The sequence below is a fragment of the Zingiber officinale genome, chromosome 4A, assembly GCF_018446385.1.
Source record: "Zingiber officinale cultivar Zhangliang chromosome 4A, Zo_v1.1, whole genome shotgun sequence".
Classification (NCBI taxonomy): domain Eukaryota; kingdom Viridiplantae; phylum Streptophyta; class Magnoliopsida; order Zingiberales; family Zingiberaceae; genus Zingiber; species Zingiber officinale.
The window spans coordinates 31,174,414-31,246,502 of NC_055992.1; the positions used below are offsets into that span (position 1 = coordinate 31,174,414).

The following is a 72,089-nucleotide window of genomic DNA, read 5'->3' on the forward strand; positions in this document are numbered from 1 at the left end:
ATTCACGCTTTCCCTTTAAGAGTTTCCTTCGGCTTTATCCTTGTTGTCGGGTCTTCCATTACTAAGAGGCTCCTCACCTCCGGGACTTCAACCTTGCCAAAAGCTCCTCGCTCTAGGACTTCATCCTTGCCAAGAGCTTCTCGCTCTAGGACTTCATCCTTGCCAAGTCATACTTGGATTTAACTTTACCAAAATCACACTTGGATTTTTCCCTTTGCTAAGATCATACTTGGACTTTTTTTAATGTACCTACTATCTGCACACTTAACAACATATATCAAATATAACAAATAACCTACTTAAATCTTTGCCCAAATATCAAAACATAGGTTCATATCGATTGCTCCAACAAAGTATGTGTCTCCTTTAGCAAAGAAGTGGTAAATCCTTTGTGGGTTATTTAAAAACCTTCAGACATATTGACTTATTCCCAATCATCCAAAACTTATCCCTCCTAAGACATGTTGCTAAAATGTCAAAGTATAAGTCTTCATAACCAAGATGACTTGAATATCTCAAGTCTAAGGAAACTTACATTCGAACTGTAATGAGATCTTCATTAACATGTATAGAACCACATGAAGTCTTATAGCAGGTCACATCCAATGAACTAGTTACTTTTAACCAACTTTCATATGTTAACTCTAAATATCCTAATGTTTTTAGTCAGTGATGATCGGTTGCTTGGTTAAACCAAGAAGCATAATATATATGCTCGTCTTATAAAATCGATGATGTCAAATCTCATTAATTCATCAGTAGGGAATATTTTAATGCGTACATTATACGCGTGAAGAGATATCCAATAATTATGATTTAATCACAATTTCTCTCTTATACTGATCCGGCGGTAAGAATGGGGGGCCCACCTTCTGAAGGGTCCCAGCCTAAAGACGGATGGAGGGCTGGCCAAGCGGGTAATGGTCCGAGCGGAGCTAGAGATAACCCATCCATGGGCTTGGGTTTCCGACGCCAAGGCAGGAGGATCGAAGGGCCGAGCGGGAGTCCGCTCGGCTGGGACCAAAGGGTCGAGCGGGTTGTCCGTTCGGCCAAGATAAGGGCGAGGGTACAAAGGTGGCCGAGCGGCCTTTACGCTCGGCTCGGGATATGGGATATCAGCAGAAGCATGTCTGATGATTAGGCCGTACACAAGATCGCACGATGGAGGATCTTGCCGTCACATCATGGAAAGGTTGATACAGTAGCAGTATGGCCTCATGGACGTCTTCCTGACAGATCCATATCTGGGCATGACCCTTCTGACAGACCCATACCTGGGCATGGTCAAAAGCAGGTGGTTGCTTTGATTGGCGCGCCCAGGCTTCTTTGAGAGGTCTATATAAGGTCTCCATTTCTTCACCGGAGGTACACGAGTCTTCTACTTCAAAGCCACTTCTTTGCTATTTCCTCGCCTGACTTGAGCGTCGGAGGGTCGTCGCCGGGACACCCCTCCCGGCTCGGTTTTGTTGCAGGTTCGCCGGAGCACCTGAGGATCTAGTAGGGAGCGCCACGTCCCCAGCGTTCGTTGACCCCTGGTTCAGACAGGATCAATTTGGCGCCGTCTGTGGGAACGCACCTGCATCTGAACAGAGACAATGGACGAGGCTGGAAGAATACACAATGTGGCACTCTCACAAGAAGAGTTGGACGCTCTAGTCGAGATGAGGGCCGCCAAACTTGTGGAGCAAAAACAAAAAGCGTCAGCCGAGCGGCCGGAGCAGCAGGCAACTTCTGCGTCAGGTGGCCGAGCGGAAGCACCTCAAGCCACCGTCGCATTCCATCGGGCCTTATTCCGCACCCCTGAAGCCGTACCAGCTCGGAGAGATAGAGGATCTTCTTCCGACGAAATGCCTAGGCGAGACAGAAAGGGAAAAGCTCCCCGAGCGGATTCATCTCCCGAGCGGATCAATCGTCAATTCTCGGAGGCTATTCTACGAGACCCTCTGCCTAAACATTACGCGCCCCCCGCGATCGGCGAGTACAATGGAACAACAGACCCGGATGATCATCTGGGTAAGTTCGATAACATAGCTACGCTCCATCAATATACCGATGGAGTAAAGTGCCGAGTCTTTCTTACCACTCTCTCGGGATCGGCTCAACGGTGGTTTCGGAGGCTGCCGGACGGATCCATCACTAGCTTTAAGGACTTCCGAACAGCCTTCCTCCACCACTTCGCCAGCAGTCGGCGTTATCAGAAGACAAGCGTCAGCTTGTTCGCCATCAAGCAAGAGCCGAGTGAATCGCTTCGAGCTTACATCCAGCGATTCAACCAAGTGGCGATGGATATTCCAACGGCCACATCGGAGACGATGATGAATGCCTTCACGCAAGGCCTTGTGGACGGAGACTTCTTCCGGTCGCTCATCCGAAAGCCGCCCCGAGATTATGATCATATGCTGCACCGGGCCAATGAATATATCAACGTGGAGGAAGCGCAAGCAGCCAGGAAGAAAGAAACACCAACTGAACGGGCTCCTCCTGCCGAGCGGAGACCCCTGGCCGCTCATCAACCGCCAAGAGGACCAAGGGCTGAAGCAGTCCGATCCCCCCATGCCAGATCACACGTACAAGAGGTAGCTACCGCTCGGCCCAAGCCAAAGAAGAGATGGACCCCTATGTTCTGCTCCATCCACCGGACGGATACGCACAACACGAGGGATTGTCGAAGTCTTCCCTTCGTGGCTAATCCCGTTCCCAGGAATGCCGAACGACGGTCTCCTCCCATCGACAGAAGACAAAGGACCCATGAAGCCGATCGGACACGCACCGAGAGGCGTCATCAACAGACGCCCGATCGGCACCGATCTCCAAGACAGGAGAATCGACGGGCGTCCAGAGAACTGTCCCAACCGTCCGCTCGGGAAGAGGAGAATAGAAGCAATACTGCCCGAGGCGAGATCAACGTTATTGCTGGTGGGCCGACCGGAGGAGACTCCAACCGAGCCAGAAAGGCGGGCGTCCGGCAACTGCAGATCCACGCAGTTGGTTGTAGCCAAGAGCGGGCAAGTGGACCGGAAATCACTTTCGAGCCCGGAGACTTAGAAGGAATAGAAGTGCCCCACAACGACGCTCTGCTCATCAAAGCGGTAATAGCAAATTACACTATTCATCACATATTTGTTGACACAGGGAGCTCGGTCAACATTATATTCAAGAATGCGTTCGATCAGCTGCAAATTGATCGAGCCGAGCTGCTGCCCATGATAACGCCGCTCTACGGGTTCACGGGTAACGAAGTGCAGCCGGTCGGACAAATACGGCTGGCTATCTCACTGGGAGAAGAGCCGCTCAGGAGGACGCGAACAGCAAACTTCGTGGTGGTGGACTCTCCCTCATCCTACAACGTCATTTTGGGACGACCGGTGCTCAGCGAATTCCGGGCGGTCGTCTCAACCTTCCACCAGAAGATGAAGTTCCTCGTCGAAGACAAGGTGGGAGAAGTACGGGGAGACCAGTTAGCAGCTCGGCGATGCTACATCGAGATGGTCCGAGCAGAATCCAACTCCGCTCGGAAGGTGCCTCGAATCGAGGTAAATACTATCACTGAAAAACCACCCGCCTTAATTTATGAGGAAAAAGAAGAGGTGCAGATTCATCCGACCTGATCGGAAGCCACGACTTTTGTTGCCTCTGATCTGGAGGAGAAGCAGAAGGAGGAGCTGATCCAATGCCTCCGACGAAACCATGATGTATTCGTCTGGTCGACACATGAATTGCCTGGAATTTCGCCGAGCATAGCACAGCATGAGTTGCATGCCCGACCGGACGCTCGGCTGATAAAGCAGAGAAAAAGAGATTTCAGCGCCGAGCAGAACTCCATCATCCGAGCGGAGGTCGAGCAGCTTCTAGAGGCCGGCCATATACGAGAAGTACAGTTCCCGAGTTGGTTGGCTAACGTAGTATTAGTCTCCAAGCCGGGCGGCAAGTGGAGAGTCTGTATCTACTTTCGGGACTTAAACAAAGCATGCCCCAAAGATTTTTATCCCCTGCCCCGGATAGATCAGCTGGTGGATTCTACGGCCGGCTGCGAATTAATTTGCATGCTTGACGCCTATCAAGGATATCATCAAGTGCCGCTTGCCCGGGAAGATCAAGAAAAAGTAAGCTTCGTAACGGCCGACGGCACGTATTGCTATAATGTGATGCCGTTCGGATTGAAGAATGTCGGGGCCACCTATCAACGCTTGATGAACAAGGTGTTCAAGGAGCAGATCGGGCGTAATCTGGAAGTCTATGTGGATGACATTCTTATCAAATCCGTCCGAGCGGCCGATCTCTTCAAGGACATGGAAGAAACCTTCCGAACGCTTCGCAAATATGGAGTCAAGCTAAATCCCAAAAGTGCCTCTTCGAGCAAAAGGAGGCGTTCTTGGGGTACATAGTGACCGAGCGGGGAATCGAAGCCAATCCCAACAAGGTGAAAGCTCTGCAAGACATGCCTCCAAGAAATACAAGGGAAGTGCAGCGGTTGGCCGGTCGGATAACCGCTTTGTCCATTCATCTCCAAAACCGCCGACCGGAGCCTTCCATTCTTCAAGATCTTGCGCTACTAAGTTCCAATGGGATGAAGAATGTGACCGAGCTTTGGAGAATTGAAGACATATCTTAATTCTCTGCCCAAAGCCGATCGGGGGTGAGTCACTTTATATTTATTTGTCGTCAACTGAGCATGTTGTAGGCTCAGCACTTGTGAGGGCAAACGGCGAAGAGCAGCCGGTGTATTTTCTAAGCCACATTTTAAAAGATGCTGAATCTCGTTACACCGGGCTCGAGAAGTTGGCCTTTGCTTTGGTTCTAGCCGCTCGGCGCCTTCGACCGTATTTCTTGGCTCACACCATCATTGTCTGGACGAACAGTCCACTCGGAAGAGTACTGTTGAATCCAGAAGCGTCCGGACGGCTCATCAAGTGGACGACAGAATTAAGTGAATTTGACATCCAATATCAACCCCGCTCGGCGATCAAAGCCCAATCCTTGGCTGATTTTGTGACCGAAGTGCAAAGGCCAGAGCCGGAAGCTATGTGGAGAATATATGTGGATGGGTCCTCCACTCGGCTCGGAAGTGGGATTGGAATATTGCTGCTCTCACCTCAAGAAGAGAAGATGCACCTATCCGTCCGGCTGGATTACAAAGCTACCAACAACGAAGCAGAGTATGAGGCCCTCATAGCCGGATTGCAGGCGGCCCGGCATGTGGGTGCCGGTCGGGTGACTCTCTATTCGGATTCACAGTTGGCCGCTCAACAACTTTCTGGCACCTTTGAAATCAACAGTGTTCGGCTTAAACTCTACGTTGAGGCCTTTGAAAAACTCAAAGCTACTTTTCGAGAGGTTCTTATACAGAAGATCCCCGAGCGGAGAACCGGGCAGCAGACGAGTTAGCCAAACTCGCGAGTTCAATAACACCGATTGCCATTCAGCAACCAATTGAAAAAGTGTCTTTGGCGCACGTCGATCGGATGCAAGGCCTCACGTTTCCAAGCGATCGGAGGACACCTATTATAGAATTTCTCCGTTCGAGCACCACACCTCCGATGAATATGCAGCCTGGCTCCTCGAAGAAGAGCCGGTTGGTTCACATTGGAGATCAGCTTTACAAGAAAGCTTTCTCGCTTCTTTGAGTGTAAGCTCGGAAGACTCAGCACATCCTCCGTGAAGTACATCAAGGATCATGCGGGGTCATCCGGGCGCTCATTGGTCAAGAAGATCCTCTTGGCCGGATACTTTGGCCAACTTTACAAATAGATGCCGCTCGGACAGTATCCACCCTTTCATGCCGGAAGTATCACAACTTCTCCCACCGACCGTCGAAGAAATGAAGGCAAGCATTTTATGCCCGTTCGACCAATGGGGAATGGATATTGTCGGTCCATTTCCGATGGCGGCCGGGCAGAGGAAATTCTTACTAGTGGCGGTAGACTATTTCTCCAAGTGGGTGGAGGCCGAGCCGCTAGCAAAGATCACTGAACAAATGGTTAAAAAATTCATCTGGCAACACATCATTTGTCGGTTCGACTAGTGTCCGACAACGGGCGGCAGTTCACAGGGAAGATGTTAGAGGATTGGTGCAAGAGCTACGGCATTGAGCAACATTTTACGTCCGTGGCCTATCCTCAGAGCAACGGTCAAGCTGAAGTGGCCAACCGGGAAATTCTCCGTATTCTGCGCGCTCGGCTCGACCATTTGGGAGGAAGTTGGCCGGATGAAGTGCCGAGCGTCTTGTGGGCCATTCGAACGACTCCTAAGGAAGCGACGGGCGTCACACCTTTTCATCTGGTGTACGGCGGCGAAGCAGTCATCCCGGTTGAAGTCGGCGTCGAGTCCGTCCGGGTCCAATTGTACGATGAAGGCAACGCCGATCGGAGGAACATGGAGCTGGATTTGATTGACGAGGAACGAGCCAAGGCATCCGTTCGGCTGATGGCATACCGTCAACGAATGAAGCAAAACTACAACCGCCGCGTCATTTCAGGTCGGCGACCTTGTCTGGAAGAAAGTCAAACCGGTCGGCGACGTCGGCAAGCTTGAAGCGCCGTGGGCTGGCCCGTTCAAAATCATCGAAAAGCTCTGCTCGGGCGCATATTATTTGGAGGATGAGGACGGCCGACAGCTAGATAGACCGTGGAGCGCGAACCACCTCCAGCCTTACCGGGCGGGGTGAAAGGTGTGCCAATGAAAATCATCCTGTGTACTTTTTTCGACTGAGTACTTGAAATGCAGAAATGAAAAATCAAGAGAACAAATATAAGGCATCGTCAACAAGGAACAAAGGCCCCGCGTCGTTAAGCTGGAGGTAAATGGGTCGAGCCAAGCGCTCGAGGATCGAAGACCCAGTACCTTCCGGACGGAGATAAATTATCCGAGCCAAAATGCTCGAAGCAGACCCTGAGCCGTTCGGCCAGGAGTACGTTCTCCAAGCTGGGTAAAAGGGGCATGTGGATTATCCGAGCCAAGCACCCGAATAGTGAAGGCCTCCCAGCTGATTAGATTCGCAAGCAAATGACCCATGCCGTTCGGCCGGGCACAAAGACTGCTCAAGGGCGAGATAAGTTATGAAGGCTAAGGTCGCTCGACCTGATAACTTGAAACCCGACGAGCACCGTCGTTAAAGATCGAGAGCCGCGCCGATCGGCTATAAACATCCGCGCCGACGAGCACCGTCGTTAAAGATCGAGAGCCGCGCCGATCGGCTATAAACATCTGCGCCGACGAGCACCGTCGTTAAAGATCGAGAGACGAGCCGGCGTCTATAAATGTCCGAGCGAAAGGCCGACGAGCACCGTCGTTAAAGATCGAGAGCCGCACCGATCGACTATAAAAACTGAGCGGAAAATCGACGAGCACCGTCGTTAAAGATCGAGAGCCGCGCCGATCGGCTATAAACATCCGCGCCGACGAGCACCGTCATTAAAGATCGAGAGCCGCGCCGATCGGCTATAAACATCCGCGCCGACGAGCACCATCGTTAAAGATCGAGAGCCGCACCGATCGGCTATAAATATCTGCGCCGACGAGCACCGTCGTTAAAGATCGAGAGCCGCGCCGACCGGTTATAAAAACCGAGCGGAAAACCGACGAGCACCGTCGTTAAAGATCGAGAGCCGCGCCGACCGGCTATAAAAACCGAGCGGAAACTAGTCGAGCTCCGACGTTAAAGATCGAGAGACGAGCCGGCGTCTATAAATGTCCGAGCGAAAGGTCGACGATCACCGTCGTTAAAGATCGAGAGCCGCGCCGATCATGATCGTTCGCAAGTACCAGACTGATTAAGGCCGATCGGCCGTCGGTTTGCCAACACTTCGCATTCACTGAAGGCCAGTAGCATGGCCAAGCGCTAAACGATTCTGAGGAAACAAGTCAATTGATTAACCCGATCGGTCGTTTAGTAGGAAGCTAAGGGAGTCCAACTGATTCTACGAATAAGCAGCAACACACTAAAACGAGACAATGAAGGACAAACAAAAAATTCAAGTAAAGGATCATAAGGAGGCCGAACGGCACGTACAAAAATTTTTGCATCCGCTGAGCGGATGAAATACAGAAAACACTTGAAAGCACTCGCCTCACTCCGGGTCTTCAAAATTAAAGAAGGCGTCCGGGATATCATCAATCATGGCCGCCAGGTCGGAGGCGGGAATATGCATTCCCTCGGGAAGGTGGCCACCCTTCTTCAAGTACGTCATGGTGACCTTGACCGCTTCGGCGAAAGTAGAAGAGACGTTGCCGCCGAATTTTGCGCCGAACCTCTCCAAGCGGAGGTATTCTTGGCGCGCTGCTGCTAGGCGGTTCGGCTCTCCCTCCTTATATTTTTTGAGTGCCGCTCGGGAAGCGGTTAAGGTATCTTGGACAGCCTTCAAGTCCACCTCGGCCTTTGTGCGTTCTGCCGAACGGTTCTCTCGCTCGGCGTTCAGCTGGGCCTCCAGATCCTTGGATCACTGATCTAGCGCACGGACATCTACTTTCATCTTGTCCAAATCGGCTACCGCTCGCTTCTTCCGGGCAGTAGCGCGTTTGGCATCCGCTTCGCGCTTCTTGACTTGGCCCTCTAGCCGAGCCACCTCTGTAGCCAGGTCGGCAGACTTCTTCTGTTCGGCCTCGAAGGCTTGTTTCTCTCGCTCAGCAGACGGACCTCCCGACACTTGGAGTTTTTCCAGGAGCTCCTCCAGCTCGGCTAGCCGATGGCTAGTGGCGATTTGCTCAGCCCAACGCTGTAAGGGAAATAATGAAATCAGGGACCAAACAGTAGCATGGTGCGGGAAGAAAAATGAATTTACCTGAGTGGCCTGCTGCATGTTGTTGTCGCCGAGCTGCTTGGGCGTCATGAGGGCCACTTGAATCTGTGCGTCCTCAAAAAGCTTGGCGAGCGGACCCGTCAAGGTTATTTCGTGAACAGGGCTCGATGGCCGATCGGCGGACAGTAAATATTCCTCCGATGGGAATCGGAGGGTAGTCTTGATGGTCGGATGGCCGGACGGCGCTTCTTCAGTCGCGGCCGCCTGATGCGAGGACTCCCCTATGGTGGAAGTTTCGCCCAACCGACGTAAGCGGCGACGAGTCCGGGGAGGAGAGCCGGAGGGCTGTGCGGTAGGCGAAGCCACGGGGGTCCCGATCTGTGATGGCGTGCGAGCAGGCGAAGTTACGCCGATCGGCGCCTGTGGTGCCCCCTCTTGGGTCGGCGGAAGGCTGGAGTCTCTTCGACGTTTCCGCCGAACCTCCAATGGTGGATCTCCGACCTGGGGGACGCCCAGCTCGGCGGGGGCTGAGGAAACAGGATCCGCCTCAACCTCCGTTGAAGCGGATGGGGCAGCTTCTGTTTCAGGGGCGGACTGCGCCCCCCCTCTCCTGCATCTGCCGGGCGGCTGGGGATGAGACCCCGCTCGGCGAGCTCTTTTTTGGTGGCCGCTTCAATTTCCACGGACTTTAATTTCAAATGAGCGGTAGCCTTGGAGCGCCACATGACTTTAGCTGCAGTAAAAGAAATTAAAATCAATTAGAAAAAAAAGACTAAGAGAGTAAAGAATCCTTACTCATGCGGAAGGGGAGATTTGCCCGAACGGGAGACAATCCGAAAATATACAACACCCCCTTGAGAAGAAACTGGTCGATCTTGTATCGCTGACCGGATAACCAGTTCGCCGCATGAAGATAGGTTGGGTTGCTTCTGAACTTGCCGAGCTCCGGCTGAGTCGGCACAGCGGTCTGCCATTTGGTTCGGAATGCTGGCCGCTCGGGAAGTCGGATATAGAAGAAAAACTCCTTCCAGTGTTTGTTGGAGGTCGGCATATTATCAAAAAATCTAAAGCCTATTCTACTTTGGAAGATAAAAGTGCCCAGCTCGGATTATTTAGGGTAGAAAAAGAAGTGGAATATTTTGGGGTCAAGAGGGATACTGTGCAGCTTAAAGAGGACGACCACCCCGCTCAGCAGCCTAAAGGAATTCGGCACAAGTTGGCCGAGCGGGATGCGAAAATAGTTACAAACCTCTAAAATAAAGGGATGGGTAGGAAATCTAAGGCCGCCCTGGAATTGGTCTAAAAACAAACAGATTGGGGGGTCATGGGGCCGGTCAGTCGGGTCGGCTACAACTATTTCATAGTTATCGGGAATCCCATACGTCCGAACAAGGCGCCGAGCACCCTCCTCATCAAACCGACTCTCCATGGTCAGATACCAAGGGTCATGAACACCAACAGCGGGTTCGGAGGAGCTTGCCATCTCGAAGAAGCAAAAAGATAGCGAGGAATCGAAGGAATGGGAGCAAAAGAGGCAAAACAAGTTGGGAAGACCTTGTAAACGAAGGGAGAAGACTCACTGAGAAGGAAACGGACGGAAAGGATCACCGGTGAGTTGGTAGCCGCCGAAAAACAAGAACTGGATCGTCGGAGGTCACGGCAGAGGAAGAAGCAGAAGGCAACGCACAAGCGAATATGCGGCGAAGGAAGGAGATGGAGGCTTTATACGGCTGAGGTCGGTCGGCCTCCGCCGTCGGATGCAGGTCACAGAAGACAAGGTTATCATCTAACCGTCCATTTCAAAGCAATCGGCGTCCCATCGTACGGATCATCACCGCCACGCAAGAGGAGCCACGTGGTGCTCTGTCACCAGGCGCAATTAATGCGCCCATACCGCACATGCTTTGGCTTAATGAAAAGGATTTGCGCGATGTTCGAGAAGATTTATACAAGCGAACATCCACGTTGAACGCCAAGACATCCAAAACAAAGAGCCGAGCGGCTGAATGTGGTGTAAGGGCCGAACGGCTCAAGGGATATTATAAGCGACGGTAAGGCGACGACCGCTCCGTTCGGACACATAGTTCAGTCAGTCGGACTCACTGCCTCCTTCCACTAGACTTGAAAGAGAGGCAAGTGATCCGGCGGTAAGAATGGGGGGCCCACCTTCTGAAGGGTCCCAGCCTAAAGACGGATGGAGGGCTGGCCAAGCGGGTAATGGTCCGAGCGGAGCTAGAGATAACCCATCAATGGGCTTGGGTTTCCGACGCCAAGGCAGGAGGATCGAAGGGCCGAGCGGGAGTCCGCTCGACTGGGACCAAAGGGTCGAGCGGGTTGTCCGTTCGTCCAAGATAAGGGTGAGGGTACAAAGGTGGCCGAGCGACCTTTGCGCTCGGCTCGGGATATGGGATATCAGCAGAAGCATGTCTGATGATTAGGCCGTATACAAGATCGCACGATGGAGGATCTTGCCGTCACATCATGGAAAGGTTGATACAGTAGCAGTATGGCCTCATGGACGTCTTCCTGACAGATCCATATCTGGGCATGGCCCTTCTGACAGACTCATACCTGAGCATGGTCAAAAGTAGGTGGTTGCTTTGATTGGCGCGCCCAGGCTTCTTCGAGAGGTCTATATAAGGTCTCCATTTCTTCACCGGAGGTACACGAGTCTTCTACTTCAAAGCCACTTCTTTGCTATTTCCTCGCCTGACTTGAGCGTCGGAGGGCCGTCGTCGGGACACCCCTCCCGGCTCGGTTTTGTTGCAGGTTCGCCGGAGCACCTGAGGATCTAGTAGGGAGCGCCACGTCCCCAGCGTTCGTTGACCCCTGGTTCAGACAGGATCATATACTATGCGTTATATTGTAGACTTCATTAATAGAGCTTAAGATCAATATCATATACATATAGAATGTACATTCAAATAAGAAATTTTATTTATCCAATAAATAATACAATATTTAAGGATATTATCTTAGGACACCTCTCAAATATAATAAATTAAACACTAAGTGTGATATATTCCATAATCTTAGAGTTATTTATCAGAGTTACATAGAGTATATTGAATTTAAAGTACAAATCAAACTTTGGATAAATCAACCTTTAGATTTATCTATTGAGATGACTTAAGTTGATAATCTCAAAATGTCAGTCTATGCTAATTAGGTTGAGCTGCTTTTGAGTGCAACGAGGTTCGAGAGGCTCGTGTGCTTCCTGAGTCTGAGTGGGAAGTCGAGTGTCGCCCGTTGTCGAGTCAAGATGTTGAGTCGGGACATTGAGTGCCCAAGCAGGTTGTCAAGTTGGGACGTCGAGTGCCTGGCGGGTTGTCGAGTCAAGACATCGAGTGCTCGAGTGGATTGCTGAGTCGAGATGTCGAATGCCCTTGCTGATGTTGAGTGCCTTTGCCAAATTGTTGAGTCAGTTGAGTTGCCAAGTCGGTTGAGTACCGAGTACCCAAGCTGTCGAATGCTGAGTAGGGCAAGTCGCCCAACTGTCGACTATCAAGTCAATCGAGTTCAAGTGTGTTGTTATTGCTTGAACGGCAAGTGCTTTGGAGTGTAACTACTGGCCAAGAAGCGAGGTTGACTAGTTAGGAAGTAGTCCTGAGGCTAATGTCAATTGATTTTGACACACAATATGACTTTTGTATGGGAGTGGGAGTCGAACATGAAATTTACATCCTTGTCGGACCATGTCATTCATATTGATCCATACTTCTGGTGACTAATAGTTATGGCCTTACGTCGACCCATGCCTTTGATGGCTTGTAAGCATACATGATAGATTACGTGGATGACTTACTTCACTAGTATAAAAAGGAAAATATTTGAAGGCAAAAATTAAATGACTCTAAGTTGAGAAGTCCATTCTTATAACCAGTCTCCTCAGACACATCACTTTATTTCTCTTTGAGTAATGCGTTGACTTAGATTGTCAGAGAAATCATGCAAACCAAGTTAGCCACCACTGATGGATGCTAATGCGTAAATGATAGCCTGTTCAGGTGCGAAGGATTGAGAGCTTTATTAGATTCAAATGTATAAGGAGCGGTGTGTTAGTGTGTGCACTTATGTGCCAAGACACTCCTTATGTATTTTGTGGATAATTATTTAATAAAGGCAAGAATTTATCATTAATTATTTACTTTTCTGTATGTATATAATTAATGATAAAGTCTCACAGATTAATGAGTATATTAATCTGAAAACAGTCCTTGATCGGATAGATATCAAGAGGGGACATGAATATCTAGATTAACGCTGAGTATGACTAGGTCGAGATAGACCGTAGGGATGGATATCCAAGTTGTACTTGGGGGTGCCTTGAGTTTAGAGGTACACTGGGCACGACCCGCTCAAGAGGAGACCACATATTAAGCATCATTGGTTATTCCTCTTATGAACGAGTGTAACTGATCTTTTGATTTGAGACCTTCATTTATTCTATGCGTGGAGTTATATGCTTTGACATTGTTAAAAGCAGTCTTTAATCGGATTGTGATTAATATAGTAGTTGGGTGTATTGTTAGGATCGTTCGTACTCGGAGGCTAGAGAGGGGGGTGTGAATAGCCGACCTCAAATCGTCGCGTTTCTACAAACTAGGGTTAGCGCAGCGGAAAATAACACGTAGAAACGAAAGAAAAGAAGACAAACCTCAAACAAACTGATGTAACGAGGTTCGGAGATGATACTCCTACTCCTCGGCGTGTCCGTAAGGTAGACGAGCCCTATCAATCCGTCGGTGGATGAGTCCCCGGAGAACTGGCTAATAAATGCTCCTTGTGGGTGGAGAAACCTCGCCACAAGTAGAAGCTTCGGAAGCGAGCTCAACAAAGCTCAGAACCTCAGAGCACAGAAGCAGAGCTTCAATCCCAGGAAGAAGAAGAAGGAAGAAGGAGGTACGCAGCAGCAGCCCTCCTTTTATAACCTGCGAAGAAAGCGAAGAAACACAGAAGAAATCTAGCCGTTGTGTCGCAACGGCTAGTGCCTGGATCGGTCTGTGGACCGATCAGTTTATGGATCGGTCCACGCATCGATCCATTTCTTGCCTTTGCTTTAGTCTCGATCGGTCCATGGACCGATCGAATCTCCGATCGGTCCACGCATCGATCAGGAACCTCCGATCGGTCCACGCATCGATCGGAACCTCCCGATCGCGGACCGATCAGCTTCTTCTCCCGAACTCTGCGCCTCGATCGTTGTCTCGATCGGTCTCCGGACCGATCGATAACCTGATGAGGCTATCGGATGGTTACCGATCGTCGGTGACCGATCGCTATCGATGTCATCGATCGGTCCCTGCATCGATCCAAACTCCCCCTAAACCTCGGGCTTCTACACCAACATCGGTCAACCTTGACTGTTGGTTCATCATCTAGCATCCGGTCACCCTTGACCTGCTAGAATTCTCCACCAAGTGTTCGGTCAATCCTTTGACCCACTTGGCTTTCCTCTTCGTGCCAAGTATCCGATCACTCCCTTGATCTACTTGGACTCCCAACACCGGATGTCCGATCACCCTTGATCCATCTGGATTTTCCCTTGCCTTCACTCACCGGGACTTTACCTAGCTTCACTTACTAGGGTTTTACCGCTTCACTCACGATTTCCAATCCGGCTTCACTCATCGACTTCCAAACCGCCTGCTCCACTCACCAGGACTTTCTCAATGCCCGGCTTCACTCACTGTGACTTCTCGCCTGACTTCACTCACGGGACTTTTCCCCGTGCCAAACTCCTGTTTGGACTTTCCCATGCCAAGTCTCCATACTTGGACTTTTCCCGTGCCACGCTTGGACTTTTCCCCGTGCCAAGTTTCCGTACTTGGACTTTTCCGTGCCAAGTCTCCATACTTGGACTTTTCACGTGCCAAGCTCCCTGGACTTTTCAATCAGTCAACTAGGTCAACCTTGACCCAAGGTTGCACCTACAATCTCCCAAACACCTATTCTTGTCAAACATCAAGAATACAACTCACTTCTCGTCAAACATCAAAACACAACTCGAGTCAGGTCAACCAGGTTAACCTTGACCTAAGGTTGCACCAACAATCTCCCCCTTTTTGATGTTTGACAAAATCCAAAATCAAGTTAGGTTAACCCGATAACCTAACTTAGGTTTTCCAATGTTCTTCCTTGAACATTCTTCTAAAACCTACACTCTCCCCCTTGGGACATCTCTTCCCCTTTTTGACACACATCAAAAAGAGGGAATCAAGGTCAAAAGTTTCTTCCTAATGAAAGTCCCATACCTTTCATTGAAACCCTTAATTTCCCCCTTGATACTAAACTCAATAGTCAATTTAGTGATAATCCCATATCACTCAATTCTTTAGGAGTAAAAACTCCCCCTAAAAGTCAACTCCCCCTAAAGGTCAACTCCCCCTTGACCATTGCACCAACAATGTCTTGGAGAGTTTCAAACCTTTAGAAACCCGAAACTCAACTCCCACAGCTGAAATTTCATACCACAGTCGAAATTCAGCAAATTCAGCACGCCTGATCGGTCACCGGACCGATCAGAACCCCTCTGGATCGGTCCCCAGACCGATCCAGCCTTCCCTGGATCGGTCCCGTGACCGATCTAGCCTTGGACAGACTCGAGTTCTGATTTCCTTCTCCCGAAATTCAGAAACTCACAACAAATTCCAGAAAATTCCAAAAATCGTAAAATTTTGAGGATACATTCCTCATACCATATACTATCATGGAAAAATAATTTTAGATGAAAATAACTTCCATTTTCAAATCTTGATACAAAGTTCAAAAACTTTTGAAATAGTTCAAAGTTTAGCTCATCTTTGTATCATCTTGCTCAATGATGAATGCTATCACTAGAATGGCTTCATCAAGGTTTTTCAAATCAATTTCAAAATGATTTTAAACCTTTTAATTTAGGACCATAATCTTAGGGCTAAATGTACATGACTTGTACACAAGCTTTCCCTATGATCCTCTATTTCTTGAATTAGGCTCATCTAGGTACAAGAACTATGCACCTTGATCCTAATTCATGATCCTAATATCTCACACACATCTAAAGTGTATCAAACACATCCATGGCAATTTTAATGTGAGATATGGGTTTAGGTATCTTAGACTAAGGTCTCATGCATTTTCTAAACACAAATTTGATCTCAATATCAAAATGTGTTTTTCATCCTTAAATCAATTCAATTGATTATTAATGCAAGAGATGATGACATGGCATAAAATGATATCATAAATGAAAACATGTGCCAATGTCATGATGTCATGGCATAAAGTTTGAAACTTAAATAAACATGACATAAAAACTAGCCTAAGCATTATCATGACATTTCAAATGATAATAAAACTAAACATGATGTCATGACATGTGAGGACAAACAATCATGGCAAGATTTAGCATAAATAAATATACCTAGATTACCTATCTAAGTATCCTTAACCACTTGGCTAACTTCAAATTTAATCCTAGATTGCCCCAAAATGCCAAAAACCTAATTTTGACACTTCTTGAACTCTAGATTAATTCATGCCACTTAAAGATCAAATTTATCCTCAAAACTTGGCATGTTTCATTTTTTTTCCGAGAGTTCTCTAGATTTTCCCAAATTATGCCAATTGAGATTAAAAATGAAATTTCCAATCTTTAGGCACATTTAACTCTTCAAAGGAGTAAATGATAATTCCATTTCATTTTCAAAAGTTCTCAAAACCTTGAAAATGCTCCTTGAGTGTCAATTTCCTCAAAGTTGGGTTAACTACCCTTCTAATCGGAGTTGACACTCTCTAACTCATCTATGGGGTAGAGAAGATGCTCCTAGGAACCCAATACCTATTAGAGCTCATTGGGTTCACTAAATATTCACTAGGGATAACTTCCCTAGCAACCCTCCTAATGACCCTCCTAGGCTTTAAAGCCTTGATCATTTGAGACTCATCAAGATCAACTCTAGGGGTGACTCCCCTTGTGACCTTGGTGGTGGTCTCCCTAGCCCTAGTTTTTGTTCCATAATCGAATGGAACATTATGATAAGTGGGCTTGACCATTTGGGACTTAGGTTTGTGACCCAAACCTTTCTTGTCCTTGGACATTGGTTTTTGACCCTTAAACCCTAGAGATGACTTCTCCAAGTTCTTAAGAGCCTTTTCCAAAGTATCAAGTCTTGACCTCAAGACTTGATTCTCCTTCTCTAATACCTCAATTTTTAATTTTTCATTTTTCTTTGAGGTATTCCTAGGCATATGTCTAGATGATTTGGGATTTCTATCTAGGTTTCCCTTAACCTTAGATGAGTTAATCCTAGGGTTGGCTTTCCTAGTGTTATCCTTATCTAGACTAACATCTTTGGCACCTAAGCACATATATTGGTTCCTAGAATTATCATGCTTATCATTCTTGACAATTGCAATAAAACTACTAGCATGAGTCTTATTATTATTGCAAGAGTGTGCCTTGAATGTTACCTTAGGGTTTGCCTTAGCTCCCCCTATCGACGTGCTCGGTCTCTTGTCCTTGTGAGATTGCCTCTCCCTTGGACATTGACTCCTATAGTGTCCCCGTTGCTTGCATTGGAAGCACACCACGTGCTTCTTGCTCTTGCATGTCGGGACTCCGGCTTCCTTGACCTTTGGTGCCGGTGGAGTCTTTCTAACCCTCTTTGGACACTTACTCTTGTAGTGCCCAAACTTCCTACACTCAAAACACATTATGTGTAATTTGCTTGAAATCACGTTCCTGTCTGGAAGTTGATGTAGATGAGCTTTCTTCTTCATCCCTTCCGGAGGTAGATGCCTCTTCTTGCTCCGATCTTGAACAAGAGTTCTCCTCCTCTTCTTCCTTGGATGTTGAGTAGCCCTCAACTCCCAATTCGCTTCCTCCATGATGTGAGCTACTTGGCTCACTAGACTCCTCTTCATGGAATTTTGCCAAATTGTTCCACAATTCCTTGGCGTTGTTGTACCTATCTATCTTGCACAAAACATTATTAGGTAAAGCAAATTCAATAATTTTTGTTACCTCGTCATTGATTTCGGATTGTCGGATTTGCTCTTTCGTCCACTCCTTCTTCTTGATAGGTTTTCCTTCCTCATCCATCGGAGGGGAATACCCTTCTTGTACACAAAACCAATTTAACATATTAGTCCTAAGAAAATACATCATCCTTACCTTCCAATATGTGAAGTTGTCGTGAGACTCGTAGAAGGGTTGAATCGTGACATCTTCTCCATAGAGATCCATCTCTAGCTCGTGCTCCCCCGCGTGTTGATCCGTCGAAGAGCGACCTCGCTCTGATACCACTTGTTAGGATCGTTCGTACTCGGAGGCTAGAGAGGGGGGTGTGAATAACCGACCCCAAATCGTCGCGTTTCTACAAACTAGGGTTAGCGCAGCGGAAAATAACACGTAGAAACGAAAGAAAAGAAGACAAACCTCAAACAAACCGATGTAACGAGGTTCGGAGATGATACTCCTACTCCTCGGCGTGTCCGTAAGGTGGACGAGCCCTATCAAACCATCGGTGGATGAGTCCCCGGAGAACCGGCTAATAAATGCTCCTTGTGGGTGGAGAAACCTCGCCACAATACTTGTAACAACAAGAAGGAGTACAAGGAAAGCAAGAAGCAAATACAAACACAATATGAATGCCACACTCGCTTGCCTTCTCTGTCGACCGGAGGCGATGAAGCAGCAACTTCACAACCCAAACGCAGCAGCTGATCGACGATTGGAAGGACGGTAAGCCATGAGCTACTCAAAAAGCCTGGAGGAGCTGATGGAAGTTGTGGGTTGTGAAGAAGAAGAAGGAAGAAGTTCAAGAGTAGCCAAGGAAGCCTATGAAGATGAATCAGGAGGTGTAAGGCCAACTGATGAAGGATCTTGTTTAATAGGTGTTTCAATAGGCTCAGGAATGACTAATCTCCTACAGGGATTCTTTTGGCATGGGGCCTGGTAGAAGAAGAGGTTATAGCCTGAAGATGGGTCGACAGAGCCACAGGGACGATCGGTCCCAACTCGAGTGAAGGAACATCTGGAGGAATTGCACGAGACATAGGAATGAGAACTCCTGGTCTCATCATCTTGAGTGTCGAATGGAATGAGCATTATAGGAGGTGTAGGTTCCTTACCTCTAGTGCAGGAGATTTTGGAGTCATCGGAATCGGTCAAAAGCACCTAAACTCGAGCTTTACACCAACATTCGGTCAACCTTGACCTGTTGGTTCATCATTCCTAGCATCTGGTCACTCCCTTGACCTGCTAGAATTCTCCACCAAGTGTTCGGTCAATCCCTTTGACCCACTTGGGCTTTCCTCTTCGTGCCAAGTATCCGATCACTCCCTTGATCTACTTGGACTTCCCAACACCAGATGTCCGATCACCCTTGATCCATCTGGATTTTCCCTTGCCCGGCTTCACTCACCAGGACTTTCACCTAGCTTCACTTACTAGGGTTTTTACCTGGCTTCACTCACCAGGATTTCCAATCTGCCTGGCTTCACTCACCAGGACTTCCAAACTGCCTGGCTCCACTCACCAGGACTTTCCCGAATGCCTGGCTTCACTCACCAGGACTTCTCCGACTGCCTGACTTCACTCACCAGGACTTTTCCCCGTGCCAAACTCCCTGTTTGGACTTTCCCCGTGCCAAGTCTCCATACTTGGACTTTCCGCGTGCCAAGCTACCTGCTTGGACTTTTCCCCGTGCCAAGTTTCCGTACTTGGACTTTTCCAGTGCCAAGTCTCCATACTTGGACTTTTCGCGTGCCAAGCTCCCTGCTTGGACTTTTCCCGAATCAGGTCAACTAGGTCAACCTTGACCTAAGGTTGCACCTACAATCTCCCAAACACCTATTCTTGTCAAACATCAAGAATACAACTCACTTCTCGTCAAACATCGTCAAACATCAAAACACAACTCGAGTCAGGTCAACCAGGTTAACCTTGACCTAAGGTTGCACCAACATGTATGACAAAACGTAGAGAGAATAGTGTTGAGTCAATAGAGAATTCATCGCTTTCTGCCACTAGTTCTGTCTGAAGTTCTAGTTCTTTCTGTTCACCACTCTCATACCAGCAGATTGGAGATCTACACCTCCGCCCATAGAGAGCCTCATAAGGTGTCATACCGATAGTGGCCTGATAGTTGTTGTTGTATGTAAATTCTGCTAGTCTCAGATATTTGCACCAACTTCCTTTGAAATCTAGGGCACACGCTCGGAGCATATCTTCGAGTACCTGATTTACCCGCTCCGTCTGTCCATCTGTCTGAGGATGGAAGGCTGTGCTAAACTTCAACTTCGTGCCCAAAGCTGACTGTACACACTCCCAGAAGTGTGATGTGAATCTGCTATCTCTGTCTGATATAATGGTTCGTGGGACTTCATGTAGTCTAACGATCTTCTTGAGATACAACTAAGCTAGCTGTTCCATGGAGTAGGAGATTCTGATAGCTAAGAAGTGGGTTGATTTAGTCAATCTGTCGACTATTACCCAGATAGTATCAAAACTATTCGTGGTTCTAGGCAATCCCACGATGAAATCCATAGAAATGTCTTCCCACTTCCATTCTGGAATCTGAATAGACTGCAAAACTCCTCCTGGTCTCTGATGTTCTACTTTAACCCTCTGACAGGTTAGGCAGGTGCTGACATATCGAGCGATGTCTCTCTTCATCCCAGGCCACCAAAAACGTTTCCTCAAGTCCTGGTACATTTTGGTGGAGCCAGGATGCATCGCGTAAGGAGTCTGTAGTTCCTCCTGATCTGGAACACATAATCGGTCGCCAAAGTACAACACCCCGCTAGCGGACACTCTGAATTCTCCACTTTCTGATTCTGCTAATCCCTGCTTGATTTTCTGAATTTCAGGGTCCTACTCCTGAGCTATCTGGATGTCACCAAGAAAGGTAGACTCTAATGTCATAGTAGAGAGCTGTCCGACTATGAATTCGAGACCGAAACCTGTGACCTCTTTCTGTAGGGGTGGTGACATAGCTGCTAGAGATAATAGGGCGGCGCTGGACTTTCTGCTGAGAGCGTCCGCTACCCTATTTGCTTTTCCTGGGTGGTAGAGGATGTCTATATCGTAGTCTTTGACCAGCTCTAGCCATCTGCGCTGTCGCATATTCAGATCCTTCTGAGTGAAGAAGTACTTCAGACTCTGATGATCTGTATACACTCTGCACTGAGCTCCATACAAGTAATGTCTCCAAATCTTGAGAGCGAACACCACTGCTGCAAGCTCGAGGTCATGAGTGGGGTAATTCCTCTCATAATCCTTGAGTTGTCTGGAGGTGTAGGCGATTACCTTGCCATCTTGCATCAGCACTGCTCCTAGTCCCAACTTCGAGGCATCACTATATATATCGAAGCTATCTGCGTTTTCTGGTAGAATCAGTATAGGTGCACTGATCAATCTTCTTTTCAGCTCGCTAAAACTGTTCTCACAGTCCTCTGTCCACTGAAATTTTCTGTTCTTTCTGGTAAGAGCTGTTAGTGGGGAGGCTATCATGGAGAAATCCTCTACAAACTTTCTATAATAACCTGCTAATCCCAGAAAGCTTCTGATTTCACTAGCGTTCTTGGGTCTTTTCCAGTTGCTCACAGCTTCTATCTTACTGGGGTCTACCATGATACCATCCTTTGAGATGATGTGACCCAGGAAAGACACTTGATCTAACCAAAATTCACATTTCGTGAACTTGACATATAGTTGGTTCTGCTGAAGGGTCTGCAATACTGTTTTCAGGTGCTCTACGTGTTCTTCCTGAGTTCCTGAATAGATAAGAATGTCATCGATGAATACGATAATAAATTTATCTAAGTATTCTCTGAATACCCTGTTCATGAGGTCCATGAAAGTAGCTGGAGCATTTGTCACACCAAAGGGCATGACTACGAACTCGTAATGTCCGTATCTAGTCCTAAATGTTGTCTTGGGTATATCCCCTTCCTTGACTCTCACTTGATGATAACCTGATCTGAGGTCTATTTTAGAGAACACTGCTGCTCCCTTTAGCTGGTCGAACAGGTCATCAATTCTGGGAAGAGGATACCTGTTCTTGATTGTGACTTGGTTCAGTGCCCGGTAATCTATACACAGGCGCATGCTCCCATCCTTCTTCTTTACGAACAATACAGGTGCTCCCCATGGTGAGTGACTAGGGCGTATGAAGCCTTTGTCAAGCAGCTCCTAGGTTCCTTTAGTTCTGCTGGAGCCATGCGGTAAGGTGCTTTGGAGATAGGATTTGTACCGGGGATGAGCTCTATCTCAAATTCGATCTCCCTGTCTGGTGCTAGGCCTGGTAACTCTTCAGGGAAGACTGCTGGGTAGTCACATACGACTCGGACCTCTGCTAGCTGTTGGTCCTTGTCCTGACTGGTACTGACTACGTGTGCTAAGAACCCCGTACATCCTGAATCCATTAACCTCTTTGCCTTCATAGCTGAGAGAAACTTCTTGGCTTTTCTCTTTGGTTCTCCGAACTGTGCTTCCGCTTCAGGTTGGAATATGACTTTCTGTTTACGACACTCGATGGAGGCACCGTATTTGATCAAGAAGTCCATCCCGAAGATAACGTCGTAGTCGGTCATATTAATCACTATCAGATCGCAAAAGAGCTCTCTGTCTGCTATAGTGACCAGCACTGCTCTGAGCCAGTGCGTAGACGCCATGATTTCTCCTGAGGGTAACGTTGTAAGGAACTGGCTACTGAGTACCTCTGGAGGTACTGCTAACTTGTCAGCAAATGCCCTGGATATATATGAATGGGTTGTCCCAGTATCGAATAAGACAGTTGTACTTTGCTGTAAAATACTAATCTGACCTATAACAACTGTCGAGGCATTCGCTGCGTCCTCTCTAGTGAGTGAGTAGATCCTCGCATTGTTCGTAGCTGGAGGGGCTTCTAATCTGCCCTGGCTGATATGTAGACCATCTAAAGCGGCTTGCATCTGATGTAACTGAGCTGGCTGACCTCCATACTGAATCGACTGTGGCTGAGGAAGACTGATCTTGTTTGGACACTGCTTGGCCATATGCCCTTCCTGTCCGCATTCAAAGCATCCTCGTGTGCCCTTACGACAAACTCCAGGATGGAATTTCCCACAAGTAGCACACTTTGGATAACTGGGCTGTTTGCTGGTTGGCCCTCCTTTTGGGTAACTCCCTGGTTTGCGCTTGTTGCTGGAGTTCCCTTTCCAGTTAGAGTCATGGGAGCTGTGGCCCTGCTGTTTCTGAGTGCCTGAGCCTCCTTGGCCCTTAGCTTCTGAGAGGACTTGCTTTTGCTGCTTGATGTTATTCTGGTAATGCTCAGTGATTAGCGCACTGCTCACTAGCTCTTCAGTGGTTTGTGGCCTATGAACGCCACCAGCCACGTTCATCGCTATTTCCGGCCTCAGCATCTTGAGCATCAACCGGACTCGTTCCCTTTCTGTGCTGACTAATTCAGGGCATAGACGAGCCAATCTATTGAATTTCTTCACGGCTTCCTCAACTGATAGATTGGCCTGACGAAACTCAGTGAACTCATCGTAGTGGCGGTTGGTGACCCGCATGTGAAAGAACTCCTCAAAGAATTCCTTCAAGTCCCCATGTCATCAGGTTTACCGGGCGCCCGCCTAATTCTCCCACCACATGCGTGCATCTCCGGTCAGAAGGAGGCGCACTTCACCTTTTCATACTCGCCACCCGTAAGCTCCATCGTTTTCCGGTGTTTTGGCAACTGTGCTTGAGCATCCCATGGTTCACCGGTGCTGAGAAACTCTCCGCTTGACTCTCGCCACCGGATCGATAGGCTTCCTCTCGTGTTCCTGCCGGAGCCAGTGCCGCAGTTGACTGTGGAACCTCTAAAACCACCGTGTCGCTAAGTTAGGTTCCGGGTGACAAAGTGGGAGTGTTCTGACTAGCCTTTAAGGTGACTATTTCTGTTCAGCCTAGCCAGAATCGAGCCACTAATGTAAGGTGGGGAGGCACCGGTCGCCTCATCTTGAGGGGCTCAGATGTCGGTGCCCTTCTAGCTAGGCGTCCTCGTGCCATTTCTAGAGACATAGAGGACATACATAACTAATACAATCATAATTGCATATCTATGGTTATCATGTTAGGTACTATCATAAGTAAACATGCTTCATTTATTTCTAACATGAAACAAGAAACATAAATAAAGTGAGAAGTGTTCTTACTTGGAAGTTGCAGGTTCAATGCTGATGTGTGTGTAGGAAGTATGGAAACTGCTCTGATACCACTCTGTAACGCCCCGCCTCCTACTAACTAGGCTGTGAGGCTGAGCGTCACATTATGTTGTGCTAACTGTGCGAAAAACTGATCTAATTTAAATTTTAGTTGCTAACTGATAACTATTCTTGGTTCTACATGTGCTGAAGGGTATAATCTAAAGGATACCAGGTGTATCCTACATTCCCTATGGACTAGAAGCTGATCTGCTAAGTTTCTTGGTCGAAACTGAACTTCCCAATCGATCCAGACTGAACTGGATCGATTGCTCTCTGTTGGATCGATCCAGACCGCTACTGTGCTCGGGTGATAATATGGACCGATCCAGGCTCACCGATCGATCCAGTGATCGATCCAGCGTGCTTCTGTGCACAGGACTATATTTGGATCGATCGGTTGATCAATCCAACATAAGTCAATCGATCCAATGATCGATCAAAAACCTTTCTGTTCGCGAGGAATAGCTTGGATCGATCGACCGATCGATCCAGAGGCCTTCTGTTCGCGACAGAATGTGTTTGGATCAATCGGCTGATTGATCCAGAAGCCTTTTGTTCGCAGAATCAGCCCCCAATCGATCCATGGATCGATCGAGGACCCCCGATCGATCCATGGATCGATCGGAGTTTCTGATTTCGCACTGAAACTCTGATTTCAGCACTAGTTCGTGCCAAAATCTCACACAACAATTATACTATGCATGGAAAATATTCTAATATCTACTAACTAGCATTCTAACATGCCGTAGTGCAAGGTTCATTAATTCATAGCATTTAAACCACTAGAAATGCATAAAAGTGTCTTAAGAAAAAGGAACTAAGTTCTTAATTTGCTAAACTCCCTAAGGATCTTCATTCCAGGTCCCTGCCACACACACCATCTCTGCATTGGCCCCCAGCTTCCTCTAGTCCATCTTCCCTTTACCTTTATCTACAGTATAAGGAAAAGAAAGTATCTATAAGCTTTCGCTTAGTAAGAAATCATCTACCTCACAAAAATAGTGCATACGATGCATTTATGCTTTTAAAACTTGCCATTTGAAATATGTACTGATTAAACTAAAACATGGCATGCTAACAAACAATACATGGAAATCAAGAGCTAAACATGACATACTATCATCTATAGCATATGTAACCACAAGCTGAGCATAGTGTTATCATACATAACCATAAAATAAATAAGCTGAACTGAAGCATAAACTGAGCTAATTCTAGCAAATGCTTAAGCTATACTGACCTCATCTAACTATTTTGTGAGAGTTTAAAACTACATACATAATAGATGAAAATACATATACATGCTGCTGTTTGGGCCCGGCAACTGTACGTGCTATGCGCGCGTCTCTAACTAGACCCGGGATTGCAAGTCCCGAATTTAGTAGGGCTACTAGGTTATCTGAACCTAGGGATGACTGTGGGAGTCCAACCCAATGGATATCTAATCCAGTACAGTGCCACTGAAAAGTAAAATACTGAACATAGCTAATTATTGTCTGTCTTGCTCTTTCTAGGTTATCTGAACCTAGAGGTAGGTTATCTGAACCTAGAGCTAGGTTATCTAAACCTAGAGGCGACTATGGGAGCCCACCCATTGGACATCTAGTCCTGTAAAAGCTGAAGCAAAGCTAAATAATCTGTAAAAATGCTTCTATTGCATTTATCTAAGCTACTAAAATGCCTAAGTTGCATTTTACTGCGATAAACAATTTAATCGAACACTTGGTGTGCGCTAATTCACATCCCTTGTGTCGAAAGTCTATGTACTGCTAAACTAAAACATAAAATCCACACAGAAGCTACTTATACTGCAGGTGAGGGGTTTCTTACCTCGTACGCTAGTTTCCTTACGGTTCTAGTCGCTAGGTTTCCGGAGAAGACGATCCTTTCGATAGTCTTCTTGCGCCAACACGTTCCTCTCGCGGAGGGGAGCGTCCTTGTGTCGGAGCCGTTGCCGGAAGATGTCCCTGGGGCCCTAGGCTTGGTGCGCCGAGAGAGAAAGAGGAGGGAGAAGGGGCGTCGGCGGTGAGGGTTGGAGAGGAGGAGAAGTTGCCGAACCAAACAAAATAAACCAAACCCCACTTAACTTTTCTATTTATATTAAGTGGAACTTTCGGCCCAACTCTAACTTAAATAAAATTGTCTCCCTTTCCTTTCAGCACGGCCCTGCTGGGTTCGACTGGTTACTAGAATTATCCGTAAACCATAGGTCTCGGGTTCAATTCCCGCTTAGGCCATTTTCGTTTTCTATTTGTTTTTACTACTTCCGCTACTCTAAAAATTCCATAAAAATATTCTAAAATTACAGAAAAATCGTAGAATATTTCTAAAAATAGTTTTGAGAATTTTCGGGCGTTACATAGTCTGTGTATGGATTTACACTGTCTTCGTGTATAAAACATAGAGGGTCGCACGCATAGCACGTAGACATGAACAATGGTATCGGAAGCTAGTCGAGATCAAGATCAAATATGGATTTATTTGATACAAAGAAGAGAGAATTCGAATAGCCATAATCATGATGATTAATGGAGAATTCGAAGAATCATCATAATGATAATTAATGAAAAATTTGAAGAGTTATCATAATGAAGGTTATAAATGAAGAATTTATGGAGCCTATAACTCTTCATCTTCTTAATTAATGAAGATCATAAATGATGAATTTATTGAGAACTTAACTCTTTGTATTCCTTGAAGGCTATAAGTAGCCATCCTCGGAAAGATGCAAAGAAGAATTATTCTCTCCGAGTTTTCCTCGTCAACTTCTTCTTCATTCGGAAGAGATCGTAGTGCTTCCAAGGCTTTGTCGATCCAAGAGGCTAGCACCTAACGGATCGTGTCAAGTTTGTGATCTAGTGCGCGTGGATACCGCTAGAGGAGTCACACGTGGGGCTCTTATCTATCTTATTTGTCCGTGATATTATTCACACCTATCGAGGACTCGAGGTATATTTTATATTACTTTTGTGCAAAACTATATGTACTACGAAAAGATCCATGATCAATATATATGTCTTCCGCTGCGCTCCGAACCCAACAGTGGTATCAGAGCAATTCGTGGTTGGATCATATAGTACGAAACTTATCATTCAAAATTTATTTGAAGAATCAGTGTTTCAAGAGATTTCAAAGAAATCTTAATTTCTTTATTTCATATTATATGCCTTAACATTTCATGGTAGAAATGAATTTTATCTAAAAACCTGTAGAGTAATACATGTTGTAATTTAGATATAAATTCCTTGTGGCATAAGTAGATTAATATGTTAAAAATCTCTGAGGCCTATTTGTCTTAAAAGACTATAAAGATTAATGGAGATAAATCTTGTAATAAGATTGTGCAAGTGCACAAGAAGTTAATTATGGTGAGATATTTTTAATAATTATAAAATCCCTTAAATATATTAAAGTTAAGATTTGTTAAAAGCCTTCCACTAACAACTATGATGATAGTTAGAGTTTTTACATAAAGTCGGTACAGCTCAGCTGTGGGCTTATGCCAAAACATCTATAATTTATTATAATTATTAGTGGGTCGACTTAACTCAAATTCGTTGACTTGTTTAGTTCAGCTAAGGTTAACTGATTTGAGGGGCAAGTGTTGAGAATATAAGGCTCAACAAGAATATACCAAAAGTCACATAGATTTGTGATTGGCAATTTAAGACCTACTTGATGAATGTAGCATGTAGGAACAGCTCAGCTGTGTGCATTCTATATGATTCAGGGTTTCAGTCCTATTAGGAATTATTACCAACTAATTCCCGATTCTGATAGTGAGGGTTGTTGGACTTGAATAAAATAATAGGAGTTATAAAAGACCTTTATTAAATAATTCCACAAATACTAAAACTCTACTTTAAATTTTAGATGACAAACACAAGTACCTTATCACTGCGAAGCATTCTCGAGAAAGAGAATATCCTCCTCGGTTCCAACTACCTAGATTAGTATAGGAAACTGAAAATCGTCTTAAGACATGAGAGAAAAATTTATGTGCTTGAAGACGAACCATTGAAAGAGCTTACACCCGATGCTTCAGAGGAAGATCAGTCATATTATTCTCAGAATATGGAAGATGCACTGGATGTGCAATGCATCATGTTGTCTTCTATGTCTCCTGAGTTGCAGAGACAGCATGAGAACATGAGTGCTAGGGAGATTGATCAGCACTTGCGTGAGCTCTTCCAAGAGAGTGCGAGAGTAGAGAGGTATGAAACCTTTCGAGCACTATTTCATACCATGCTGGAGGAAGGAAACCAAGTTGGGTCTCATGTACTCAAGATGATCGGGTACATAGAGAGGCTCGAGAGCTTAGGTTCCAAGTTGGACCAAGACTTGGTTGTTGACCTAATCTTGTCGTCACTACCTTCATCATTTTCTCAGTTTGTGTTGAACTTCAACATGAACAGCATGGACAAGAGTTTGACTGATCTGATGTTAATGTTGAAAACCGCTGAGAAGGATATGAAGGTAAATCCTTCACTGCATGCAATGATGGTCAGAAAGACCAATAAGCACCCTGGCACTGAGAAGTTTAATCCTAAGGCTAATGCAGTGAAGAATCCTAAATATCAAGCTTAAAAGAAGCTTAAAAAGGGATACAGGTACCCCAATCTGATGAGAAGGAGGTCATGTGCTTCCATTGTGGCAAGAAAGGTCACTCGAAGAAAAACTGCTATATTTTCATGAAGAAGAATGCCAGTGGAGCGGATGCTTCAGGTATCTTTATGATAGAGTGCAATCTTTCTATTTCTTCATCATGGGTCATAGATTCTGGAAGTAGTTCTCACATTTGTGCAAACATGCAGGGTCTAAGTGACTACAGACGGTTGTCCAAGGGCGAAATTGACCTACGAGTAGCTAATGGAGCGAGAGTTGTTGCGTTAGCTGTAGGAACATATTTAATAATTTGTCTAGCGGACTTGTTTTGAATTTATAAAACTGTTATTTTGTTCCTAGTTTCTCAAAGAATATTATTTTGGTGCCAAGTTTAGACACTAAGGGATTTGTATTTCAATTCAAGGACAAGTTATGTTTTCCTTTTATTTGAATAATATATTCTATGGGAATGGTTCATTGAATAATGGTCTTTATGCTCTTAACTTAGATGAACCGATCTATTGTATTAAAAGTAAGAAACAGAAATTACATGACTCAAACTTAACATACCTCTGACACTGTAGACTTGGTCATATAACCCAGAAATGCATCGCTAGACTACTCAGTAATGGGTATTTGGACTCTTTTGAATTAGAGCTCATAGATACATGCGAAGCGTGTTTACAAGGAAAAATGACCAAGAAGTCATTCACCAAGATAGGTGAACGGGCAAAGAAACCACTAGAACTCATACATAGTGATGTTTATGGACCATTGCAAGTTCAAGCTAGAGGAGCATATACCTACTTCGTGACTTTTACTGACAATTTAAGTAGATATGGATATGTCTACTTAATGAGACATACGTCTGAAACTCTAGACAAGTTTAAGGAGTTCAAGAATGAAGCAGAAAATCAACTTGGTAAGAAGATTAAGGCCCTTCGGAGTGATCGAGGTGGCGAGTATCTAAGCCAAGAGTTCATTGATTACCTAAAAGAGTGTGGGATAATTTTCCAACTTACACCTCCTAGGACGCCAAAGTGGAATGGTGTTTCGGAAAGGAGAAATCGCACACTCATGGATATAGTTAGATCAATGATGAGTCATGCAAGTCTTCCAATGTCCTTTTGGGGTTATGCCTTAGAAACAACAGCATACACACTTAACCGAGTTCCAACCAAGACAGTAGATAAAACTCCTTATGAATTATGGTTTGAAAAGAAACCAAATTTATCTTATCTTAAGATATGGGGTTGTGATGCTTACGTGAAGAATGAACATTCTAATAAGCTTGCAGTAAGATCCATAAAATGTACGTTTGTAGGTTATCCCAAAGCTACAATGGGATATTATTTTTATCTCCCAAGTGAGCACAAAGTTATTGTTGCTCGGTATGCTACTTTCTTGGAAAAGGAATTTATTTCTAAAGAAAATAATGGGAGTAAAGTAAGTCTTGAAGAAATTATAGACTTTATAAACAGATTGGAAGATGAACAGTTGGACAATGAGACAGTGCCATAAGCACAAGTGTCTCCTTCATCCGGGATGTTCAAGAAACGAGAGATCAACGTAAGTCTACAAGAATACATCGAGAGACAAACAGATATGGTTGGCTGGTAACCCAAGATGAGGAAGTGCTACTCATCGAAGATAATGAACCGTCGACTTACGAGGAAGCAGTTGCTTCAAATGATTCTGAGAAATGGCTGGAAGCCATGAAATCTGAAATGGACTCCATATACACCAACCAAGTTTGGGAGTTAGTTGATGTGCCAGTTGGGGTAAACCCATAGGGTGCAAATATATCTTCAAGAAAAAGATTGACATGGATGGGAACATAAGTACCTATAAAGCTAGGCTTGTTGCAAAGGGTTTCAATCAACGTCATGGAATTGACTATGATGAAACATTTTCGCCCGTTGCAATGCTTAAGTCCATTAGAATTTTGCTAGCTATAGCATAACTTACAAGGACTACGAGATTTGGCAAATGGATGTTAAAACTGCTTTCCTAAATGGAAGGTTACAGGAGGAAGTATATATGGTACAACCTCCCGATTTTATAAAATCTGAGAACGCCAATAAAGTATGTAAGCTCAAGAAGTCCATTTATGGACTAAAGCAAGCATCTCAGAGTTGAAATCTGCGATTTAACGAAGCTATTAAAGAATTTTCTTTTGTCAAAAATCCGGAAGAACCTTGCATTTACAAGAAGGTTAGTGGGAGCAAGATTATGTTCCTAGTGCTGTATCTTGATGACATATTTCTTATAGGCAATGACATCCCTAGCTTAGAATCTACCAAGACTTGGTTGGGAGAGTGTTTCTCAATGAAAGATCTTGGAGATGCAACCTATGTCTTAGGTATTAGAATATACTGAGATAGACAAAGCAGGTATAAAATGCTGAATAGATTCGGTATGCAGGACTCCAAAAGTTGATATTTACCAGTGTCACATGGTGTGCATCTTTCTAAAGCTATGTGTCCAGGAACACAAGAGGAAAAAAGTAGAATGGACAAGATACCTTATGCTTCGGCTATAGGGTCCATAATGTATGTTATGATATGCACTCGATCAGATGTCTCGTATGCATTAAGCATGACGAGTAGATATCAGTCAGATCCTGGAGAGGGTCTGTAACGACCCGCCTTCTACTAACTAAGCTGTAAGGCCGGGGGTTACATTATGCTAACTATTCTTGTGCGGAAAAGAACTGAACTAATTAAAACACACTGCTATTTACTATAAAGTCTGGAAATTATACTCAGAATACACTTCTGACGTTGTACATATGCTAAAGGAGGGAGCTTAACTTTCTATTTGATCAAAAACTGGAGTTAGACACTTCTGGCTGAAATCGGACATTTCAATCGATCGACTGATCGATTGGAGTTGGCTGATCGATCCACTGATCGACTCAACTCGCTACTGTGCACGGAGTTAAGTCTGGATCGATCGGTTGATCGATCCAGCCTGGCCAATCGATCTGATGATTGATTCAGAGGCTCTCTGTTTGCAGGAATTAAATTCCTGATCGATCGGCTGATCGATCCATGGCCGATCGATCAGTTGATCGACTCATCAGCTCTCTGTATGCGATAAATCGCGTTTCGATCATCGGATGATCGATCGAGGGCTCCCCAATCGATCAGTTAATCGACTCCCTAGCGTTCTGTACGCGGGGACTTCTTCCAATCGATCGGCTGATCGATTGAGGACTGCTCAATCGATCGGCTGATCGATTGAGTTTTTGATTTCCGCAGAAATTAGACCCGACCTCGTACAGAATCTTCAGGAATTCAACTACAACCATAACACTACTACTGGGTATGCCATTACTCATAGCTAGCTATCTACTAACATGACAAATAACAATCTAAGCATAACTTGGTGCATACTTTCATGAATCAAGACACTTACACATCTAAAAGTGCAGAAAAATAATACTATAAGAGTACTAAGTTCTTAATTTGCTAGTTCTCCCCCAAAGATCTTCATTCCAAGTTCTTGCTCACACACATCTTCATCGCATTGCCTCCAGCCTCCGCTATTCCATCTTTCCTTTACCTTTATCTGCAGTATAAGGAAAATGCAACTATAAACTTGGGAGCTTAGTAAGAAACCATCTACCTCACAAAAACATGCATTTGCAGAAATCATGCTTTTTAAAAGATGCTATGCTGATATGCAAGCTGAGAATCATACTAGAAATGCTAAAACATGGCACATGGGCATGTAAATCATGACAATCAAGAACTAAACATAAAGTTGTCTGCTATATCAATAGAAAACTGAACCGAAGCTAAGCTGAGTTCACTTATATGGTTTGTGAAATTTGAAAACTATATTCGTAAATAGATAAAAATACTAAACATGCTGCTGATGAGCTCGGCAACTGTACTTACTGTGCGTGCATCCCTAACTAGGCCCGAGGTATCAAGTCCCGAATCTAGTAGGGTACTAGGTTATCTAAACCTAGGGACGACTATGGGAGCCCAACCCAAGGACAACTGAAGTTCAGTACAGTGCCACTGATAAAGTAAAATACTGTTTATAAGTTGATTTATCATATCTTGTTTTTACTAGGTTATCTAAACCTAGATCTAGGTTATTTGAACCTAGAGGCGACTGTGGGAGCCCACCCATTGGACCGTAGTCCCACATCACTGAAGCAAGGCTATATTTGATAATTAAAATGCATCTAGGGCATTTAACTGAGCTATTAAAATGCTTACTGTAGCATTTAACTATTCTAGGTATTTTATCGAGCACTTGGTGTGCTCTAATTCTGCATATGGCTAAACTGAGAACATAAATGCGAACTATGGGCATAAAAACATACAATTAGTTATTTATACTGCAGGTGAGGGGTTACTTACATCCTGCGCTAATTTTTCTTACAATCCGATCGCTAGGTTTCCGGAGAAGAAGGTCTTCTCGACGATCCTCTTACGTCTATGCTTTCCTCTCGCCGAGGGGAGCGTCCTTGTGCCGGAGTCATCGCCGGAATGTGCTCATACGGCCCTAGGGATGAAACCCTAGGTTCCTTGGACTTGGCGTGAAGAGAGGGTGAGGGAGAAGAGATGGTGTCGGGTGAGGGTGAGGGAAAAGAGAGTTGTCGTTTGGAAAATAATAACTCCTCTCTTAATTTCCTATTTATATTAAGTGATCTATACCACCCAACTAAATCTTAAATAGAATTGTTCTCCTCTTCTTTTAGCACACCCCTGCTGGGGCCCCTTGGTTACTAGAGTCATCTATAAGTCGTAGTGTTCGCTAGGTCTCGGGTTCAATTCCCGCTTAGGCTGTTTTACGTTCTTATTTATTTTTGTTACTTCGGCTATTCTAAAAATTCCAGAAAAATATTCTAAAATTCCAGCAAAATAATAGAATATTTCTAAAATTAATTTGAGAATTTTCGGGCATTACAGGGTCATTGAACTGTGGTAAAGACTATCCTCAAGTATCTTAGAAGAACAAAGAACATGTTCTTAATTTTTGGAAGAGATGAGGAATTAGTCGTCAGAGGATATGCTAACGCAAGTTTTCAGACAGATCGGGATGATCTGAAGTCGCAACAAGGATATATGTTTTGTCTGAATGGTGCAGCTGTTTGCTGGAGGAGTTCAAAGCAGGAGACAGTTGTAGATTCAACAGCTAAGTCCGAGTACATAGCAGCTTCAGAGGCAGCAAAGGAAGCTGTGTGGATCAAGAACTTCATAGCGGAGCTTGAAGTGGTTCCTAGCATTGTTGATCCAGTTGTGCTATACTGTGACAATAATGCGGCCATAGCACAGGCAAAGGAGCCAAGGTCTCACCAACGATCCAAGCATGTACTAAGGAAGTACCACCTCCTTAGGGAGATTGTTCATATGGGTGATGTGTTGGTTAGCAGAGTAGATACCAGCGAGAATATCGCAGACCCACTCACAAAGGCCTTACCTCTACAGAAACATGAGACCCATGTGAGGAGCCTAGGACTGAGAGTCTGTAGTGTTTGGCAATAGTGCAAGTGGGAGATTGTTAGTGTGTGTAATTATGTGCCAAGACACTCCTTATGTATTTTGTGGATAATTATTTAATAAAGGCAAGAATTTATCATTAATTATTTACTTTTCTGTACGTATATGATTAATGATAAAGTCCCACAGATTAATGGGTATATTAATCTGAAAACAGTTCTTGATCGGATAGATATCTAGAGGAGACATGGATATCTAGATCAACGTTGAGTATGACTAGGTCGAGATAGACCGTAGGGATGGATATCCAAGTTGTACTTGGGGGTGCCTTGAGTTTAGAGGTACACTGGGCACGACCCGCTCAAGAGGAGACCACATATTAAGCATCATTGGTTATTCCTCTTATGAACGAGTGTAACTGATCTTTTGACTTGAGACCTTCATTTATTCTATACGTGGAGTTATGTGCTTTGACACCGGTAAAAGCAGTCTTTAATCGGATTGTGATTAATATGGTAGTTGAGTGTATGACAAAACGTAAAGAGAATAGTGTTGAGTCAATAGAAAATTCATCGCTCTCTTGGATTAGGAGTTAACATCCTGGCCGCTTGATAGAGATATTAGTGACTCAAAATCCATGGCCATGGGAGGAATGATTTATCATTCAAGAGGAGTCTATTATATCTTGGAAATCAAGTAAAACAATTAATTTGGTAATGATGCATAATGTATCGAATTAATTGGGATGTAGACTTTAGATGAAGAGATTGAATTACACAGTAATCGGTTCATAGTGGTTTACAGTTTATGACTGATATTAATTTTATCGCGTTGGGTGGCTAAAAACTGTTGCTAGACCTTAGTCTGTGTATGAATTTACACTGTCTTCGTGTATAAAACCTAGAGGGTCGCACGCATAGCACGTAGACATGAACAATGGTATCGGAAGCTAGTCGAGATCAAGATAAAATATGGATTTATTTGATACAAAGAAGAGAGAATTCGAATAGCCATAATCATGATGATTAATGGAAAATTTGAAGAGTCATCATAAAAATAATTAATGAAGAATTTGAAAAGTTATCATAATGAAGGTTATAAATGAAAATTTATGGAGCTTATAACTCTTCATCTTCTTAATTAATGAAGATCATAAATGATGGATTTATTGAGAACTTAACTCTTCGTATTTCTTGGAGGCTATAAGTAGCCATCCTCGGAAAGATGCAAAGAAGAATTATTCTCTCCGAGTTTTCCTCGTCAACTTCTTCTTCGTTCGGAAGAGATCGTAGTGCTTCCAAAGCTTTGTCGATCCAAGAGGCTAGCACCTAACGGATCATGTCAAGTTCATGATCTAGTGCGCGTGTATACCGCTAGAGGAGTCAATGTGGAGCTCTTATCTATCTTATTTGTCCGTGATATTATTCACACCTATCAATGACTCGAGGTTTGTTTTATATTATTTTTGTGTAAAATTATATGTATCACAAAAAAATTTATGATTAATATATATATCTTTCGCGGTGCTCCGAACCTAACACGATGTATGTCAAGTCAAAAAGAAGAGGTGACAATCTAGATCATATCGTATTACAAAGTGAAAAGATGATTTCACTCCTCCAAATACCCCTCATCACCATATCACATTCTATTATGCCTTTTAGTATATATGCCTCGTGTACGTTCCTTTGGCGTATAATAGTTGAACAAGTAAAGTCTGCCTATACTTTGTTAATAGATAAAAATAGTTCATTTTCATGACAGCCTTTTAAAATATATATCTTGTTTCGCAAATTTTATTATACTTAACAAATAAAGTTTTAACTTAAAAGAAAATAAACTAATATTCTATAAACTAATTTACAAAGTTAAGGGGTTTCTTTTGTAAAACATTAAAAAAATTGACTGAGGCTAGTTCGATGGGCATTGGGCAATAGACGTTTCGGCACTAACGTGCGTAAAAGGACTGATTCATAAATTTAAAAAGTGAGGAGCGTCTATTTGGAAATGTTTGAAAGTCACGTGAGTGGATTCGGAAAATCTGCCATGAAGTTATCGAGGATACGACTTTAGCAACGAATTCATGGTTAGGGTTACGAAGGGCTATAAAAACGGACGAGCGGTTCTCCTGAAACCACATCGCCGCTGCTTTTCCTCTTCCTCTTCCTCAACTCTTTTTCGGGTCAAATTCCGTCTCTCCTACCAAAGGATTTTCTTTCTCTTCCTCTCGATCTTTCTCAAACCGATCATGGAAGTCGAGGTTTTGAAGGAATTTCCCCATTCACGCATAGCAGATGGCCGTCCCCGGAAGCGCGCTAGGTTAGGTTGGGACGTCGACCCGGAAACGGCCGCGAAGGTGCTTTTCTATTCTCCTTTTTTCGTGTTCCCTTGTCTTGATTTGCCCGTTTCCTTCTCCGATCTTGTACCTTTATAATGTTTTCTTATACCTTTTGTTGTAGGTTGTGCTAGATCTTGATGTTGTCGTTATTTTTTGCGTCATTTGTGCTATTTTAATGGATTTATTGTGTTAGATACCATAACCTTTTAGATCGTAACGATTATCTCTCGTTTTCCCCTTCTTTATTCTGTTTTGTAAGATAATAAAGGTAAAAAAAACATATCATTTATCTTAAAGTCCTTCCGTTCCTCTGGCCACTGATCTCCCTAGGATTCCCTACTTTCTTTGTGATTTCATGAGAGTTTTTATGCAAGGTAGTTGCTTTCATATCATCTGTTATTTATTGTAATATTTAACATTTTTTCTGTTTCCCTAATACTGGAATAAACTAGGAATATAATACAACATCCCTTTTCCATTTAGCTTAGAAGTTAATATGCCTTCCTAACATATATATGTATATTCCGTTTATATTCTTTTATCAAATTAGATTTTCGTTACCTTTTCTCTTCTTTTGCTATCAAATAGCAGCATAAATTTTTTTGCTCATGTCTTCTTGAGTAAGGTATATGCAATATGCTTGATGACTTGCTTCCTGCCTTGCTTTGACGGTTATTTTGATTAGTGAATTTAGGTTATTTATAGGCTAACTATCTGCGGTACAGTTTTTTGTATTCCTTCAGAAAGGTGAAGAAAGAAAGTAGTTTGAAGGTAATATTGTTTTTGGATGACAGAAAAATTAAATTATGGTTGTCTGTAGGCTCAAATAGGTATATTATGTGGGCAAGAAGTTAACATGAAGAACATGGTATCTTCCGGGGCTACTTTGAATGATACTTGTTCTTCCCAATATGCAAAGGATTTGGGCCGACAACCTTCCCCCCCTTGGAGAGAAGATGATAAAGATGGGCATTACAAATTTGAACTTGGAGAAAACTTAACTTGTCGCTGTAATTTCACTTGACCATTTGTGTGTACATTTTAAATTTTATGCTGGTTTTCCTCTATTAGTTTTCCCTTTATTTTATGAATTTTATGATTTTTAGATCACGAAGATATTTTTTATTAGCTGAATTCTCTTATTTTCAAGCTCTAAAATATTAACCTAGTATATGGTCTTTTAACCTTGTTTTCCCAAGATAAAAGTTTGTTTTGTAAAAGCTTGCTGCCCTCCATCAGATTTTGTGGCATCTTGATGCATTTTATTATATATAATTTACTCTTGCAAAGTGCTGTTCTATATTCTCAAGCATTATATGTTATTGATTATCATCTTTTTTTTCTTATGCTTTTAAAAATTCTGTTTGCTATCCTTTTCACTCTATCTTTATTTTCCTCTAGTATAAAAAGTCCTATTATATTCTTCTCAAGGAAAAAATTTTTGGTGTGCAATTTTGATGATAAATTTCTATCTACCAGCTAGTATCCTTATTGCTAATGTACTGTGATACTATCTCTGTTTTTGTTGGTATTGTGGTTTTGTATACTTGAACTGTTATAGTTGCTCTACTTGATTTTAATTTTATTTTGTATAATTTGCAGATAAGATCCACAGCAAAATGGGTGAAGGTAAGTCCATAAACAAATTGTGAATGTGGACAGATCTACCCTATTCCATGATTTTTTTTTCCCTTCATTCTCAGGATTCATTATCATGCTTTTACCTTATTATTCATTCTCTTACTTTGAAATCAGGAACCTTCGGTCAGGTTCTAGAATGTTGGGATAGAGAAAGAAATGAAATGGTAGCCATAAAAATTGTTCGTAGTATCAGGAAGTATAGACAAGCAGCTATGATAGAAATCGATATGCTGCAGCAGCTTGGAAAGTATGATACTAATGGAAGTCGGTAAGTCATTTGCATCAGTTTCTTTGCCTAAACTGTAGTTGGCATTTTGTTAGGCATAAAATAATACATATACGAGTTGATGCGTTCTTGCAGTTGTGTGCAAATACGGAACTGGTTTGACTATCGTAACCATATCTGTATTGTAAGTATATATGCTGTGATAATTTCCCTACCTTCCCAATTACATTGGGACTTGAAATTATCTTTGTATTAAAATGATTCTCACAGGTGTTTGAGAAGCTTGGTCCAAGCTTATATGATTTTCTACGCAAAAACAGTTATCACTCATTTCCAATTGATCTAGTGCGAGAGTTTGGAAGACAACTATTGGAATGTGTAGCATGTGTGTAGACAATACTTTCACATCTTTTATATTACCGCATTCATAGGCTTATATTTGTGAACGCCATAGTAGGCTACTAACAGCACTTTAGGGGCATCAGGGGCTCTGCCCTTGTATATGCTGTATTCACTTCTTTCTACTGTGTGCAGTTATGCATGACATGCGCCTCATTCACACTGATTTAAAGCCTGAGAATGTACTTCTTGTTTCCCCAGAGTACATCAAAGTACCCAATTTCAAAGTACTATTTTATATTTGTCTTGTATACTTTAGTCATTCTTTGATTATAGATTTTTTGAGTCTTATCATATGTATTTCTAGCTTTAGGTTTATCTTTATTTTAATGAAGTATAACCATCATCCTAAAATTTCACCACTAATTGCCAACCATTTGCTTAGGTCTCAATCAGATCTTCAAATGAAGGATCTTACTTCAAAAGATTACCAAAATCAAGTGCTATCAAGGTTATTGATTTTGGAAGCACAACTTATGACCGCTTAGATAATAGCTATGTGGTCTCAACTAGACACTATCGGGCACCAGAAGTTATCTTGGGTCAGTTATGTTTGATAATTCAAGAATATTGTGTTCCTGGTACGATGGCTCACAAAATTGGTGATCACATTAGGACTTGGTTGGGGCTATCCTTGTGATATTTGGAGCATCGGTTGTATCCTTATTGAACTTTGCTCAGTAAGTTCTTAGATCTCTAACTTAACTATTTTATTTTAGTTGGTTGTTTTCTTTATCAATTTAGTAACAGTATGTTGCTATCCATGTGATTTATCAACACATTGCTGCAGGGTGAGACGCTGTTTCAGACTCATGAAAACTTGGAACACTTGGCCATGATGGAGAGAGTTTTTGGACCTATACCAACTAACATGCTAAGGCTTGCTAAGTATGTATATTTGTAATTCATTTGTCACTTTTACTCTATTTAGATTAATTTTCATCCAAATATATGTGTTAATGTTAACATTTCATTAAATTTTACAGTCGTGGTGCTGAGAAGTATGTAAGAAGGGGCCTTTTGAACTGGCCTGAAGGTGCAACTTCAAGAGAAAGTATCAAGGCAGTGTTGAAAGTTCCAAAGCTTCAGGTATTTCCTGGTTAAAATATAAAAGTCCCTATTCATACTTTTAAAGATGTTATTGTTATAGTTTCACAATGACAAATCATTTTGGATAAGTTGATAGTGGGGGAGAATGGATGCCATATTTATTTACATAACTTTCAGGGCCTGTCTAAATTACTTGTTCTTATGTTATTCATGTTGTCTTGTTGTAGAATGTGGTCAAACAGCACACTGATCATTCTGCTGGGGATTTTATTGATCTGCTGCAAGGGCTTCTGAGATATGACCCTGTAGATAGATTGGGAGCTCGTGAGGCTCTAGAACACTCTTTTTTCAAAAGAAGTTGAAAACTGAAGGTCACCCATGTAACTTGTGCTCTATCTTCGCCAGGAAGATGGATACATCCTACTAACCAGTCTTTCGTGTACTTGAGAATAGCCATTAGTGTTTTGTGTAATATGGTTTCCTGATCTGTAAATTTTTTGCATGTGGCTATATCAATAGTTCGTACTGTTACCTAATGGTTCAGCGCAGCAGTATGGTTCCTGGCCTGAAGCCTAACCCTAAACAGAGTTTACACTAGTTTGAGCCTAGCGCCAATCTTTCCCTGTACATGTTCCCTTTCACTTTAGTGTTTGGATTTTAGGAATGATGTGAAGTGATCCATAATGTGTTTAAATTTTTACCGAGTCCTGACGTTTTAGTGGTGTTCATTGACACTTTCAAAACGAGGATGTGGACAATTAATATTTGGTTGTAGAATCTTACAAGCAGAACTCTAATAGGAGATGGGCACAGGCTATGAAACTTCGGTCAAAAAGTAAAGTGACTAATTAAATTGAGTGATCAACTCAGACGATATCCGTTGGCAGATAAATTGGTCTTATCTAGTTAATATTGACTGAAATGTGATTTTAAATTTTAGTAATTTTAAAATTGTATGAGATTAATTATGATTGTTTTTAGAATTTAATTGTTTTAAAAAAAATATTCGATCATCTTTAATTGCTGAAAAAAAAAAATCCAATCAACTATACTCTGGTTATGTCGACAAACACATCCAATTTAGTCGTTAGAAATACTGCTGACATATACCGGCCATTAATGATGTCCAAAACACTAGTTTAACATGCTTAGATCTCTTAGCATGTTTGTGAAAAGAAGAAATATTGGTTTCATGCTTACCATTTTGTTTGAATAGAGCACCTTCTCCTAAATATAGAATTTAATTTAAATTTTACATTTTATGTAAAAAAACTGGTATCAGCTACCCTAATTTAGTTTTGATGAATGTTATTTCTCTAAATTTAGAAAAAATTATTTCTAAATATTAAAATATTATTTAATTTAGGAGAGAAAAAATAAAAGGAATAGATTGGATAATGGAAAGTAGATATTACATAAAAATTGAGAAAAAATAATAAAAAAGATGAAGAGAAAAAAGAAAATAATAAAAAATAAAGATAATAAAAATTTTAGGATAGATAGTGTGTAATGAAAAATAATTATCTAAATTTAATAAAGTGGATGATTTATCCTAAAATTTAAAGATATTATAGAGAAATTGATATGGATGCTCTTATGTCTATCTAATCACTATATTAATTTTATATAAAAAAAATCTTTGCATAAGTTATCTACCAAATTTTTAAATTTAGATTTTATAAACGGTATTTTTTTTTAAAATTTGATGAATGAAATATATTCTTTAAATATTAAAATATTATTTCCTCTAATTCTCACTTTCCACTTCCATGTTTGCCATTTCATAGATAATAATAACAAAATATATAAGAGAGAGAAAAATAATAAAAAAAAATAAAGATATGGTAAATTATAAGTTGATATATTGTGTAATGAAAAATGGATATCCAAATTTGATAAATTAATTTTTTTATTCAAAATTTTAAATTTTCTTACCTTTCTAATTTTGTGGTCATTTTTTTATATGTTTATTTATTTCAAACAAACCTAACCATTTGGATTTATGTTAAAGGCAGATAAAAGTTAGTCTTAAATCCTCATCTTCCATGGAACCACATAAATTCTAGTTTTAAGGGGAGCTTAAGTGGTGGAGAAGCATATTGGTGCAATCGGTTTTTTTGTCAAAGTTAACCAAGCTAACCTACATTAATCACAATTTAGGGTTTTAATGTTTGAACAATATGGTTGAACTATGTGTTTAAATAATATGTGTTTAACGAATATATTATCCAACTCAATGGTAGAATGTAAGATTCTCAATCTTATAGTCTCATGGTTCCAATTTTATGGTATGCAAAATAATATATTAGAAATACCTATTCAAATAGGTTAAATACTTGTCATTAACTCAAGTTCAAAAGAGAGTCAAAATTCACTAAATACTTGGTTGATGATAAATTTTAATGGATCAGGTAGACTAATACTTGAAACTAGAGAAGTTCAATCAGACATAAGAACTCTAGACAAGTCAAGGATAATAAGATCAGGGCCGTCTCAAGATTCCTTGAGGCCCTAGGCAAAAAAATTAAAAAACAAAATTTTTTAATATATTTTTAATTTTCTTTAACATTTTTCATTTAGATTTGGGACCGAAAATAATAATTTAAAAAAAAATATTTTTAAAATTAGTTATTAAAAAGAATTAAATACCATTTTTTAAAAAAACTAATTTTTGATATAAAATTTAGTTTTCTGACGGGTATTTTGATAATAATTTTATTTTTTATTAATAAAATTATTAAATTATTTAATCTTTTTAGTTAGAATATCAAATAGACTTTATTAATTTTAATTTTTAAAAATTTATTTTTGCTAATGCATTTTACTTTGTATTTTATGATAAAAAAATTTCTAATTCATATTATTATCGAGAAATAAAAAGAAAGAGCGAGGAAGACATATTATCGGCAAAGGAAGAGAAAGACGTTTTCTCCGAGTATCATCGGTGAGGAAGGAAAAAATGCAAAATCGTAGGATTTTTAAGAAATATTGAGGAGAAAAGAATTCATTAGGTTTTATAAGAATAGTATTACTAATTGCAAAATAAAATGGGAATTGAAGTAATAATAAAAAAAGAAAGAAATATGTCAATTTAAAAATGAATTATATTTAAGGCAGAATAAAATCTCATATAAAATTATGATAGGCAATTTCTGAGGAAATAAAGATAACTAAAAGGTATAAATAGGAAGTGGAATCGATAATGAATTAATTGACAATGTGTCATTAATGAATTAGCAATTCATTAGCAAGACATTTATAATTAATTAATATTAATGATACTAATTTATTTTTTTCAATATCTTTAATTAATTAATCAGTGGACCCCAATAAAATTGGGGCCCTAGGCATAGGCCTTAATGGCCTATGCTTGAGCCGGGCCTGAATAAGATATTTTGCAAGTATTAAAGTCCTAAAGAAATGAACTCTAAACATAGGAAGTTTTGTTAGATTGAGGTTAACTAGATATTAAGGAACGATAAAGTTTTAATAGATTGAGGCCGATATATACTTAGCATATGCGGAAGTCTCAACGTTGACCGTCTATTATTTCCTCACCATACCATAATGTATGTTAGAATCTCAATGCTATATTGGAATGATCATACAACATTGATAACATGTTGCGCATCTCGTCTCTATAAGGTAAGATTAAATAATTGTATCTTTGTATGTTGTATTTGGTTTCTAACATTAGAGAAAGCTAACATATAAATTTAATGGCATCATATCATTTGTTCTACCAATAGAGAAGGAGCTTGCTTCTTTTTTAATTCTCATGCAAGAAAACCAGCAAGGTGAGCAAGGTGATGAAGGTAGGATTAGGTATTGTGTCACAGACATGATCCAACATGTCTTCAATTAGTTTTGTCTGGATTTTATTGATCTATTTGTTTAATACCTGGCAAAACTTTATATTCTCTGTGTAATCACAGTCAAACTTTTTGATATAGTAATAAACACTATTATATATTTTTCGGCTGTTTTACCAAAGGAAAGGATGCAGTTAGAGTTTTGAAACTCCGAAAAGACATATCAAAGTTTCATATCGCACTTAATTCCAAAAATATCTTTCCTTCTTTTCAATCATAAACCTTTTTTTTTAAAAATATTTTTTTTATTTAAATGGAATCAAACTGCCGAATCAAATCATGAAAAAAATAAAAATGTAATTATTTTATAAGGGAGTTTCATATAGTACAGTGAAACTATCATCATAAAACAACACCACTAGTCCCGAGCATTCAAAATAAGGATTACATATCATTTCTTTTATACACTTTCCTTTGCCACTTTCTCGTTCATGTTTGAGAATTTTATATTCTCAAGGTCTATCAATAATTTTTTGTCATAATTTATTGATGATCTTAATCCGTTCTGATCCACCTAATCTAAATCTTGTAAATTTCTACGATGCTCTCTAATTTTATCGTGTCCTAAAGTCTCAAATTCAAAGTCTTCTAATAAAGACTGACCTTAGATTTTGAAGGGTCTGGAAAAAAAAATAATTTTATTCTATTCATATAAAAATATTAAAATTGATACTATAAAAATAATTTTATCTAGAACACATAATCCAAATTTATGTTTAGGGATTTTAAGATTTAGGTAAATAAAATTAGGAAAAGGCCGGTGAAAGTGGAAGAAAAGGTTGTTAGATTGCACGGGTGCATGTTTTTCTGGACACTTTTATAAAAAAATCTATAATATTTTAGAATTTATATTTAGATCATTTTAAATTTGTTTTTTTTGGAATACGGATATGGTTTTGTTAGTCTTTACTTAAAAATATATATATAAAAATGGCCCCACTTTTTTAATTTAACTTTTTTCAACATTTTTTTCTTAGTATTTACTTAAACAAAATATTTAAAAATTGAAAAAAAAAAAGAAAAAAAGGTGGGCTCTGCCGAAGGTGGGGCCTTGTGCGCTGGCCCCATCTTAACCATTGAGGGTCGACTTTACTCTTAATTGTGTACAATCTATTTTTAAAAATTCAACCCAATTCTATAGGTGGTAATGTTTTAACGAAATTAACACAAAGATGATGATACTTTAAAAAATTCAGCACCAAGGTGATGATATTTTTAAGAAATTAGTATTAAGATAATGATGTTTTGTTGAAATCAACATCACAGTTATAATATTTTGCCGAAATCAACATTAAGAAAGTGATGTTTTGATAAAATAAGTACCAAGATAGTAATGTTTTACCTAAAACAACACCAATTTAGGGCTAAAAAAAGAAGGATATTTTTAAAACTAAATGCATCTTTCAAAAAATATAAAACTTCGGTAGTTTTTTTTTTTTTAGAATTTTAGAACTTTAAATGCGGCCTTGGTAAATTAAAAGACCACTCTATTTTTACAAATACGAATGAGTTGACAGTGAATGAGTTATTGTTTTGAGTTAATGATTATTATAAATTATTGAAAATAATTTATTTTTTAAAAGTTTTATAATATTGTTAGTTACAAATAAGTTCACATGAAGTAGGTAATCCCTCTTTCACAATTTTGTATATGATCCCTTCTTCACTAGCGTAAAAACCTACCCCGTCTCTCTCTCCCAATAATCGTGCTTGTAGGAGTGTAATCGAATCGAGTCGAACTGAACTTTTGAATATTTGAGTTTGACTTATTTATAATCGAGTCGAGTTTTATTTAACAAATATATTCATGACTTACGAGCTTATTCGAACTTTTATTGAGCATAAATGAGCTTAATAAATATAAATTATAAATCTAAATATTTATTAAAAATTAAATAATATATTTAGAGAAAATTATAATATTCTTATTAAAATTTATAATTTTATTCTAATAAATAAATTTAATATATTTATCTATATGTTTTATAAGTAGGGTATAAAATCTATAAATTCAATATCAAAACTATTATTTTTTTATTTAAAAGTTAATTCATAAGCTTAACGAACGTGTTAACATAACGAGCCGAATATTATGAAGTTTAAGCTTGGTTTGTTTATCTTAACGAGCCTCATTAAACGAGCTCAAATGAGTTTTTATTAAATCGAGTTTCGAATAGCTCATTAGCGGCTTAGTTCATTTACACCCCTAGGTGCTTGAAATCTTGAGATTAAGTTAGTAAAGGCTTCAACCAAACCACTAGGTAATTTATCCTTGCCTAGCTAAACACAATCCCTAATGAGTTTGTCCAAAAATAGAAGCCTAAATTACATCGTGTTACAATCTCTTATAACTTTCATGTCTAGATGTCTTCAACCTAGACGATGCTCCTTGTCCTCAAGTCCACCTCATGGCCTTTAGTCTATTAGAATAAAAGATGATAATGCTTATCTCAGGTGATTTAGTATTGTTAACTCCTCGGTTGAATACAGATAGATAAATTATGAAAGACATTTTATTCTATCATAATGACTTTTTATATGTAAAAAGTCAAACACCAATAAAATATTTTAGCTCCATTGAAAATTAATCTTAAAATCTACTGTAACAATACCACCGATGTAGTTGCTCCAACTTAATTATGGGTCCACCATTGCACCTAGTAGTCCCCAAATGGTCATCACAAATTTCTATGTTTGAACCAAAAGTTTAAATTAAATGACTAATTTGTATTTGATTTGTATGCATAAATATATCAGGTATTATCCGATGGATTAAGATTCATGGAAGATAGGAGAAAGATGGTATGGAATATAATAAACATCGCGAGGTAGAGGAGAGGTATCATCAATAAGTCCAAGTAGGATGGGAACGAACCAATGGATGAAACTATTATTTTTCCAAAGCAAATAATTATCATTCTCAAGGTTGATGGGTATAAGGAAACCAATTTTTTTATAAAAAGATAATTACGTTCACCCTAATTGTCCCTCGTAATTTGTTTTCAGATTATATAAAGGAAGATAAATTATAGGATGATTATAAAAAACCTTATTCATTGGTCATGGTGCAATTTGTGTAAAGATTAAATTTCATATATATATATATTTTAAAGAACCAATGCTAACAGGAGGACATAAAGGAAAGATACTTTTCCCTGGTGGCTGAAATTTGAAGAGAAGCTGCTGATCGCTAGGGGGGAAAAAAAGGCAGCAAGGTTGCTACTGCTGCTGCGATGATTAGGGGAAAAAACAACCATGCTGTTGCTGGTGGCAGTCGAAATCATAGTGTTGTCGGCAATTGACAAAAAGGATGCATTTAAACTTGAGGAATTCTTAAATTAAAGGGCACATCTAATTTTTAGTTTTTCCAAAGGATGTATTTATTTTTAATTTTACTTCTCCCACCAATCACTGTAATACTAGATTTTAAGAACAACACTACTTTAATGCTGAATTTTTAAGACCAGCATTATAAAAGTTGATGGGAGCGATAAAATAAAAAAATAAATATATCATTTCAAAAATTTAAAAATTAGATACGTCTTAATTTTAAATACGTCCTTTGGTCAATTATAGTGTTATTGTTGTTGTTGTTGTTGTTGTTGTTATTATTATTATTATTGTTGTTGAAGTTGAAGGAGGGTTTGATGACAGTTGGAAGACAACAAAGATTTTCATGTTGGCCAAAGGTTGGTTGGAAGACAAGGATGCTGTTGTTATTCGTGGTGTGGTGCGCTTGAAGAGGAAAGAAGGAAAAATAATAGAAGAGTTTGTTGCTACTATTAAGAATAGAAGATTTATATTGATGTTGGAAAAAATGGTGTACAATTATAAAATCGGCAAGGATCATGCTGATTATGATTATAGTCGTGAAATATGGTTAATTTTGATTACGATTGAAGTTAATTTGGAGTTGTTATCACCAATAATGAGGATCATGTTGAATATGATTATAGTGACGAATATGATAAATCTTAATTAATTGAAATTAATTTGAAATTATTATCCTTTGTACATGAGAAGGAAAGTATGGAAGGGAGTCATAAGCCTCGGTGCATATGAGAAACGAAAAATCTAACGGAAATAGTGATGAGTATTCGGTTAACATCGAATGGAACTGATTTTTTTCAAACTAACCAAATCGATTGAATTTAAAAAAAAAATTAAAAAAAAACTGAACTAATAAAATATCGATTAATTCGATCAAAAATTGAATTAATTGAATTTTTCTAATTAAGATCTAGAAATTTAGTTTTGTTTAATAAAATTTGGTTTTGGTCTAAAAAATTGAATTTAAAAATTCAATTTGATCAAAAACTTTAATTTATTCGGTTATCGAATAAGAAATTTTAAAATTGAACCTAAACCAAATTAATCGAATATTTAGGAAAAATAACTAAAATTCTAAATAAACCTGACGTAGGGGAAAAACTCTGAGTGCAACGCTCGAATTAGATATTTACAGAGAAAGACATAGAAAGATGATTTGTAAACAAAGAGGAACCACCTCTAGATTTAAATGAAAATAATTTATTTATTTAAATCAAAACAAAACTCAACATCAACATCAACATCAACATCAACATATTTTTACAAGAACTTTAACTAAATAACCTAAGAAATAAGAAAATGTTATAATAGAAAAATTGCAACAGATGAAGTAGAAGAAGAAGAAATAAAAAGAACTATAATTAATATATATATATATTCTAAAAATTTAAAACAAATAATAAAAAAATTAAAAGATCAAATCTAGAGATTTGGAGATCTGGTTCACGTGAACCATGATACCACAACACAGTTATTCATTTAGGGCATGAATGGGCCGTGTCAGCAACTAAAAAGCTAATTCTACCTCATCCAAACTACAAATAGAGCACAACCACGTTAAGAGGTCACAAGCAAGTCATCTTCCTTGTCAGTACTCTCGATCGTCCTTCTTCAAGGTCCAAAAGGGAGTGGAGTAGCTTCATTTTCTTCTTGTCATAACTCGGAAGGGAACATGACCATGTTGGATGATATGAGATTATTGTGTCTTTGGATGCTCCTGCATCAAACACTCTAGGTTGAAAAGAACTTGACCTCGAGTTCAAAATAACATCTTCAACATCCATAGTCTTCCTTTTCTTCACACTGTCTTCCGATATAGCACGAATTGCATCTTCAAATAAGACCAAAATCTCACAATCATTACCATAAAGTACCTCGTCATATACTGGCTCGCTAGTTGACTCGGTTTCATCTTCATCATAAATTGAATCATCGACTATTTTGATCTTATCGCCCATATTTTTCTCAAAATTTTTTTTATCCAAATTAAAATAAAAAACTTACGACCTTTAGATCTCGGGCACTATGTTCACAGTGTGAGACTTCCTCAGCTGAAAACTGCTTGTCATGACTTCGACTATGTACCTCACGATCTTCTAGATCTTGCGTCGCTAGTCGATAGGATAACTCCATTATTTATCAAGTATATCATCTTTGGTGTTATGATCACAGTGTGAGACTTCCTCAGCCAAAACATGCCTATCACACACCTCAATCATGACCACGATGACCACCCATGGGTTCTAAGACTCTGATACCAACTGACGCAGGAGAAGAAATATTCGAGTGCGATGTTCGAATTAGAGGTTTGTAGAGAAAAACATTGGAAGATAATTCATAAACAAAGAGGAGTCACCTCTAGATTTAAATGAAAATAATTTATTTATTCAAATTAAAACTAAACTAAACATCAATATCAATATATTTTTACAAGAGCTTTAACTCTTATTTAAAAAACCTAAGAAATAAAAAAAAGCCAGAGAAAAATGGAAAAAGTAAAAAAACTAATAAAAAAAATAAAATCTAAATTAATTTTAAGAAAAGAAAATTAATCAAAAAAAAAAATCTAAATTATTTTTTAGGAAGAAAACTAATTCTAAAAATTTGAAACAAATGAGAGAAAAGCCAAAAGATTAAATCTAGAGTTTTGGAAACATGGTTTACATGAACCATGACCTCGCAACATGGTCGTTCCCTTTGGGTACGACTTGGTCATCGGTCACTGGAAAGTCGATTCCGTCTCGTCGGAACTCCAAATAGAGCACAACTATGTTAGTAGACCACGGACAAGTTGTCTTCCTTGTCACCTTTTAAAAAATTGTATGGGCATGCTCATGTCTATTCTTCTTTGCGTGCTTTTGGTTGTACGTGATTTGCCTTTTATACACATGTCGAGCGTAATAAGTTAATCCCTCGGTTTGTTCGTCTTTTTTGGATTATGGTGTTAGTCAAAAGGATATCATTGCTTTGATCTCTATAGTCAAAAATTATATGTCTCTCATCATATTGTGTTTTTGAGCATATTTCATTTTTTTTTCTATTCTAGCTAGTTCGCATAATATGACAAAGTCAGATCTATTTTACATTGATCTTTTCAATACTGACACTGAGAAAACTTTACCCACAGCTCTTACTAGTGTCAATTGAATATGATATTTTGGTTCCTGAAATATCCGCTGCACATGCTCCTCCTTTTGCCACTACCCAATCATCTCTTGAAGTTGTGGATGATCCTTCTCTCTACCGTCGTTAGTCCACTCGTGTTCACAAGTCTACTAAACTACTAGATTTTACTTACTCTTGTTATTGTCTTTTTGAACCTGTATTCTATAGAGAAGTTGTTCGTAACCCACTTTGGCAGAATGCTATGTTAAGGAGTTAACTACTCTATATTAGACTTATACATGAGATATGGTATCGTTGCTACCAGAAAAATATACTATTGGTTCTCATTGAGTATTTAAGATCAAAACTAAATCTGATGGATCTATCGAAAAATATAAAGTTCGTCTTGTTGCAAAGGTTATTTTCAGGAGTATGACATAGATTATATGGAAACATTTGCTCCTGTTGATGACTATTTGTACTCTGATTGTTGTTGCTTTTGTTTGTTAATGGAAAATATATCAGATGCATGTAAAGAATACATTTCTAAATGGTAATCTTCATGAAGAAATTTATATGACACCTCCTCCTAGTATTTCACACCAACCTAGTAAAGTTTGTAAGCTTTGTAAAATACTTTATGGTCTCAAACAAACACTTCGTCAAACAAACACTTCGTGCTTGGTTTGAGAAGTTCTTTACAGTGATTACTTTGCTTGGTTTTCATCCTAATAATCATGATTCAACATTGTTTATCAGATATACGAGTACAGATCGTATTCTTTTATCATTATATATTAATGACATGATTATTACTGGTGATGATTCTAGTGGAATTGTTTCCTTAAAATCTGAGTCAGCTTGTTGTTTTGTTATGAAAACTTGGGTATACAATACTACTTTTTGGGCATTAAGGCCGCCCATTCCCCAAAATGTTATCTTTTATTTTAGTTAAAGTATATATCTAATATATTTGAGCGTGCACGTCTTATTAATAATAGAGTCATTGATACTTCTATTGAGACTAATGCTCAATATTCTCCATATGATGGCTCACATTTGCCGGATCTTAGTTTGTATCGAACCATTGTTGGAAACTTAATTTATCTCACCGTGACTCGCCCAGATATTGTGTATGTTATTCATGTGATTAGTCAATTTATCGCTGCACCAACTACAGTTCATTGGGATGTTGTTCTTCGTATTCTCAAGTATCTTCAGGATACTCAATTTCAAAACCTTTTATTTCCTTATACTTCATCTCTGGAGCTACGTTCATACTCTGATACTGATTGGGTTGATGATCCTACGAACCACAAATCTACCAATAGCTTTTAGATTTTTCTTGATGATTCCTTCATTTCTTAGAAGAGTAAGAAACAAGATGTTATTTCTAGATCTTCCACAAAAATTAAGTATCGTACCATGACCTCCTCAACTACTTGTAAGATAGTTTAGTTGTGTTAGTTGCTTACGGATATAGGTATCTCTCTTCATCAACCTACTTTGTTATATTGTGATAATCAAAGTACTATTCAAATTACGCGAATTCAGTTTTTTATGAGCGGACAAAATATATTGAAATTGATTATCACATTACTCATCATCATCTTCAGATTGACACCATCACATTGTCTTTCGTTCTTTCTGTCGGTGCGGTTAGCACTAACGGTCTAACTCGGGTTTTGATGAATGCAAATCGGGTTAAGTTAGGTTTGTTGTAATCTAACACTCTGACCGAGTGTTCAGACGAAGTCCAGACAGGTCGACGAGCTGACCGGATGTCTGACAAGAAGTCCAGCTAGGTCGACGGGCTGACCGGATAGCTGGCGAGAAGTCCAAGCGGGTCGACGGGCTGACCAGACGCTTGGCGAGAAGTCTAGATGGGTCGAAGGGATGACCGGACGTCTGGCAGGTAAGTGAAGGTAAGTCACTGGAAGGGAGTGACTGTGAGGACGCGTTCCCGGGAAGGGAACATTAGGCGTCGATCCGGCTTAGATCCATTTCGGATCTCTAAGTCCAGATAGTGACTAGATTTCGGTTTCGGAAAGACGGAATCTAAGTCATACTTTTTATGTCAAACTTATGAACTGTGCTAACACTCTGTTTTGCAGGATATACACTATTTATTCACCTCAGACTAACTTTGTCTTGCAGGAAAGATGGTTTATGGAGAAAGGTGGTTCGGGCGCCCGGAGGGGATCCAGGAGCCCAGAGGTCCGGGCGCTCGGAAGGGATCCGGGCGCCCGGGAGGTGATTTTTATCCAGACCGCGCGTCGCCACGTGGAGCTCATTGGTTGGACCTGCCACGTCTCACCAGGGCGCCCGGAAGGGATCCGGGGTGCCCCGAGCCTCATATAAAAGGAGGGTCAGAGGGGAGCTTCAAAACAACAATTGAAAAAGAGATCTTCTACCGCTTGCCCTGTTGCTCTGCGCTCCTGCGACGCTAACGAAGCTCCGACAACTTGCTCCTGTTTTTTTAATTTCCTCCTTTGTCGGTATAAGCTTTGTTTTATTTTCGTTAGAACTTCTGTACTTAACTTTCTGTAATCAAATATTCAAACTGCTAGTGGATTGCCCAACGAAAGCACTCGACGAGTGCGGGCCTTGGAGTAGGAGTCGACACAGGCTCCGAACCAAGTAAAACCAAACTGTGTTAATCTTGCCTTGATTTCTTACTTTGTCTTTACTCTATTTTCGCTTTGCGCTTAACTCTTTTCGAATGAAAATTTTAATCGATATTCACCCCCCCTCTATCGAACGCTTACGATCCAATAAGTGGTATCAGAGCAGATACCGCTCTGATTTGGTGCAACCACCAATCAGAAAAGGGGGTAAAATATTTTTTAGTTTTTTTTTTGGCTTTCATTTTTTCGATTAATATCATTGCCCTTTTTGGAAAGTTTTTTTTTGCAATTAAATCTAAATTGGTGCAACACCAATTTAGATCTTTCTACTATTTTTAATTCTTCCCGCACTAGTAATCCAAGACCGAGTCTTGGGACTTTTTGTCAATTTGTTTACTTGTGTACAGGACTAAAATGTCACAGCTTGAAGGATTCAGCACAGTGCGTTCTCCCCTCTTCAACGGGGATGACTTCCCGTATTGGAAGAAGAGAATGTAAGTCTATCTCAAAACGGACTTCGACCAGTGGATGAGCATCACCAGACCCTATAAAATACCAGTAGATAGTTCCGAAAATCTACTGGATCCAGAAGATTGGACGTTAGACCTAAAGAAAAAGGCGTCAACAGAAAACAAGGCAATCAACACCCTACAGTGCGGATTGACCAGAGAATAACTGAATCGGGTCGGACCACATAAGAACGCCAAAGAACTGTGGGACAAACTGATCGAACTGCACGAAGGAACGAGCGACGCTAAGGTAACAAAACGAGACTTATTATTAAATAAAATATTTAATATAAAAATGCAGGAAAGAGAAACTGCAAGTCAACTTCACGCAAGGATCAAGGACATCCTCAATGGGCTCCATGCCATCGACCACCAAATGGAGAACCAAGACTTGATAAGGTATGCATTAAATGCATTTCCACGTAATACTTTGTGGGCATCTATCGTAGATGCCTATAAAATTTCTAAGAATTTATCAAAACTTAAATTAAACGAGTTGTTTTGTGAATTAGAACTACATGAACAAACTAACGTCGAGGCCGAGAAAGGAATTGCTTTGTTTGAAGGTCCTTCCAAAAAAAAGAAGAACAAGCCTGAGCATGAAGCAGATTCTGACCAGGACTCTGAAGATGAAGAGCACCTGGTGAACTTGGTAAGGAAAATGTTCACCAGGAGAAAGAGGGGCTTCAGCTAGAAAGACCTTCAGAAAATCAACTCCCCCGAATCAAGGAGCGTGACGTGCTTCGGATGCAACAAAAAGGGCCACTACAAGAACGAGTGCCCGAAACTGAAGAACGACAAATCGAAGCTGATAAAAAAGAAGGCGCTCAAAGCGACGTGGGACGACACTTCCTCGGATGAATCAGAAGCCAAAGAACAAAAGAACCAGAGTTACCTCGCGCTGATGGCCCGCGAAGAAGAATCGGAGGATGAATCGGAAGACGGGTCTGAACCCTAATCAAGCCACGAGTCCGTACTCGTTTCCGAAGGTTCCGAAGAGGTATACCGAAATCTAAACAGAATTTTTTTAAAAATTATTTCCTGCTTAAATAATAAATTAGTAAAATAGAAAATGAAAATAAGTCACTCCTCGAGGAAAATCAAGACCTCAAGGAACAAATCAAAAACTCAAGTCCAACTCAAGATCTAACACTTGAGGAGGAGAATCTATCACTAAAAATAGAAATTAATAATTTAAAATAAATATTAGAAAAATTCACAACGAGGTCAAAGAACTTAGATTTAATTTTAAACAATCAAAAAGCAAGTTACAACAAAACTGGACTTGGTTACAAATCAAGTTCAACTAAAACTTTTAAATCATTAATAACCCAACACAAACCAACAAAACAAGCTTGGGTTCCGAAAGCGTGTTTAATCACGCAAGTAGGACTTAATCAATACTACATCCCTAAAGATAAAATATACTATATAAAGTCAAATAAATCAAATAAACCAGAATACAAACCTGAACCAAAAGGGTTAAAATCTAAGCATATTAAAACTCAACAAAACGTAAACTATCATCAAGTGAAATTTAATTATAAAAGAAATAGACATAAACCAAGAACAAAGTTAAATTAAATGGTAATCAATTCAGGGGGAGGCTCCAGAATAGCTGGCACCTCCAAAACTAACCTACCCAGCAGGGTAACCCTAACCAACCTACCCGGCAGGGTAATTAGTGTAAAATACCGAAAAAAATATCGGATAATAATAAAGGAATTTTCTGAAATTTTTCGGGAATTTTTCGGAGCTCGTACGGACGAGTTAAGGGGGATGAAAACGGGACCCGGGAAAGCCTGTTTAGGCTACCCATTTAAGCGAGGAAAAGTTTGCTTTTTCTTTTTCTTTTAATCCTTTTCTTTATTTTCTCTTCTCCCGTTTCTTTTGACGCCGTGACCTTCCCTGCGCGGCCGACTTCCCTCTGCCCTAACCGGCGCCGTGGCGGCTCCCTTCCTTTTCCTCTCTTCTCTGCCCTAGCCGGCGATGGCCGCCCCCTCTGCTATGATTTGGCAGCACGACCGACCGCCACGATCTCTACCCCGATTGCCCTCTGCCGATCTCCCTTCTCTTCCGACGACACCACACGAGCGCCGACCACCTCTCCTCTGTCTTACCTATGCCCTAATCTCATGCCGGCGTTTCCTTCTTGCCTACACCTAGGCACCACTGTCGATGTCTTCACCGTGACTTAGACCTCTCCCTCGCCGGTTCCTTTTCGTCCATCAGTTGCCGACAGAGAGGAAATGAGGGGCTCCGATTCAGCAACTTCTTCGTGATTCATTGAAATTGTGCCATAGCTTTGGGTTCACGGTCATTGCCCTCTCCTCGCAGACACTGGAACCCGTCGGAAAGGAGATTGAGCATCCGTGTCTTCACTTCACCCTCTGCCCCGTGTGCCGTTGCCCTTGTTGGAGTTGTGCCCTAAATCGTCGGAGGCCGAGAGCTGGAGAAAGTGACAGCGAGCAATAGTAATCCGACTGTGTGATTGAAGGTAAGGGCTTAGGGTTTGATTTCCGAGTTGTGTTATGTTTCTTGTCCTACCGTGAGCAGCCCTTGTATAGGGTGGAGGTTATGTTAACTAGGGATGGAGGTTTCTAATTGTAGATTCATTGTGCTGGTGGTGTTTCAGGTTTCCAGCAGCAGCTATTCCTTCCGACAGCACTATCCCTAGTTGTGGATCAACATCTGTACTGTGAGAATTTAGGTAAGGTGTAGTGAAATTGTTTCTTTTGTTGTAGCGTGCACCAATTTGTAGGAAAGGACAAGAAATGAATGGCACAGAAATCTATTTAATTTAAGTTGTTATGAGTAAATGGATTAAGTTTGGAATTTATCTAATGTATGATTAGGATTTATCCTAATTTAGAGTTAGAGGTTTTATTTAGCTATTATGCGAATTTAGCTAAATAAATGTATGTATATCGGTTGACACAGGACTTTGACGCGAGACGAGTTTCTCGACGTCCGGATTTGGACTGATTGGACCTTTCTTATTGGAGGCGGGTACTTTTGACTTATTGTCTTTGATATGCTTAGTAATGAAAATAATATGTTGCATTAATTGTGTTTCCTATTTGTTTCGGTTAATCACTGCCCAATACATGTTACCTGCTTGATTGATTGTTTGTTTGCATCTCGTATTGATACCTATCTGATTTCACATGCTCATGGGTAGTGATATAACCATGTTTTACCATGTCAGGACCTAGGTTTGATACCTTATTTGATCAGTATACCTTGATATGATTTATTCACTATGGTGCCCATTATTATATGTCCAGAGGTTGGTTTAGTATATTACCATGCTTAGTGACATACACCATTTGCATGATCGCATGCTGTGCGATAGATTGCTCCATTATTGTTGAGCACTTTGCCAGTTTTCATCAGCTGGTGCTCCGCCAGACGCTCATGGGTAGCGTGATACAGCGTGGTAGCACGCCGGTTAGCTCTTCAGTGCTCCGCTGGTCCGCCATGGGTAGTGTGACGCAGCGAGTAGCACGTTAGAGATCCCTCCCGTACCGGGAGATGAGAGCATTGCGCTCCCCCATTTATGATTTGGGGTAGGAGTACGTGTGTACTCCGACAGCATCCCGTCCACTCGGTCACTCATCAGGGGTAGTGATGCAGAGTGCACGGTCGTCACAGCCCTACCCACTCGGTCCCACTTTTGTAGTGAGTTGGCTGACTGGCGTCAGGGGTGACCATGACATTGGCATCATATGCATGATGCATTTATTGCTTGTGTTTGTGTTTGCTGCATTTATATGCTGCATATTGTTTGGATACCTATGTTTGACATGCATACATGATTTCCCTATCACTCGGACTGTTTGTCCTTATACCCAGGTCCTGGTTAGTACAGTTTCTCTCCTGTTTTACTTCGGTTTGCACTTACCTTTATTTTATCAGGAGACTGTACGCATGATTCGTGCTAGGTGTTATTTCTTTACTTTGCATATCAATTGTACCTGCTGAGTGTTGGACTCACCCCGCCTCTATTGTCGTTATTTTCAGGTTGATGCTGTCAGGAGGGAGTTCCAGTCGCTAGTCCCCATAGCACGTAGTGCTAGATCTCTGCAGACCTCGATGGTTTATATATCGTTTAGTTTTGTTTTGCATTTATTGATTATGTGTGGACTTGGTTTGTTTGGATACTTGGTTGTTGTATGGATTTTTGTGATGATGATGGATTTTTATTCGATGTGTTTTTTTACTACGTGCCTGCCTGGACGGCAGAAGAGGTGAGTTCGTCGGTTTTGAGCTTTACGAGTGTAGTTGAGTAGGGTGGTTTTTAAGTCAGAGTATTACTACTTTGTTTGATTATATATAACTGCGTGGTGATGTTTTATTTTGGTGTTATTATTCCAGCCGCCTGTGGCTGAGGTATTTGTGAGATGTAGAAAAGTTTCAGATTGTCCACCGTACAGGGGAGATGCTGCCGAAATTTTCTCGGACAGGGACTCCTCTGGGGCGTGACAATTTAGTGGTATCAGAGCACAGTTATACGATCTTTTGTTTTCGTATTTTGGATGTTTGGGATAACCTGATACCAATTTATTTACTTGGTATCAGAGCGTCAAGTTTGGCGATACTTGTTGGATTTTTGTATTATGGATTTTCGAGATTTAACTGATACCAATTTATTGGTATCAGAGCAGGGTTATGATACCTGCTTTTGGTGTTCTGGAGATTTATCGGATACCTGTTGTTGGTATTCTGGATATTTGGGTTAGCCTGGTTTGCGAGTCAAACTGGGCATTTTCGGATTTTCGATATGGTTATGTTTCGGATTTCTGTTTTGGATTTATTTGGATTTCCGGCGATATTCTCGTGCGGAATTTTGAGGTCAGATGTTGGGGACTAGACAGCGATGGAACATCTCCAGACGACATATAGGTATGATGTTTAATTTGATAGTTATGACATGTATTAGCACTTTATCTTTAGTACCTGTCTGATTGTTGTAGCCCATATTACATATGATAGGTTAACCACTGATCTTGGTCGACCCTAATAAAGATCAAGGATTATAGTCTCTGGTGATTTTATATATCTTACCACCAGTAGTTTTAGCTTCTATTACTACTATTAGGAGATGGAGGCGCATATCAGCCTCTGCTATTGTTAGCTGGGTAATAGATGATACCTATATATTCCTGTGGACTTAGCCAGTAGAGTTTTTATACTCGTATCTTTTGGATAATAGGGTATCCGATACGATGAAAATTGGTCATTGGAGAGTTATCATGTTTGATCATTGTTGAGAATGATTTGAGGTTGAGGGATATTGGGAGATCAGATATTGTGATGTGTTGATTTTTAATGAATTATGAGAGTAAATGTTATGTGGTTGTCTGATGATCTATTACTAGATATTTATTTTGATGATCTATTAGTGGATAATTATTTTGATGATCTATTATTTGGGTTGTCGTTGATGGTAACATAGTGAGTGTCATGTATGATATTCACAGGTTTGATGATTATAGTTGGTGATCAGATATAGATCAGGTGCTAGAGAGTTTACGGTTTGGTGTGCCTATGAATTTTAATAAATCTGATTAGTTGTGGTTAGATAACAGGATGATAAAATTGCTATTTGTTTCCTTTGATATTGGACTATGTGGATAAATAATGAATTGACCCATGAACTGATTTAGTTATTGGACAATTTATTTAGGGTCAAGTTGTTATTTGCTCTAGTGTCTATAAGGGTGGATTCCTTCGGATAGTTCTGTATGGAGTATGGATAAATGAATTGGTAGGATTTTTGTTGTGCTGCCTTTGGTTGTCATAGTTGAAAATTTTTCTGGGTCGGCTGAGTGGATACATGTATGGAACATGATATCTGGTTGATTATGATTGGATTGGTTGTGAAAAAAAAAATTTGATCATATAACTCTATATGAAAGATTAGTAATGGTTTCAGATATTGAGGATATAAATTTGATTGAAGTGTTAAATGTAATCAAATTTTCGTCAATGTCAAGGTTGGATGAAAATGGTTGAGTATTGTGTTGGATTTGGATAACATAGAAGGTAAAATATGGAATGTCAGGTTGATTGGATTAAATATGCTGATTAGGTGTATCTATGTGGTGTATACTTGTTCAGTTATGATTTTTGTGGGTGTCTAGTAGATTATGTTGGTGCGGCTAGCACTAACGATTTAACCTAGGTTTTGATGAATGACAAATAGGTTAAGTTAGTCTTGTTGTTGTCTGACACTTTGATCGAGTGTGCAGGAGAAGTCCAGCTAGGTCGACGGGCTGACCGGATAGCTGGCGAGAAGTCCAAGCGGGTCGACGGGCTGACCGGACGCTTGGCAAGAAGTCCAGCTAGGTCGACGGGCTGACCGGATAGCTGGCAAGAAGTCCAAGCGGGTCGACGAGCTGACCGGACGCTTGGCGAGAAGTCCAGACGGGTCGACGGGCTGACCGGACGTCTGGCAGGTAAGTGAGGTAAGTCACTGGAGGGGAGTGACTGTGAGGACGCGTTCCCGGGAAGGGGACATTAGGCGTCGATCCGGCTTAGATCCATTTCGGATGTCTAAGTCGAGATCGTGACTAGATTCCGGTCTCGGAAAGACGGAATCTAAGTCATACTAACTTATGCTAATTCATACTATTACAAATGTGCTAATAATCTGTTTTGCAGGATATATATTGCCTCGGACTAACTTTGTTTTGCAGGAAAAAGGAGATTTCTGGAACAAGGTGGTCCGGGCGCCCGGAAGGCTAATTCTATCCAGCCGAGTTGTCGCCACGTGGAGCATCATGGTTTGTGCAACACGTCACATTCCGTGCGCCGGAAGGGATCCAGCGCTGAACAAGATATAAAAGAAGCCTCGAGAGCTTGTGATCGAAACAATCAAGTCGAGAATTCTTCTGCCGGTCTTCCGCTCAACGCGTCGGCGTAACAAAGCTCCGACACTACGCTCCATTCTTTTCCCTTCTTGTCGGTATTTTGTTTTTAGTTTTCATTTGCATTCACTGTACGGTCCTTTTGTAATCATTATTTCGAATTGCTAGTGATTGCCCAACGAAAGTGGTCAAGGACCACGGGCCTTCGAGTAGGAGTCGTCACAGGCTCCGAACGAAGTAAAACAACTGTGTCTATTTTACTTTTCTGCTGCACCTATACTCTTGTTTTTCGAATCGATATTCACCCCCCCTCTATCGAATCTAACGGTCCTACAAGTGGTATCAGAGCGAGGTTCCGCTCTGATTTGGTGCAACCACCAATCAGACAGGGGGTGGATTTTCTTTTGTTTTTTTTATTCTAAAAAACTGGTGTTTCGTTAACTTAATATTTCTCTAATCAATTTAAATTAGTGCAACACGAATCTAGTTTTTTTTTTCTCCCGCACTACTAATCCAAGACCAAGTCTTGGGAAATTTTTTATTTACCTGTGCACAGAATGTCCCAACAAGAAGGATTCAGCACAGTGCGACCTCCACTCTTCAACGGGGACGACTTCCCTTACTGGAAGAAGCGCATGGAGGTCTACCTTAAAACTGACTTTGACCAGTGGATGAGCATTACAAGACCTTACAAAATTCCAGTGGACAACGCCGGGAATCTAGTGGATCCTGAAGACTGGACAGCAGATCTCAAGAAAAAAGCGTCAACAGAAAACAAAGCGATCAACACTCTACAGTGCGGACTAACAAGAGAAGAGCTAAACAGAGTCGGTCCACACAAAAACGCTAAAGAATTGTGGGACAAACTGATCGAGCTGCACGAAGGAACAAGCGACGCTAAGGTAACAAAACGAGACCTGCTTTTAAATAAAATTTTTAATATAAAAATGCAGGAAGGAGAAACAGCGAATCAACTCCACGCGAGGATCAAGGACATCCTCAACGGGCTCCATGCGATAGGCCACCAGATGGAGAACAGAGACTTGATAAGGTACGCATTAAACGCCTTTCCACGTAAAAGTTTGTGGGCATCAATAGTGGATGCCTACAAAATTTCTAAGAATCTTTCTAAATTAAAATTGGATGAGCTTGTGTGTGAATTAGAATTGCACGAACAAACTAATGCTGGAGCCGAGAAAGGTGTAGCCTTATTTGCAGGTTCCTCCAAGAAAAGCAAGCCTGAAGTTGAAGAAGAATCTGACCAAGACTCCGAAAACGAAGAACACCTGGTGAACTTGGTAAGAAAAATGTTCACCAGGAGAAAGAGGAGCTTCAGCAAAAAGGATCTTCAAAAGATCAGCTCTCCCTCAGAATAAAAGAACGTGACTTGCTACGGCTGCAACAAAAAGGGACATTACAAGAACGAATGCCCAAAACTAAAGTTCGACAAACCAAAACCAACAAAAAAGAAAGCACTCAAAGCAACGTGGGACGACTCCTCGGACGAATCAGAGGAAGAAGAGCAGAAACATCAGAGCCACCTCGCACTGATGGCCGAAACTGAAAATGAGTCGGAAGATGAAGACGGGTCTGAACCCGAAACAAGCCACGAGTCCGTACTCGTTTTCGAAGGCTCGAATGAGGTATATTTTAATTTAAACAAAAAGTTCTTTAGAATCATTTCTTGTTTAAATAGTAAATTAACCAAAGTAAAAAATGAAAACAAATTACTTCTTGAGGAAAATCAAAACCTCAAGGAACAATTAAAAAATTCAAATCCAACTCAAGATCCAACACTTGAGGAGGAGAATTTATCATTAAAAAATGAAATAAACAATTTAAAGGAGATGTTAGAAAAATTCACAACAAGATCAAAAAATTTAGACTTAATCCTAAATAATCAAAAAGCATGTTATAATAAAACCGGACTAGGATATAAGTCGAATTCAAATAAAACCTTCAAATCATTAATAACCCAATACAAGTCAACCAATCTAGCTTGGGTTCCGAAAGCGTGTCTAACCACGCAAGTAGGACTTAATCAATATTATATACCTAAAGAAAAAATACATTATATAAATAAACCAAACCAAAATCCAAAATACAAACCTAAATCAAATTCAAAATCTAAACAGTTTAAAAAACAACAAAATTATCACCAAGTTAACTATAACTATAAAAAGAATCGACACAAGCCTAAAATCAAAACTTAAATTAATGACCAATAATTCAGGGGGAGGCTCCAGAATAGCTGGCACCTCCAAAACTAACAAACCCGGCAGGGCAATTAGAATTAAAGACCAAGTTTAAACTTGAATCATGGTATTGGTGAAATTTTTGGATGATAGTACGTTAGGGAAACTTGGGCATCGCATGTCTAGAAAGATATGGTTTCGATCTGGTGCATTTGGCCAAGTGGAACTGACCGAAGCTACCCTTAAACGAATCCTAACCAGTTAGACCAAGATTTAGTACTAAGTTCCGTGGATAGGACTATTCGGAAAACCTCGAAAGGTTGGTTATTTCTAATGATGTCCATGTGACTCACCAAGCTTAGAAGTTTATCCGGAGAATGCCTATTTGTGGAAACCAAAGCTAAGTCTGAATCTAACTCAAGTTAAACCAAAACTCGGTAATTAAACCAATTTCATCTCACAAAATCATAGGATTTCCTGATTGATAATATAGATCGGGTGAGATGAATAAGGCTTTAAAATTAATTTCAAAAATTTTAAACTTAAATTAATTTTAAACTTAAAAATTATTTTCAAAATTTTAATTTTAAACTTAAAAATTATTTTCAAAATTTTAATTTTAAACTTAAAAATTATTTTCAAAATTTTAAACTTAAAAATTATTTTCAAAATTTTAAACTTAAAAATTATTTTCAAAATTTTAAACTTAAAAATTATTTTCAAAATTTTAATTTTAAACTTAAAAATTAATTTTTCAAAATTTTAATTTTAAACTTAAAAATTATTTTCAAAATTTTAAACTTAAAAATTATTTTCAAAATTTTAAACTTAAAAATTATTTTCAAAATTTTAATTTTAAACTTAAAAATTATTCTCAAAATTTTAATTTTAAACTTAAAAATTAATTTCAAAATTTTAATTTTAAACTTAAAAATTAATTTCAAAATTTTAATTTTAAACTTAAAAATTAATTTCAAAATCTTAATTTTAAACTTAAAAATTATTTTCAAAATTTTAATTTTAAACTTAAAAATTATTTTCAAAATTTTAAATTTTAAACTTAAAAATTATTTTCAAAATTTTAAATTTTAAACTTAAAAATTATTTTCAAAATTTTAAATTTTAAACTTAAAAATTATTTTCAAAATTTTAATTTTAAAACTTAACTCCAAAACCTAAAAAAAAAAAAAAAATCAGTCAAAAACCAGGGGCGGGCGCCCCTGGTATTCCCCTCCGGGGCGCCCGGAGGGGATCCGGGCGCCCCGCCCTAAATCAACCCCGGGCACCCGGAAGGGATCAGGGCGCCCGGAGTCCCCTATAAATAAGGGGCAGCAGGCGCCCCCAATTTTTGCACCACTCACTCTCACTTTTGCCAAGGTTCACTTCGAACCTCAGCGCGAAAGTACTTTTAACTAAAATTTTCTTACGGTGAAGATGCTGTCGCGATTCAACCGAGGTCGTCAGATCTATATTTATCGATGGCTCCTCGGTAAAACCTCTTCCCCTATCTGAAATTATCTTTGCAAACTCTCTTAGAATATTTTTTTAAACAGTAAGAAACGAACAAATACTGGTGCTGGACCCTCCAATGCTAGTACAGACCCTAGGTTTCCCACAGACGAACTTAGGATTAAGTTTGAGTCCACCATTTATAAGGCCATAAGGACTACCTGCATAGATAGAGCGTTCTTTCTAAGGTCATGTCCCTCTGCTTTAGAGGTTATAGGCTACTATAACTTAACGAACCTTGTCGAATGTACCAGTCCAATAAACATAAGTCTGTGTGCCGAATTTTGCAATAACCTAGTAAAAGTAGACGATTTCACCTATACCATTAGGGCAGCAGGCACTGATATCGTATTTTCCCCTACGACTATCCGAGAGTTTTTAGAGTTGCGTCCATCTACTTGCTCCTTTTTGTGCTATCCTCCGAGGGATCTACCGTTCGAAGATCCCTACTCACATATTACTCTCGATACGATTTATTCGTATTTTTTCGGGGGAGAGAGAGATCCCACTGTGACACAGTTTAGGTCAGTAGAACTTCGAGTCCAGGACTACGCTCTTTATAGGGTTGTAGTCCTTTGCATTTTACCACTGACTACTCGGGACATCGTTGTGATGCGCCCATTCCATTCGTTCTTACTTTATGCCCTGATTCATAGACATTGACATTAGCCTACACATCTTCTCCACCATCATCTATTCAGCTGGATTTGTGACTGACAGTCGAGTCCATATACCATTTGGTCACATTCTGACAGCCTATATGTCCTCGTTGCACATTGATGTCACTAGGGGAGACGTTGCCCATATGACCGAGTTCGATGTTATAGCCGCTCGAAACTTTTCCCTAGCCGGTATCCACATAGATAGAGATGACGGGACTATGTCTTGGCGGAGGGGGGCACAGCACCAGCCCGATCCAGACGCACAGGTGGACGAGTTCATGCTCGCACTATTTCCAGAGGAAGCCGCACCGGCTCCACCACCACCCCCAGCTCGAGCACCACGACACGCTCCCCGCACTCTAGCCGACCGTATGACCGGACTAGAGAGAGCTATGGCGAGTCTCCAGCAGGAGAACTCCGATTTTCATCGGGACATACGACGAGAGGTTGCCGAGTTACGAGCTGCCGGAGACACTCGACACACTGAGCTGATGGCACTTCTTCGATCCTTGGGATCTGGACCACCCCCTTCATCATCTCAGTAGCTTTAGTGATGACCTACTTCTGTAGCTAAAACTACTTGTAAAATATTTTGGATTTATCTAGTGATATTTCAGACCTACATTGATTATGTTCTATCTCGGTAGACTATAATTTTTTCTAAAAACTAGTTTTTAACTTATAAGTTAAAACTGTATGTTTTCAAACACTTACCATTTTTAGATTTTCAAAAACAGTTTTGGCCTTCGACTAGTTTTGAATCCTTAGAAAGCATGTACCCATAGGACTAGTTTTTGAGCATCTCACCAACACCCTAGGTTTACCTTGCTTGTGTTTGACAAACATAGAAAGGGGTGAGATGCATAGGCCAACTGTCTGGACTTAAGATGCTTATTTTAGTGCATCAACATAAGTCTGGACGTTAAATACAACTCAGATATTAATCAGATTAAAGTTAATCAGTCAAGTCAAATATAAACTGATTATTTGTAATCAACTTAATCTGACTAACCATGTGAAAGCTACTATCTTCTGATAGCTAGTGAGTACCTAATTGGTTAGACTGCTGGTTAAAGTCAAATATCAAGTTCAGGGGGAGAATTAACTCAAATTTTGTGTGTTTGAAAAATGCCTTTTAAAACCTAACCTATGTTTGAACATTGATTTACAAAATTTAAATTTAACTAAGTATTTAAAAAATGTGAAAGTTTATTCCCACCCAATTTTCAAACCTAATTTGAAAAATTAACTATTTCCAAATTTAGCCTTTATCAAATCAGCCTTAAAAAAAAATAATTTTGGCAAAAATTTTATTTCTTGAAAAATTATTTAATTTTTGCTTTGTTTTTGAAAAATCGAAATTAAAAAATTTACCTAGTAGATGTTATTTAAACATAAAAAGTAAATTTGAAAAACCTATTTTGAAAATTTCCACACGCTTGAGAGTTAAACTTCAAAACTCAACCTGTCTTACCCAAGTCAACTTGACTATTTTTCTGACTTGGTGTTAAAAAATTGCAATTTTATCTTTCAAAATTTGATTACCTGTTACAGTAACTCTTCACTATGATGATTTACCCTTGTTCATTTTTTTTGATGAATGCGAAAGGGGGAGGAGGGTTAGGTGGTTAAGTTAGCTAAACAATTTGAAAACACAAACTAACTTTAAAACTAACTTTAAAACCACACAAATGCATGTTGTTTCTTGCATATGCTTTCACTAACTTAACCAGGTTGTCATTCCATCAAAAAGGGGGAGATTGTTGGTGCGGCTAGCACTAACGATTTAACCTAGGTTTTGATGAATGACAAATAGGTTAAGTTAGTCTTGTTGTTGTCTGACACTTTGTTCGAGTGTGCAGGAGAAGTCCAGCTAGGTCGACGGGCTGACCGGATAGCTGGCGAGAAGTCCAAGCGGGTCGACGGGCTGACCGGACGCTTGGCAAGAAGTCCAGCTAGGTCGACGGGCTAACCGGATAGCTGGCAAGAAGTCCAAGCGGGTCGACGGGCTGACCGGACGCTTGGCGAGAAGTCCAGACGGGTCGACGGGCTGACCGGACGTCTGGCAGGTAAGTGAGGTAAGTCACTGGAGGGGAGTGACTGTTAGGACGCGTTCCCGGGAAGGGGACATTAGGCGTCGATCCGGCTTAGATCCATTTCGGATGTCTAAGTCGAGATCGTGACTAGATTTCGGTCTCGGAAAGACGAAATCTAAGTCATACTAACTTATGCTAATTCATACTATTACAAATGTGCTAATAATATGTTTTGCAGGATATATATTGCCTCGGACTAACTTTGTTTTGCAGGAAAAAGGAGATTTCTGGAACAAGGTGGTCTGGGCGCCCGGAGGGGATCCGGGCGCCCGGAAGGGATCCGGGCGCCCGGAAGGCGAATTCTATCCAGCCGAGTCGTCGCCACGTGGAGCATCATGGTTTGTGCAGCTATGTCACATTCCAGGCGCCCGGAAGGGATCCAGGCGCCTGGAACAGCATATAAAAGAAGCCCCAGACAGGAGCTTCAGGACGAAACAATCAAGCTGAGAATTCTTCTGCTGCTGGTCTTGCTGCTCAACGTTCAGTGCGACGCCAACAAAGCTCCGACACTACGCTCCATTCTTTTCCCTTCTTGTCGGTATTTTGTTTTTAGTTTTCATTTGCATTCACTGTACGGTCCTTTTGTAATCATTATTTCGAATTGCTAGTGATTGCCCAACGAAAGTGGTCAAGGACCACGGGCCTTCGAGTAGGAGTCGTCACAGGCTCCGAACGAAGTAAAACAACTGTGTCTATTTTACTTTTCCGCTGCGCCTATACTCTTGTTTTTCGAATCGATATTCACCCCCCCTCTATCGAATCTAACGGTCCTACAGATTATACCTTAGTGGTTAGGTATTCATGTCTGGTTGTATTGGAGGTATTTGTCAGTTAAAAACTATGTTGTGGAATGTGCACATATGTTTGAGTGTTTTATTGGATGTATCTTATCGATTTAATCTAAGTTGTGATATGTGCAGATGTATTCGGTGTAATATTTGAGGTATCTTATTGATTATATTTGATTTGTGGATGCGCTTGTGTCTATTAGGTTTTGTTGGAAGTATTATGTTGATTATACTCTTGGTATAGGTATATATATGCCGTGTGAGGTTATTTGAGGTGTATTGTTGATTATACCTATGTTGATATATGCACACGAGTTTGATAGGTATTGTTGGAGGTAACACACTGATTTATACCTGTGCTATGAGTGTGTTTGGTGTGTACAAATTGGAGGATTATGTCGATCATACATATGTTGTGTGTGCAGGTGTACTAGGTGTATGGTGGGTAGCATCATGATGATTCTACCTATGTTGAATGTAGAATGCTGAGTGTCTACATTATGTTATTGGTTGTATAACCCTGTCAACTAATTCTCCTATTAGTGGGTGACCAACCCACTAGGATGATGATAGAGTTGACTATGGATTTGATTTGTTTACTAGATTGTTTATACCTTTGGCTGCCCACAGTGATATTGTGCAGCCTCTAGTTGGATAGTTAGGTGCCTTGGACACTTATGGATCGTTTGTGGTGGAGCGGAGTTCCCACATATACATATTTTGGATTGCTTGTAGCGGAACATTGCTCCCATATCTATTGCAAATACATGTTATAGACTATTTGTAGTGGAGTGCTACTCCTACATATTGAGGATTTCTTGTGGTAGAGCGTTGCTCCCACATATGTGGTATTTTCTGTGATGGAGCGTTGCTCTCACACTGGAGGATCTATGCTTAGATGATTTATATCGTTGATGATCATATTTCAGACTTATTGTTAAGGATCTTATGGTTAGAAATGTCTGTGATATGGACATTATGTGTCATGATTTTACCATTAGGGTTTGGGAAGCCTTAGAGGTTTTCAGAGACTTGATGATTTTGGTATTTCCAGGATGTTTGGATCGGTTTCCATTATTTTTGTTGACGGTGTTGTGATCTATTTCGGATTCACGGTGAGTTACGCACTTCATCTTTGTATAGTTCTAGAGATGCTTCGATGGAAACGTCTAGTTGTGAAGATCAGTAGTGCGTATTTTGGTTGTCTTCTGTGAGATGTTTGAGACACACGGGCATCAGTAGGAGTATACCGTGGTTCCACAGGAGATTGAGGTTGTTACCGTTGGGAGTAGACGGAGTCTATAGAAGAGGCTCGCAACTTTCTCTGTTTGGCTCGATATTCCTGAGATACGTTGAGGGTTTCTCACGGATTGCTATGTTACTTACACACCTGACCAGGAAAGGCGTGAAGTTCACTTGAACTGAGGATGGCAAGACCAGCTTCTAGGAGCTGAAGCGGAGACTAGTGTTGGCTCCGATTTTGAATTTTTACCTTCTGGAGAGGACGGATATGTCCTCTACACCGACGCATCTATTCAGGGTTTGAGCGCTGTTCTAATGCAGCACGATAGAGTAGTCTCCTATGCTTCTCGTCGTTGAAAGAGCAGGAGAAGAACTGCCCTGTACATGATCTGGGCAAGTCGCCATTATTTTTGCCATGAAGATTTGGCGACATCGTTAGTACGACATTACATTTGAATTCTCATTGACCATAAGAGTCTCAAGTATCTGTTCACTCGGAAGGAACTCAATCTCCGAGAGAGGAGATGGATGGAGTTCTCGAAGGATTACGATTGTTTCATTAGCTACCACTTTGGGAAAGCTAATATGGTTGCCGATGCACTCAGCAGGAAGTCAAGAGGGATTTTAGCTTGCCACCGCGTTGTGGTAACAAACTTGATTTTGGAATTCTCCGAAATGAGTCTTGAGGAGCAGTGATGGACAGAGCAGGGTATTCTGGTTACCATGGTTGCTCAGTCGTCGATCAGGACGAGGATCCGAGAGCCCTAGGCTTGATCAGTATTTGCAGTTTATTTGCAGTCAGATAGCTTCCGGGTAGCAGACCGAGTTCACACGAGACGAGGAGGGTGTTATACATTTCCGGGGCAGATTATGCGTACTTCAGTCTCATCCGGTCTTATAGGAGTTACTTCCGAAGGCTCATCGCTCATGATTTGCTGTCCACCCAGGCGGTACCCGTGTGTACCAAGATTTGAGGTGTTTCTATTGGTGGAACGACATGAAGAAAGACGTCGCAGATTTTGTAGCTAGATGTCTTGTCTGTCAGCAGGTGAAGGCTGAACACCAGAGACCTGCAGGGTTAATTCAGCGGATTCCTATTCCTGAGTGGAAGTGGGATCACATTACCATGGACTTGTGGTAGGGTTGCTGAGGACACGACGAGGTCATGACGCGATTTGGGTAATCGTTGATCGATTAACCAAATTCGCGCACCTTAGCGATCCGGAGGACTGATTTCCTGGATTGATTGGTAGATCTGTTTTGCTGGGAGATCATCAGATCACGTGATGTTCCGTTGAGTATCATTTCGGATAGAGATCCACGGTTCACGTCTCGTTTCTGGCAGAGTCTGCAGCAGGCCTTGGGCACACAGCTCCGTTTCAGTACAGCTTTCCATCCACAGACAGATGGACAGTCAGAGCGGACCATTCAGACTTTAGAGGACCTGCTGAGGTCATGTGTTATGGATTTCGGAGGCAGTTGGGAGGACCACCTGCCGTTAGTAGAGTTTGCTTACAACAACAGCTTTCATTCGGCTATCCAGATGGCACCGTTTGAGGCGTTGTATGGTAGATCTTGTCGGACACCCGTCCTCTGGGTTGAGGTTGGAGAGGCCAGTTGTTGGGACCTCATAGAGTTCAGCAGGATGCAGAGTTGGTTCGTACTATCAGACGGAGGATATTAGAGGCGCAGGACCGCCAGAAGAGTTACGATGATCAGAGATGCAGACCACTAGAGTTCTCTGTTGGCGACCATGTATTTCTGCGAGTTTCACCCACGAAAGGGGTGAAGAGATTTGGCCTCAGAGGTAAGCTGGCTCCGCGATACATTGGCCCTTTCGAGATCTTGGAGAGGATCGGAGTGGTAGCTTACCGGCTAGCACTACCACCGTCCCTGGCAGGAGTCCACGATGTATTCCACGTATCTATGCTGAGGAGATACGTACCTAACCCGACACATGTGCTGACAGATGTCTCAGTTCCGGTTAAGCCTGACGTCACTTATGAGAAGGTTCCGGTACGGATTTTGGACCGGAAGGAGCGTCAGTTGCGGAACAAGATTATCCGGCTGGTTAAAGTCGGATGGCAACATCATTCGAACGAGTAGGCTACTTGGGAGCTCGAGGATATCATCCGAGCTCGATACCCCCATCTTTCCACTTGAGGTATATAAGTTATGGTTCCGTTCAGCATTTATACTGTTTGTCTGTTTTAGTATTTGCTGATGGTAGATAACGGAATTTGGGGACCAAATTTTTATTAGTGGGGGAGAATGTAAAATACCGAGAAAAAAAATGTCGGATAATAATAAAGGAATTTTCCGGAATTTTTGGAAATTTTTCGGAGCTCGTACGGACGAGTTAAGGGGGATGAAAACGGGACCCGGGAAAGCCTGTTTAGGCTACCCATTTAAGCGAGAAAAAGTTTGCTTTTTCTTTTTCTTTTAGTCCTTTTCTTTATTTTCTCTTCTCCCGTTTCTTTTGACGCCGTGACCTTCCCCGCGCGGCCGACTTCCCTCTGCCCTAACCGGCGCCGTGGCGGCTCCCTTCCTTTTCCTCTCTTCTCTGCCCTAGCCGGCGATGGCCGCCCCCTCTGCTACGATTTGGCAGCACGACCGACTGCCACGATCTCTACCCCGATTGCCCTCTGCCGATCTCCCTTCTCTTCCGACGACACCACACGAGCGCCGGCCACCTCTCCTCTGTCTTACCTATGCCCTAATCTCCAGCCGGCGTTTCCTTCTTGCCTACACCTAGGCACCACTGTCGATGTCTTCACCGTGACTTAGACCTCTCCCTCGTCGGTTCCTTTTCGTCCATCAGTTGCCGACAGAGAGGAAATGAGGGGCTCCGATTCAGCAACTTCTTCGTGATTCATTGAAATTGTGCCCTAGCTTTGGGTTCACGGCCACTGCCCTCTCCTCGCAGACACTGGAACCCGTCGGAAAGGAGATTGAGCATCCGAGTCTTCACTTCACCCTCTGCCCCGTGTGACGTTGCCCTTGTTGGAGTTGTGCCCTAGATCGTTGGAGGCCGAGAGCTGGAGAAAGTGACAGCGAGCAGTAGTAATCCGGCTGTGTGATTGAAGGTAAGGGCTTAGGGTTTGATTTCCGAGTTGTGGTATGTTTCTTGTCCTACCGTGAGCAGCCCTTGTATAGGGTGGAGGTTATGTTAACTAGGGATGGAGGTTTCTAATTGTAGATTCATTGTGCTGGTGGTGTTTCAGGTTTCCAGCAGCAGCTATTCCTTCCGACAGCACTATCCCTAGTTGTGGATCAACATCTGTACTGTGAGAATTTAGGTAAGGTGTAGTGAAATTGTTTCTTTTGTTGTAGCGTGCACCAATTTGTAGGAAAGGACAAGAAATGAATGGCACAGAAATCTATTTAATTTAAGTTGTTATGAGTAAATGGATTAAGTTTGGAATTTATCTAATGTATGATTAGGATTTATCCTAATTTAGAGTTAGAGGGTTTATTTAGCTATTTATGCAAATTTAGCTAAATAAATGTATGTATATCGGTTGACACAGGACTTTGATGCGAGACGAGTTTCTCGACGTCCGGATTTGGACTGATTGGACCTTTCTTATTGGAGGCGGGTACT

At 41.0% G+C, this 72,089-nt stretch overlaps 1 protein-coding gene across 3 annotated transcripts; it reads left to right on the forward strand.

The window, feature by feature from the left end:
* The first annotated feature begins 36,145 nt into the window (after positions 1-36,145).
* Positions 36,146-40,214, forward strand: LOC121969777 (serine/threonine-protein kinase AFC2-like). Of its 3 annotated transcripts, none has more exons than XM_042520020.1 (12): positions 36,146-36,380; positions 37,183-37,372; positions 37,965-37,991; positions 38,118-38,271; positions 38,365-38,413; positions 38,500-38,614; positions 38,764-38,855; positions 39,014-39,170; positions 39,244-39,308; positions 39,419-39,516; positions 39,615-39,690; positions 39,906-40,214. In XM_042520020.1, exons 1-12 carry the CDS (start codon positions 36,273-36,275, stop codon positions 40,038-40,040), a joined length of 1,266 nt encoding a protein of 421 aa, XP_042375954.1. In that variant the 5' UTR covers positions 36,146-36,272; the 3' UTR covers positions 40,041-40,214. The 3 variants fall into 3 exon arrangements, with proteins under 3 accessions (XP_042375954.1, XP_042375953.1, XP_042375955.1); XM_042520019.1 differs by having other exon boundaries at positions 36,147-36,380; positions 39,615-39,717; XM_042520021.1 differs by lacking the exon at positions 37,183-37,372 and having other exon boundaries at positions 36,158-36,380; positions 39,615-39,717.
* Positions 40,215-72,089: the final 31,875 nt, after the last annotated feature.

Bases quoted from the DNA above. Each gene is read 5' to 3' on its own strand.
- LOC121969777 (XM_042520019.1), top strand. From the start codon at position 36,273: ATGGAAGTCGAGGTTTTGAAGGAATTTCCCCATTCACGCATAGCAGAT. The intron at 38,272-38,364 runs GTAAGTCATTTG...GCGTTCTTGCAG, and splicing joins TATGATACTAATGGAAGTCG to TTGTGTGCAAATACGGAACT. The intron at 38,414-38,499 runs GTAAGTATATAT...TGATTCTCACAG, and splicing joins ATCGTAACCATATCTGTATT to GTGTTTGAGAAGCTTGGTCC.